At 51.8% G+C, this 61,889-nt stretch overlaps 2 protein-coding genes across 9 annotated transcripts in view; one reads left to right on the top strand and one right to left on the bottom strand.

The window, feature by feature from the left end:
• The first annotated feature begins 7,236 nt into the window (after nucleotides 1-7,236).
• MAP3K14 (mitogen-activated protein kinase kinase kinase 14) lies at nucleotides 7,237-33,092 on the top strand. Of its 4 annotated transcripts, none has more exons than XM_034755794.1 (16): nucleotides 7,237-7,347; nucleotides 15,190-15,462; nucleotides 16,427-16,496; nucleotides 18,593-18,803; nucleotides 18,940-19,515; nucleotides 20,748-20,885; nucleotides 24,331-24,460; nucleotides 25,245-25,376; nucleotides 25,794-25,898; nucleotides 26,083-26,246; nucleotides 26,662-26,812; nucleotides 27,487-27,828; nucleotides 30,051-30,157; nucleotides 30,509-30,653; nucleotides 31,169-31,269; nucleotides 32,139-33,092. In XM_034755794.1, exons 2-16 carry the CDS (start codon nucleotides 15,210-15,212, stop codon nucleotides 32,301-32,303), a joined length of 2,790 nt encoding a protein of 929 aa, XP_034611685.1. In that variant the 5' UTR covers nucleotides 7,237-7,347; nucleotides 15,190-15,209; the 3' UTR covers nucleotides 32,304-33,092. The 4 variants fall into 4 exon arrangements, with proteins under 4 accessions (XP_034611685.1, XP_034611686.1, XP_034611687.1 ...); XM_034755795.1 differs by having other exon boundaries at nucleotides 7,253-7,351; XM_034755796.1 differs by lacking the exon at nucleotides 7,237-7,347 and adding an exon at nucleotides 8,153-9,192.
• An 8,659-nt stretch (nucleotides 33,093-41,751) lies between these two features.
• The window catches only part of FMNL1 (formin like 1), a 59,134-nt gene continuing 38,996 nt past the window's right edge, over nucleotides 41,752-61,889 (bottom strand). For all 5 annotated transcript variants that reach the window (XM_034756066.1, XM_034756064.1, XM_034756065.1 and 2 more), the window contains 17 exons: nucleotides 57,967-58,041; nucleotides 56,607-56,717; nucleotides 56,112-56,261; nucleotides 55,412-55,513; nucleotides 54,704-54,941; nucleotides 53,846-54,172; nucleotides 53,181-53,305; nucleotides 52,602-52,804; nucleotides 51,232-51,466; nucleotides 49,653-49,721; nucleotides 48,934-49,014; nucleotides 47,926-48,055; nucleotides 47,563-47,726; nucleotides 47,024-47,125; nucleotides 46,529-46,618; nucleotides 45,998-46,121; nucleotides 41,752-43,667 (listed from right to left, as the gene is read on the bottom strand). In XM_034756066.1, coding sequence (XP_034611957.1) covers nucleotides 43,564-43,667; nucleotides 45,998-46,121; nucleotides 46,529-46,618; nucleotides 47,024-47,125; nucleotides 47,563-47,726; nucleotides 47,926-48,055; nucleotides 48,934-49,014; nucleotides 49,653-49,721; nucleotides 51,232-51,466; nucleotides 52,602-52,804; nucleotides 53,181-53,305; nucleotides 53,846-54,172; nucleotides 54,704-54,941; nucleotides 55,412-55,513; nucleotides 56,112-56,261; nucleotides 56,607-56,717; nucleotides 57,967-58,041 — 2,430 coding nt within the window. In that variant the 3' untranslated portion in view covers nucleotides 41,752-43,563. The remainder of the gene's footprint in view (nucleotides 43,668-45,997; nucleotides 46,122-46,528; nucleotides 46,619-47,023; nucleotides 47,126-47,562; nucleotides 47,727-47,925; nucleotides 48,056-48,933; nucleotides 49,015-49,652; nucleotides 49,722-51,231; nucleotides 51,467-52,601; nucleotides 52,805-53,180; nucleotides 53,306-53,845; nucleotides 54,173-54,703; nucleotides 54,942-55,411; nucleotides 55,514-56,111; nucleotides 56,262-56,606; nucleotides 56,718-57,966; nucleotides 58,042-61,889) is intronic.

Here is a 61,889-nt window from a genome sequence, read left to right as displayed (position 1 = left end):
CTCCCTGGTCATTTGTCCAATCTTCCACTTCTTGTAAGCTTCTTTTTTGCATTTAAGATCAGCAAGGATTTCACTGTTAAGCCAAGCTGGTCGCCTGCCATATTTACTATTCTTTCCACACATCGGGATGTTTTTTTCCTGCAACCTCAATAAGGATTCTTTAAAATACAGCCAGCTCTCCTGGACTCCTTTCCCCCTCATGTTATTCTCCCAGGGGATCCTGCCCATCAGTTCCCTGAGGGAGTCAAAGTCTGCTTTTCTGAAGTCCAGGGTCCGTATTCTGCTGCTCTCCTTCTTCCTTTCTTCCAGGTCAGGATCCTGAACTTGACCATCTCATGGTCACTGCCTCCCAGGTTCCCATCCACTTTTGCTTCCCCTACTAATTCTTCCCGGTTTGTGAGCAGCAGATCTAGAAGAGCTCTGCCCCTAGTTGGTTCCTCCAGCACTTGCACCAGGAAATTTCCAAAAACTTCCTGGGTTGTCTGTGCACCGCTGTATTGCTCTCCCAGCATATATCGGGGTGATTAAAGTCTCCCATGAGAACCAGGGCCTGCGATCTAGTAACTTGTGCTAGTTGTCAGAAGAAAGCCTCATCCCCCTGGTCTGGTGGTCTATAGCAGACTCCCAGCACATCACCCTTGTTGCTCACACTTCTAAACTTAATCCAGAGACTCTCAGGTTTTAATGCGGTTTCATACCGGAGCTCTGAGCAGTCATACAGCTCTCTTACATACAATGCAACTCCCCCACCTTTTCTGCCCTGCCTGTCCTTCCTGAACAGTTTATATCCATCCATGACAGTACTCCAGTTATGTGAATTATCCCACCAAGTCTCTGTTATTCCAATCACATCATAGTTCCTTGACTGTGCCAGGACTTCCAGTTCTCCCTGCTTGTTTCCCAGGCTTCTTGCATTTGTGTATAGGCACTTGTCAAGGCTGCTTCCCCACTCTGAGCTTTATGGTACAAATGTGGGGGCCTGCATGAAAACTTCTAAGCTTAACTACCAGCTTAGATCTGGTCCACTGCCACCACTCCCAAAGTGCTAATTCCCTTCCCTAGGTAGCCTTGAGAGACTCTTCACCAATTCCCTGGTGGATCAAGATCCAACCCCCTTGGATCTAAAAACAAGGAAAAATCAATCAGGTTCTTTAAAAAAAGGCTTTTAATTAAAGAAAAAGGTAAAAATCATCTGTGTAAAATCAGGATGGAAACTAACTTTACAGGGTAATCAAACTTAGAGTCCAGAGGAATCCCCTCTAGCCTTAGGTTCAAAGTTACAGCAAACAGAGATAAACACTCTAGCAAAAAGGTACACTTACAAGTTGAGAAAACAAAGATAAAAACTAGCACGCCTTGCCTGTCTGTTTACTTACAAGTTGGAAATATGAGAGACTTGTTCAGAAAGATTTGGAGAACCTGGATTGATGTCTGGTCCCTCTCAGTCCCAAGAGCGAACAACCCCCAAACAAAGAGCACAAAGAAAAGCCTTCCCCCCCCCCCCCCAAGATTTGAAAGTATCTTGTCCCCTTATTGGTCCTTTGGGTCAGGTGTCAACCAGGTTACCTGAGCTTCTTAACCCTTTACAGGTAAAAGGACTTTGGAGTCTCTGGCCAGGAGCGATTTTATAGTACTGTACACAGGAGGGCTCTTACCCTTCCCTTTATAGTTATGACAGCACTTAAGATAACTCGCTGATCGTCCCGCTTTCTCAGTCTGAGACAGGAGTCCTCCCCTCTTGCACTCTCCTGCTCGTGCTTCCTCCTGGTATCCCATTTCCGCACTTACCTCAGGGCTTTGGTCTCCTTCCGCCGGTGAACCTGAAACATGGGTGACAAGAATTGTCCATAGTATTCCAAATGAGGTTGTACCAGTGCTTTGTACAATGGCCTGAATGTTTCTCTATCTCTACTGGAAATCCCTCGCCTGATACATCCTAGACTGCATTTGCCTTTTTCATATTACATCACATTTGTGGCTCATAGTCATCCTGTGATCAACCACCACGTTCAGGTCTCTCTCCTTCTCTGTCACTTCTGACTGATGCTTGTAATATACAGAAAGATAGACCCTAGGTCCATGACCTTGAACTTTGTACTACTGAATTTCACTCCATTTCTGTCATTCTAGTCTTCAAGGTCATCCAGATCATCATGCATAATATTCTGGTCCTCTGTATTGACGATGCCTCCCAACTTTTAATTATCAGCAAATTTCATTAACACTCTCCTACTTTTTGTGCCAACGTCATTAAAAAAAATATTAAATAAGATTGGTCCCCAAACCAATCTTTGAGGAACTCCACTAATTACCTCCCTCTGGTCCAATAATTCACTTTTCAGCACAACTTGTTGCCTTCTCCTCTTTAGCCAGTTTCTTATCCACCTTACAATTCTTGTACTGATCTCCATCTCCCTAATTTAGCTAATAATTCCCCATATGATACCATGGCAAATGTTTTACTGAAGTCCAAGTATATCAGATCTACTGCACTTCCCTTACCTAAAATATCAGTTAGTCTGGCATGATCCACCTTTCAAAAATCCATATTGCATTACATCCCCTCTATCACTTACCCTCCATTAATTTAATTATTCTTTCTTTCACCATTTTTCTAAAGTCTTGCATACTACAGAGGTCAGACTATCAGGTTTTTAACTGTCCAGATGACCTTTTTTCCCTTTCTTAAATATAGGTACAACATTAGCTATTCTCCAGTCATATGGTACTATCCCTGAATATATAAATGTATTAAAAATCCTTGCTACTGGACTAGTAATCTCAAATGCTAATTCTTTCAGTATTCTGTGCTGGAAATTATCTGGTCCTCCTCCAATTGAGCTCATTAGTATCTTTAAATTTTTCTTCCACCTGAGACATGGTAATTTCCATTTCTAGACACTCGTTTCCATTAGCCATACTGCCTCCATGCACATGTTTCATGTTATCATTCTTACTGAAAATCAAGGCAAAGTATTCATTTAGTTTTTGGGCAACATTTTGGAAGGGTGCATATTTATAGTAGGGTTGGGTATGAAGGATTGTGAATCATGATGAAACATTTAAGGAACTGTGGAGGAAGAAAATGTAGCTTGAATAGCTCACTTCCAGATTCTGTTGTGTTTTGTTAAAGATTAGGCTTAGTGTCCTCTTTCCATAGTTCTAACCATGCTTAATCCCAGTGAGCCAGGGGAAGAAAAGAACCAGTAAGGTCTTTTCTGCATGGTGCGAACATCTCTACTACTCTAGCAAGATAATTTGGTGAAGAAACAATCAGAAGTTCCAAGACAGAACCTTACTAAAATCTGTGAAAATTCAGAAACTTTTTTTATGGTTGTGGCATTTTTCAACCTTCCTCCCCTCTGTGCTAGTTATAGTTCCACATTCATCATTGGAGAGTAGAATATCATAGACCTAAGAGGTGGAAGAGTCTTGACTGATCATTAGTCCAAAGAATTGCAACACTATCTCAGCTGAGCATTCCTAGGGCTGGTATAGCAGATCCTGTGGTTCTCAAGCTCTCAGACTGACCAACACAACTGGTGATGCCTGGTGTCGTCATTCAGGATCACCTTGTGTCCTGGCTTGGACTAAGTAGTCATAGAAAGGCCTGCTAACTGCAAAGCATGATATGCTCTGGTAATTATAACAACACATCACTATGCAGCTTGCATGTTATGATGGGATTATTTTGTGGCTTTGTGCAGCTCCATTCCTTTATGAAGGAACCTTACTCCAGTTAAAGGCTGAGGAACTCTACCCTAAGGGGATAATGGCCCAGTGACAAGACTGCATGTAGAAGAGGGAAGTCTGGGCACAAGTGTGTGCTTGAGGTGGAGGGAACTGACTGTGTACCTTTAACCAGAAAAACAGGATCCTGCTACAGCTGAAGTTTCAAGATTGCTCAGAGCATCCTCCATGGTGGTTTCTGTTCGAAGCTGCTTGCTGCAGGCTGTTAGTCATCCTCCCGCAAGCCACAGCATATCACTTAAATGCCACAAGAAGTCTGCTGCCCACAGCCAATCCAAAGGGAGTGAGTGGGTGGCCAGATGCTGCACAAATGCACAGGGAACATCAGGCTACAATTGCTAAACAAACTCCTTTCCCTCAGAACTCCTTACAAGTTATGGTCTCTTGTTTGTGTTTAACTTTGGTCTGTCCCAGGGAGAAGACCTGAAATCACATGGGGAAATCTTTAGCCATGTAAATCAGAAGCTGAAAACTAAATCAGCTGACAACTGTTAAGGGTAGGATGACCAGATGTCCCGATTTTATAGGGACAGTAGGCTCCTATTACCTCCCTGCCCCCGTCCTGATTTTTCACACTTGCTGTCTGGTCACTGGGGGAAATATACAATGTTTAAAGTCTCTTGAACAGCAGCAGCAAAGTGCAGAAGGAGAGAGGAGGTCCTTCTCAGAAGGGGAAAGGCTGTCTATCTGATCTTCTGAAAACTTCATTGCTCACTATAGCAGGGTGGTCATACATACCACCTGGGGCCAGTTCTAATTCTTGAAAAGGTTTCATTTTGGTCTGCCTTCTTGCAGAATACTTAAAAACTAGATGTGACTCAATGAGACATCACAGAAGCTTTCCTATACCCCACCCAGTAAAAGACTAAGTCAGAGAGAGCCTCTTAAATGTTACTATTTCATATTGCTCAGACGCTCACTACTTTTTCTTGATGAGTACATGACTATCCAACTGAGCACCCAGCCTAGCTGCAGTATCTAGATGCTACCACACTTGTTGTCCTCTCCTTTTCTGCCTTATTTTAGGTAAACACTGGCTGATACTTTAGGAAATGCACAAGTTGGTGGAATTTTTACATCAAGCATAGCTCTCCCTTCTCACCTTTTTTTCACGTTTTGCCCACATGCTACTGCTGCTGTATGAACAGCCAATGGCTGAGTGATGGGATTGTGAGAGATAAATGGTCACAAAGGACTTTGCAATTTATGAAGGGAGAGAACTTGGTTCCTGCTGCTCCAATCACCCAAATCCTCATCACGTGAGTTAAAAGAGAATTTCCTTTTATCATCTATAATGGTATTAAGGCTTATGACAGTCACACTTGAACATGTGCTTATCTGGTGGGGGATAGCTCAGTGGTTTGAGCATTGGCCTACTAAACCCAGGGTTGTGAGCTCAATCCTTGAGGGGGCCATTTAGGGAACTGGGGTAAAAAGGTGTCTGGGGATTGGCCCTGCTTTGAGCAGCGGGTTGGACTAGATGACCTCCTAAGGTCCATTCCAATCCTGATATTCTATGATTAAGTGTGGCATCACTTCCAATAGCTGACAGTGGTGCACACAGCAAGCTTACACAAAAGGGAATACAGTTGTCTAATGGTATATTTGGCAATGAATTCTGAAACCAATTCTGAATTTCAAAAATCTTATGCAGCTACATCTTGCTATCTTTAAAATGAGACATCATCTATAGCAAAACTGGAGGAGGAACAGCAAAGCTGTAGAGCAGAAATCCCATGAAGTCAATGACAGTTTGCAGGATTAAGGACCTCACCTTTTGGTCCATAGAATAGTTGGATACTTAATCCAAAAAGCCGTGGGATGAATAATAGTTTATGTACACATTGTAACTTTAACAGCTCCCACAACCACTTTTCCTTTGCACTTATGGGCACAATTCAGTGATTTAAGCATTGTAGAAAAACTTAAATTTAAACACCTTAGATTTTAATTACAAGATTGAGCACTAGCAAGCTGTGAGGAACTGCAGGGAGTTATAAGAATCACGATGATATGGCTCACTGGCTATAAATAAAAGAGACTGGACCAAAGGCTCAGGGCATGCATAGGAGTAAATGGTCAAAGCTTTGGTGTTCCCTGATCTGCAGTGTTCTGTACAAAATGCTAGCACTGAACAGTCACAGGATTTGCTAAGAAAACCTAAAAGTGAGCAGAAAAGATTGTCCCCTCAATACAGCCTTTTTTATTCTCCTTTTCACTGAAGAAACTTGCAGCAGAGTCTTAGGAAGATACTTCTGCCAAACCCTCAGCCCTGGTGAACAGCCAACAATCTAGCCTCACAGCCCTGGCAGTCAGCTGCGGCGTGGGAGGACAGCAGTGGAGTTCCTGTCATTCCAAAGTGCCTTGTGGGGGAAAAAGGCTGAGATTACTTTGCTGTTTCTAAACAAGGCTAAGGGGAAAGGGACCTTGCTGTGGATGAGTGGGGCTGGTTTGCAAGCCCCGAACAGCAGCCACAGAAGGAAGGAGCTGGTAGAGGTGTTGCTTAGTCCCTTGGCTATGGATTTCTTTAGTCCCTTCAGTGCTTCACTGAGGTGAAAAAAATTATTCGAGGAAACTCCGCTCCGATAGCTGAAGTAGGGAGACCAGACAGCAAATGTGAAAAATCAGGACGGGGGTGGGGGGGTAATAGGAGCCTATATAAGAAAAAGACCCAAACATCAGGACTGTCCCTATAAAATCGGGCCAGCTGGTCACCCTAAGCAGCAGCCCCCAGGGAAAGCGGGAGCTCGCTGCCAGGGGGGCTGGGAAAAGAGTGGGCCGAGTTCCTGGAGGGCAGCTCCACCGATGGCGGTTAGCCAGGGCGGGCGGGCACCAACCCCCTGCGCTGGGCGCCCCATGGCCCCGGGGCACAGGGGCTGGGTCACGGGAGACTTGGCCTGACCATTGCCTGAGCCCGGCCCCCGCACACAGCGGACACGAGGCTGGGCGGACCCCGGGGCTGCCCCAGCCGGGCCGCTCTGGCGCGGGGAGCTGCGCGCCGCGGCCCACTACGGACCCTCCCTGAGGCAACAAGGGCGGGAAGAGCGAGGCTTCGGCTAGTCAAAAGCGGCTTCACGGCCTAATGCGCACGCGCAGCGCCGCCTCCCTCCCGCCTCACTTCCGCAGCGGGTAAATAAACAGCCGGCGGCCCTCAACCTGCGCACGCGCTGTCGGACGATTCCTGCCGCGCCCAGAGGGGGAAGGGAAACGGTTTGCAAGAAGCCCCGCCCACTTCTGGGAAACCACAGGCCCCCCCTCCGCCCAATGAAAGCCCAGGACATCTCTCGGCGCGTCAGAGGGCGGGAGCGGTTGTCGCTTCCGAACCGGCGGAGTGGGGCTGGAAGGAGTGTGCGCGCGGATTGGTTCGTGGGCTGGAGGGGGCGTGGCGAGAAGGCGGGTCAGGGCGGGTGGGCGGGGCCGCCTCAAAGAAAGGGCGTTGGCCGCAGGCTAGGACCTGCGGCTATTGGGCGGCGGGCCTAGGGGCGTGGCCAGGCAGGTGCCGTGGCAGACACGGCCCCCAGCCCCGAACGTCTCAGGCGCCGTGGAGGGAGCCTGAGGGGCCGCGCCGCGCTCGAGGCCCCCGCACGGACCGGAGCGGTAGGTGAGCGCGCTCGCGGCGGGCGCGGAGCGTGCCGGCCGCCTGGCCCCTCCCCCTGCTGCGCGGCCGCGGGGCGCGTCCCCGTTCCTCCCCCGGCCGGCCGGCTGGGGGCCCCATCGCTCCCCCCTCAGCACCCAGCGCGGGGCGCTTCCCTCGGGCCGTGCGCCCCGCCCTGGCCGGGCCCCGCCTCGGGCAGCCCCGCGCTCGCCGCCCACGGGGGGCGGGGGCCACCCCCCGGCTGACGTGAGGGGCCCGGGGCCGCGGAGCTCCCGAGCGGTTCCCCCGGGCGGCCCGGCGGGCGGCACGTTGCCTTCAGGAAGTCCACCTGCTCGCTGTGTCGCGCCCAGGCTTGGCTGGCCGGCTCCGGCAGGGGCGCTGTGGGGCCGTCGCGGCAGGGGGGTGGGGACCATGCGGGTGGTCGGGCTGTGAAGTGGGGGGCTCGGGATCGGACCCCCGGCAATAGTCGCTTCTAGTCACTGTAGGGCGAGGGCAGGCGTCCTAGTGAGCACCCCAGTGCACCACTGGCTGGTTGGTCTGGGTAGACATGAAGCCAAGGAAACGTAGCTCCCGTATGTCCGTTTTAGCAATCAGCCTGGCAGCATTATAATATTGAATTCAGTTTTTTTAAATGTTAAGCAGTAAAACCCCTGTTAAAGTAACTAGCTCTTATAAAAAAAAAAAGTTCCTATACCAGAAATCCGAGCTAGTTCTTGTAATAAATTGACTTCCTCAGTTTGAACCTTCTGTCGGGAAGCATCAGCAAAGGCTGTTTGTTTGAACTTGTTAAAGTAAACTCTCTTATTTTTTAGTCTGTTACAATTTGACAGGATTGGCTTTGCCAGTAATCTCTGATATCCAGAATGTTTCGAGAGGAACAGTGACGTATGGTATTAGTAAAACATCGACTTCATTCATTCAGTGGAGTGCTGAAAGAGTGACAGATTTCTAATAGCTCTGAAATTTGTGTGTATGTATTATAACCTTAAGTATTTAGTCAAGGTTTGTATATATAGCTGAATGTTGTTCTGTTCATTTGGAATCCACCCAGGTGTTGTCTAACCCAAACATCTTCACATTTATTTTCCACTTTATGTGAAATATGTTTAGCAAATGTTTCATGAAACATTCTTGAAAAAAGCATAGTATTCCTAAATGATCTCATTATCGACTAATATGTATTTTCATTCTACAAATACTAGAGGCTTGAATTCAATTGAACCTACTCTTTCTTTTCCACGTGTTCTGGTGAGAGCTTCAGAGTCTAAGAGACATTTTTAGCTTAGATGGTATTTTTCTACTAGTGAGCAGACTTTCCCTTTTGATTTTTGAAATACCTTGCTTCCTGCCTGCTCTCTGCTTTTCACAGCAAAGAAGCACTCCTAATAAGTTAGGAGATTAAATTGCAGACTTTGCTGTTTTGATTGGGAGTTGCTAAGTGCAGATCTACAAAAGCTATCCTTTACAATGGGGAGGAGAGAATGAGGCAGAGACCTTGAGATCAGCCAATCAAAATAAACTGAACTTCAGATCTTATTCACTTGTATAACTGTCTGTTTACTCACCACTCATTATCTGACCATATCACTTCTCTTTAAAACAACATTTTTTGACAAAAAGTTAAAATACTACTTTGCTGATTAATAAGTCACTGCTGCGGTTGATTTCAGATGCTTCCTGTCTGCTTCATCTTAATATCAGTTAAACTGGAAACATACATGCGCTGCCATGCACGAATTGAAAGTGGCAGCATGAAATTGGTGTCCATAAACAACTTGCAAGTTGCTTTTTAAACCGGATTTCTGAGCCCTCATACAAGTGATATTTCCTCTTTGTCTATGCACAGTGTGAGTCGACATATGGATGTCTTCAAATCTTAATTTCAAATTAATCTGAGCATCAAAAGTACTATAAGTTTTTATATTAACATTTAACTATCTTAAATCTAATGGTTGTGCAATTATCATAACTGACAGCTCATTCAAAAAAATTGAGCTACTAAGTGATAGCTGTCACAAGAAGCCGAGTCTCTCTGAATAGCATACTGTTACTTTAACCTTTTAGTAGCAACAGTTATGTGGAAGGAGAGGCCAGGTTTTTTGTACAAAATTGTTGGGATTCTTCATTTTTGTATTTGGCATCTTGATACCACGGTGATGAGTGCTCTAGAAATACCTAAATGGTTCTCAATCTAAAAGATGAAATTGTAGATACTATAAATCTTTAAAATATTACTGTTTGACTAATAGTATTTTTCTCAGATTGGACAGTGAAACTAAATGAGTCAGTTTGACTTTCTGAGTCTCATTCACCATTATGATCTTGTGTTTGGGTTCACAAGATTAAAGGGGAATATTTAAATGAAGCTTATATGGAAATGCTTCGATTGCTACTAAGTTTAGTAAAACCATTTAAGTGAAAGCTGATTTCCTGTTGATATTACAAAATATGTCATGTAAGGGTCTGGGGGAGAAGTAGCATGGTTGGTGTAGATGGGACCAAACCGTTTTAGTGTGTCTTCTGGCATTGGATTTTACAATATTTATAATATTTGGTGACCGTTTCGTCCTGTCTACACAGAAAACATTGAATTATTGTAACAGTTTATTATTATTATTGCAGTTTTTTGTAGTGTAGATAGGACCTAGATGGGAATGTCCCTTTTAAATACCATCTTATTTTAAGCTGGGGATATAATATTAGCAAATAAGCTTGCTTAAGAAATGGCTTTTTAAAAAATGAGGTCAGGATGTTGTGTTGGACTACTGGATCATGCAGGTTGATGGAGATGTACAAACAACTAAACTTCATTGAAAATAAAACCTTGTCTAGATTGCTTACTAACTTAATACTTGCAGCTTCTATGAGTTATTTACAAAATGCTTTGCAAATATTAACTCCGCTAACTTGAATGGAATGGGTAAACGTGAAGGTATGTCACATTTGGGCAAATAGCTTTTGCGAATCTCATCCCATTTCAATAATATGAAAAGAACGTCATTAGGAGATAGTTTGGGCCCTAGACATAAGTGTGTGTGTGTGTATGGTGGGGGGAGGGGAATTAAAGATAGACATGTTTAAGCATTTTTTTTTTAATTCACTAAAGTTTTAAATCCAAACAAATATTTCCCTGCAGCATTGTATTACATTGCAGCATTGTAGTGGTGTATGACCCTACTATTTCTTATTACTATTCACTATTCTAGTTCATTAGTCACTCAAGTGTAAAAAGTAAGCAGTATAAATTATACAAACTTATCTTCAATTAAGCCCCCAAAGTTTTCAAAATGTATTAACATGAGGAAAGCTGTTTTAATATGACTTTTTTAGCCGATAATAATTCATTAAAATACACTGTTTTGCATAGGAGCACTTGCCAATCTATTATGGACCAATGAACCTTCTCTGGTCCTTATAGATATTCTTGTCTGTGGAAGGAAAAGTGTAGTGCAAGAGGTGGGGAACCCTTCTCTAGAAGGATAGCAAGTCATTTAACCCACGCTGCTTTCAGTTATCAAACACCAAGTCTCTGCACAAAGCCTACATTTAACTCCATCAGGTACCCAAGATTTCTTTTGCCGATACCTTAAAATTGCAGTAAATTGTTGGGAGAATGTTCTCTGTATTCTAAATATTTCTTTAATCCATTCTGGGACAAAACTGAAACTTCCTCATGCTGACTGTGCTTGTCGAACTGACAAGGAAAAAACAGAACTATCTTAATTTCAATTCCACTGAAACATGGGCGGTGGAGGAGGTCTATGTATACCATCCAAATTGAGGAAGGAAAAGATGGCAGAAAAACATAATTTATAAGCTTTAAAGAAGGCATAATAAACTTTTAAGAACTGTCAGTTGATAATGGACTTTTTACATGATGGAATTGGCATCTTGTAGTTCTGTACAAAATTCTCAGCTTCAGAGAGCATTCTGTATTCTAAGGTTTTTCTGTTGAGCCTATAACTGACCTATAGCTTTCCACAAGTGCTGTTCTCCTTGTGGCAGCTATGATGTGGGTAAGAGATCATACAGGCTCAAGGACTTTTTTTTTTTTTTTTTTTTTTTTAAACCATCATGTTGTCTAACTTCTCAAACATCTGAGCCTTGGACTACTCTTTGCTTCCTCAGTTCCTGTCTGTGGTGGGAGTGCACTTGTTGGGCATTAGAGGTCCCAAAAAAATCTCAGTCTAGGGGATGGGAACGTAGCATTCCCTGTTGGTGTGATGTGTAAATTCCTGGCTGCATCCTGCAGTTGTGAAGCTTCATTTTTGGTGGCCAGGTATGGGTCAGCAAAGTAATGTTGCTAAGACTTTAATTGCATGTTCTAATAAACCAAAAGCAACTTATGGGTGACCTGAGTTAAATGCATTGCTCATAAAACTCATGTCCCAGAGGCAGCTATTTATTTCAAACAATGTCAGTCTGAAACAGTTGTTGGACATTATAGCTATATATTTCTTCTAATAGCCTTAGATTTTTTTTTTTAAGTAGCCCTCTTAAATGTATAAATTGACTTAAGGCAGAACTCCCAAATGGCAAAATATAAGTTGCCTGACTGCCCTGACAAAATGCTGACTAGAACCCTTCCAAAATAGCAATTGGCAGGGGAGATTTGATCTTCACAGCAACTGATTAGGAGCAGGTATAATGTGCTATAGACTTTCAGACTTTGAAATGCTCTGATCTGCTTCACCCTTGTCCAGCTATAAATCTAAGCTCTTGTTTAAAGTTTATTTAAAATCACAGTAAAAGTGTGTTTGTCTGAAGAGACAAAGTCCCTGCCCCAAAGAGCTTCCAATCGAAGTAGACAATGTTCAGATGAAGAACTGGAGTGGATGAGTGGTGCATCAGAAAAGCAAAGTGATCAAGGCTGGGGTTTTAATGGAGCTGAAGGGATTTGAGCACTCTGTTCCCTTTGAACTTCAGTGGCATTTGGGTGCCTATTTGGGGAAAGAGTCCCTGAAGCCATCAGACCAATGGCTGTACATTTTCAGTAGTGCTGTACGATAATTTTCAATTTGCTGCTCATATGAGGGAAGGTAAGCTATGGCTATGTCTTTGCTGCCAAAAAAGGTGTGGTTTTTTTTTTTACAGTGAGATAGCCAACATGCATCAGTTATCTCACTGTAAAATCTTAGCAGAGACAAGGTGCAGTTAGTTTCTAACTATGATGGAGCTAAGTGAGGTCAATTGCAGGTAGATGATATAGTGTTTGCCTCTCCTAGCTCTGTTGCTACGTGGCTGCCCCCCTCTTGTTGTTTCTTTTTCATGGGTCTGTTTTTTCAGAGCAAGTCTTCATGGTCAGGCAGGGAAGAAATCTGGAAGTGTTTACATTTAGCTTAATCATTGAGTTTGTCTTTTTTTGGCAAGATGAGGCTTGAAATTAAAGAAGCAATTTCATTAATGAAACTGGGAACACCTGGCTTAACTGCAGAATATAGTCCTAATAAATGTTGCATTTCTGTATCATTTTTCTTTCTCACCAGCTAGAGTATGTATTGACAGCCTCATGGGAATGTGATTGCTGCTGCAGTGGTAGGGTGTCAGCCTGATGGACAACCAGCAACACAGCCCCACTGTGGGGAGCCCTGGAGCAAACTTCTCTTATGAATAGTGCTATGAAATCTTTAATGTCTGTTCAGAGCCCACAGGACCTTGGCCCAGATCCTCAAAGGTATTTAGGCACCTAACTCCCATTGATTTCAATTAGTTAGGTGCCAAAATACCTTTTCTCTAAAATGTAACTGAAAAAAGCTGTATGCCAAGAGGTGGTAAATGCCTGCAACCTAATCAGTAAGAGTTGTGGATACCTGGCACCTTTCGGGATTAACACCTCCAACTGTGCATGGAACAGAGTTTACATACGTGGGAAGGGCTGAATCTCCTCTGCTGGGATTGGAACCTGTGGTTATAAACATGATGGCCAGTCCTTTTTATTCAGTCTCCCATTTCCAACTCCATATCTGTGAGAATTCCCACAACTTAGTTGTCCTTAGTTGGAAACTGAAATTAGCATTACAGTATAATTTGAGGTAACAGGTAAACTCATCCAAATTTTTGATTTTTTTATTCCTTCACAGCCCCATTGACTTGAATCACTTAAGTTGACTCTACAGTGTATTTAATAAAGAGCCTTGTTTATACTAGCTACATGGGATTCCTATTGTTAAGACTGGTATTCCTCCTTTTTAATTTACACACAAAATAAGTCTTCCTCACACTGACTTAAATGTCAGTATATCTGTGTGATTCCCTTCCATTTCAAGGGAACCAGGAGTTGATGTGATGGTTCAGTCTCCCTAAATGTATTTAACAAAACTGAGGTGCAGTTTTTGGGAAAGATATTGATGTTTTAGCTTGTGGTTTTTGGGGGGTAGGGTTCAGATATATCCCTGGGTCTTGGAAGGGTGAGGGGAAGGTAAGGAGAGAGTCCGAAGGAAGTTTATTGCAAATTAGGAGAATGTGAATTCGAGCATAGCTCTGAACTTGTCTACTAGGTCACTGGTGGCTTGAGTCAGTCGTTTGGCAGGCTGACTCTCTGCTGCCCCGGGAGATTAGTTCAGAGCACTTGGACTTGACATTATTTCTGTAGAGAAGAGGCAGAGGGGAGTTAGTGTAGTGAGAAGGATTCTGTCACCAGCACATCTTTCTCATAGCAGCTGTTCTGTGTTCAATTAGCCTCTGAATGCAGTCCTTGTTGACTTATCTTGTATACTTGCTAGGCTGTTGGGGGCCTTATTTGCTAACCACACAAAAGTATATGCACTTGGGTCCAAACAGTTCATTTCTTTCCTAAGGTGGCCCTTTAGGCACTGATCCTGAGAGGTGCTAAGCACCCTCAGTGCTCCTTTGAGGATCATACCTGCAGTCACCAGGGGCAAGTTTGGATTAAGTTCTGTTACTCCAGGCAGTGACCAGCAAAAGCAGAGTCTGTTGAGCGCTGTGTGATACTCAGTAAGCTGATGAGCATGCGCTTGGAATAGTCCTGTGTTTCTGCTTTCACTGGGTTTTATTTAAACATCACCTTTCCCTGTCTTATGTTTGGGGGCGGGGGGGAGAGCATGGGACTTATAATATTCATCTGTCTACACTTACTATAGGAATCTGAATTTTCACAAGCTGTTTAATAAAAGAAGCATTTGCTTTAAGATCTCGTTCTTACTGGTGGATGGATTGGAATGAGGAAATGACTCATGACAGGCAAGGAATAGCTAGAACATACTTTCCTCTTTTTAATATACAAAACCCAACAAACTCAAACTCCCTCCCCCTCCAAAACAACCACCCTTAACACAAACTGTAAGAAAAAAATTCAAAGATGGTAGGGAGTGCAGGGGAGAGAACAGCCAGGAATATTGACCATTTCAAAGGTACAGGTTGTAAGGGGATGTGCAGAGAATATGGAAGCCGCAGATCCGCCAGATAAATCATTCAGGAAACAGAATGGAGATAAGTGACCATTCCCTCTTTAAAAGGATGGGGCTTTGAAACGGTTATGCTCGATTACTGTTTGTAGTTAGGCCACATGAATATGAGATGAAGGAAAAATTTTCAGTCTTAACCTAGATTAATCTCCTCTCTTTCTTTTTAATATCTGAAATAGTTTGTTATTTAGATCTGATCTAGTGGTAAGAGCAGGGAACTGGGACCCAGGATGCCAGAGTTCTATTCACAGCTCCCAGGTTGTTCTGTGAGACCTGGGGGAACATATGGTGCCACCAAAATTTAAGCTATCCCTTGCTTCATGTAGGTGTTCAAACTTAATTGTTTGAGACTCTTGAGTGAAAGAATCTACAGAAGGATAAAATATTATAACAAGTTTTTTTTTTTTTTTTTTTATGCAGTGTCTTTGTGAACCTATGAAATGGCTGTAATGGAAATTGCATGCCAAGGAGCTCCTGACCCTACCATCGGGCACCAAAAGGAGCTTTCTGCTACTAAAGGGCTGAGTGAAACAGTGAGTGAGAAGCAGAGCAGTGTTTGCAAAGTAGAAGATTCAGAGAAAGTTGCCTTCCACAGTCAATGGAAGATCCTGAAAGATGTGATCACCAAAGGAACAGCAAAAGAAGAGACGGAAGGGGGTTCTGCATCCATTTCCATCATCGCCCAGGCTGAATGTAAGTTGCCCAGTGTGATGCTTTTGTTGAGGGGAGTAGGTAGTGCAGTAGGGCATTTCACCAGCTTTGCATCTCTGGAGAGCTGGGTTCGAATCTGTCTTTGTGATTGCAGGCAGGGTGAATTTGGTGATCATTTTCCAGTTCCCCTTTAGCCAGATCACCAAACCTTTGACTATTGTGGCAGTCTCTGCTGAATAAAGACCAAGTAATGGAATAGCAGGGTTGTTACAGGCCATGACTAGGGGGTATTCTCAGAGCTGCATAAGGTTGCTCCTACAGCAGCACCTACTCACACTATAGTCCCAAGCCAGGGCAATTGGTCCCTGATTTTATGACCAGCAATGAACATTCTATGGCAGTAGGTCCTGAATTTCTTGAGAAAATTCCAGAAGATGCAAGGGGAGAGAAGATTCCTAGTGTTTGGGGAGTGTTTGATGTTAGAAAAAATACTGTAGTTCTTCATAATCTGTCATAACTAGGGATCCTAGTGTTCCATGATGAATCCCTCCCCTCCCCCCAGATAAAAAAAATCTCCAATTAAAAAACACACCCAAATCTGTGTGTTTGGGTATGTTTGTGTGTGTGTGGTTAAAACGAAATCTGTCAGCAGGAACCCTGATGCCCAGAGCTGTCAGTGTTAATTCCCCATATTCCTGTGTGTGTGCTGGTGGTGCAAGGTTCTACTATAGATGTGTGGTTTTTTTTTTTGTTTTTGTTTTTTGTTTTTTTCCCACAAAATGTAAAAACTAAAGATTTTCTGTTAAAATGCAAATTCTGTATTTTTCTGTGGTACCCTGATTTCTAAGATCCCTGGTCATGACCAATATGGTGACTTATTTTCCTGGATTACTGTTTGGTTCAGCAAGATGTTACCACCATTTCCTTGTTCAGACACTTTCTGCCATCAGTGGAGACCATTGTCTAGTATTTAAGCTTTATGGTGATCTTGTTTTCTCTCCTACAGGTGAGAACAGCCAGGAGTTCAGCCCCACCTTTTCAGAGAGGCCTTTCATAGCTGATAGTAAACGTTACAGGTGAGAGGCCTTTAAAATAACTCTGGTTTCTCTTGAAATCATATAAATATTTACTGGTCTCACATCACTCTACTTAAGTGGTGCTCCTTTATATACTGCTACAGTTTATTTAAAGAAACTCTGTTTAGAATTGATTAACTTTTTTTTTCTAAGGAGTGTGGGGAACTTGCAACACTTTTTTACCCAGGTAACTTTCCCAACCTCTTTACGTTTGCATCACATCCTGTCCTGTGACATGCTGCCCCACAAAGCATGTTGAGGGCTATGTGTTTAGCTATCTTGCAGTCATCCTTGTTCGTCCCTAGAATCTTGATTCTTTCCCAGTGAACAGTTACACCAAAATCACCCTGAGGTGGGAGCTGAAAGACCCTTTCAGTTTAGGTCCCTGGGTTGGAGGAAGAAAGTTCATGGTAAGGGACATTTTTCAGTCTTCTCTGACTGAAGAATGTATCTTCAGCCAGGTTCATGCATCCTTTCTCTGGAAAGCTGTGGTAGGCTGGATTGGCTGGTGGGGGCAATGATGGTGCAGGTCAGCGTCCTGTTCCCTGGAAACAGCAGCAGGAAGAGCAAGGTGGGAGGAGAAGGACCCACACCTATAAGTCTGGTGTTGCAGGACTCAGTAGCAGTGCCAGGAATCCAGAGAGGGAAAGAGGAAGGGTGGCAGAGAAAGGCAGGAGAGGGAAATTGAAGGGCAGGGAGCAGCAGCCACAGGAAGGGGATGTGGAACTTTGGGGCCCTTCTGCCTTGGCTGAGATGAGGAGCAGCAGCGGCTTGATGGGGAACTTGGAAGCAGAGCTCAGTGCTGATGGTGTCAGCGAAAGGAGTTGTTGCTCTGGAGTAAGAGATGGTGGGGCTTGGTTACCTGTGGCCAGTCAGGTATAAGCTTCCTCATTTTCAGCAAGTGCCCAGCTTCCTCCTAGCCCTGCAGAACAAGTTCCAGTCTGGATTGCTTTGATATGGGTTTAAGGGCACCACAGACCAGATGAAAGCTTCTGGGGGAGTGGATCTGATTCACAGGGCTGTATGCTTGACACTTCTGTTTTATACCCACTGCTGCCTTACCTTCCACTGGTGCGGTAGATGTTTTCCTCTATGCCAGCAACCTTTGAAAAAGTGCAAATTGTGCTGTCACATCATTTAATCCCTTAAGTGTGTAAGAAGTACAAAGAAACATGCACTATGCTTAGTGCTACCATCTCGTCATGAGCTTAGCACTCATAACTCAGCTGCTAAATCAGCTAAATGTGCAATGATAGAAGAGATTTCTGGGAATGATTGAAAAAGCTGTGAAAAACTCTACGGGTACTGCGTAAAGAGTAATAAGGGCAGATGGCTACACTGCTTGGACCAATACATGATACTTACCTAAAATTAGAAATTCTTCATGTGAGGAGCAGTCTCACCTCTTCTTCTCCTGCCATTGCTGTTAGATGAAAACAAACAACTTCTGATGGCTGGTGACTAATGAATGACTAATAAAGTAAATATTTGTCTTCTGAAAGAGAAATCTCTGGGTGGTGCTGGTTTGCATAGCTATGCTTTCCTAGTAAAACTAGCTTCGTTTTACTGTAGCAGTCATCACAGACTAGAGGTTTTTGGCTTAAATTTTGACTACTCTGTTGTAAAATAATTGGTCCAGATCCTTTCTTTAACTCTACTTACTTTTAAAAAGCAAATGTAAAGGTCTTTGTTCTAAGCACACTTACAGATTTCTTTTAATTAAGCTAGATTGTGAACTTAATAATTAAACATACATGCAATACGCAGCAAGTCTGTGCCAATAAAGCAACTTGGCAATGATTTTTACTGCCAGTGGCTCCAATAGTCTCCCCGCCACGGCCTTGCTAATCTATACCTTCCAAAATACGTTGACAATGTCTTCTAGTGGACCCAGTGCTGTCTAACTTCTTTCATGACATCTTTTTCCTGTGTAATGCCAAATATGCTGCTACATTTGTAACTTTCCCTACTGAGAAAGCAGTATTGGTAATGTCCATTCCTGTCTGGTTTGGTTTCATTGGCAATGATTGGCCAGGGAAGATGTGCTCCTGTTGTTTGTCATATTAAAATGTGTTCTTTGCTTTTCTTGTTGGTAGCCGGTCAGACAGTCTTGATCAAATCCCGAACAATGTGGCCCATGCTACCGAAGGGAAAATGGCACCAGCCTGCTGGAGGGCAAGGCATCGCGGGAAAGGCAGGAAGAAACGTCGCAAGAAAAGATCCAGGGTCAGAATACAAACACTGGTCTCTGCTAAGCAAGGGCCCAGAACTCCGGAACAGGAAAGTTGTACACCGATCCCAGTCCAGGTGAGAGAGACAAGCTCAGCCCAGGGTTGGGAGGGGAAATCATAGGATTAATATAATTCTTTGAAGGTGAATTTGAATTTTGAGACTGGATTTATTGTTAGAGTTCCTGCCTAACTCTCTTCCTCTTGTGTTCCAGGAGGATGAAACTCACCAAAACGCTCTCTTCAGTAACAGCTCCTGTTTTTCAGAACCTTGCAAGGACTCAATTTGTGATCAGATACCATTTGAGAAACCTAGAAAAGTTCTGCTCGTAGGCAAACTCCATTCGCTAAGGAACCTGCACAGACCAGAACTGCACAAGTTGATAAGCCCAGTACAGTGCCTGAACCATGTTTGGAAGCTACACTGTCAGGGTGATTTTGTGCCTCAGCCAGAGACTCTCCATCCCTTCCCTTACAGTCCTCTTTGTGCCATGAAACATAATCCTCGGGAGATTAATCTCCTTGATGATCGGGCCTGTGTGAATGGCGAGCGTTGCTTTTCTGGCCTAAGCTTAGAATGCAGCTTACCAAAATGTGTCAGCCAGTCCCTGGAAACCAACTTGGACAAACTTTCTGTGGAAGAATATTTGGTGGATGCTCTTAAGGGGAGCGTGAGTCTCGGTGAGCCGCAGAACTTAGCCAGCCTGGCCAAGACGTGGAGAGGAGGCGGTCTGGATTTGAAGGAGCAGTTTCAAGAGACAGATGACAATGAGGGGGTGCTGCTTACTGAGGTGATACTTTCAGCCTAGTACTTGGGCTGACATGGTGGCAGGCAGTGTGTCCATCTCTGTTTAATAGGACACTGAATTTACACATCTAAATGCCTCTTAGTGATGCATGGAAAAGACTTCAGTAGAGTTAACTCAGAGATGGAGTCATATCTGTAGTGGTGTAAATTCTCCCATAGAGAGCGTGCGTGTGAATTTAAGCAATACTCTAACTCTTGCAATCTGCAATGTCCTTCATAGTTCCGTGTGGCTTATAATGCCTCAGTGAGAGCCATCAAGAGCTCGGTATAGTGGGTGTTTATAGTAGGAAGAAGTTTGGCACATAGCCAGTCTTCAAAGATTTCTTTTGATTATTTTTTCAATGGTAAAAGGGCCGCATGGGTGAATGGGTCATAAGCTTTTATTTGCCATAGGCAATTTGCAGTTTATTTTGAATCCAGTAGTCAGAGGGTTGATAAGCTGCACCTGCAAGATTTTTCCCTTGCACCTGCACCTGTTTGTTCCATGTACCAACAAGCTGGGTGATTACACAGCTAAATACCCATTGCATAGGCAGGGCTTCCTGGGACAATGGAAGCACATGTAAATCGTGCAGCACAAAATATCCACCTGCTTCAACTTCTGGATCTTGTTGCATTAGCTGTTACAGCAATGTCCAGTGGGTGTATTGCATTGCTCAGCCTGTGGAAAGGACAGCCTTTAAAAGATAGACTAGTTACCTAGAAATCTTTAGGTCTCCAGGGGATGGCTCATTTTCTCATTGGGACGGAGGGATAGTCATTTTGATCCTAGAGACCCAACCAGTGACCCAAGAAATCTAGAGGGAGGGGAGGGCTTGTTGAAGGCAATAATTGAAAATCCCATCCCAGAGGTGGTACTGAGTGATTCTGGGACCCTTAACTCTTCTATAAGGGGTTGCCGTGTTAGTCTGGATCTGTAAAAGCAGCAAAGAATCCTGTGGCACTTTATAGACTAACAGACGTATAGAACCATGAGCTTTCGTGGGTGAATACCCACTTAAAGCTCATGCTCCTAAGTGGGTATTCACCCACGAAAGCTCATGGTTCTATACGTCTGTTAGTCTATAAAGTGCCACAGGATTCTTTGCTGCTTTAACTCTTCTAGTTTATTTTGAAAATCCCAACTCTTTGCTCTCCTTCTTAGACTTGACACAGCAGATTGGCAGCCATGTTCCTGCATGCTTGCTTCATCTTGTCTTTACTTCTAATCCTTAGAAACTAAAGCCGGTGGACTATGAATACCGAGAAGAGGTTCACTGGACCAAGTGCCAGGACTCTCTGGGTGTTGGCTCTTTTGGGGAAGTGTACAAAATAGAGGACAAACAGACGGGATTTCAGTGTGCTGCCAAAAAGGTAACTTAAGAAAACAGGAAAGCTTGATATGTCCAAAAAAAGAAGGCACCAAGAAAGTAAAAGCTGGGTCTGTTTTCATTCCAACTCCCAAGAACTCTAGATCTGAGAGTCAGTGCTAATGAGGCTGTGCATCCAAGGGCAAACTGCAAAGCATTGGTACGGAAACACCAAACAGAACTTTTGTCTGAGGTGAGGGAGCCTGTATTTCAGCGATCAGATCGTCTTCTATCGACCTTCACAGCATTCTGTGAGGTTCACTTGTTACTGTGAGCTGAGAGAAGCTATGTGGACTCTGGGTAATCTTAAAGATCAGAAGTCTGTTTTTAGCTGCTGCATGAATCTAACTGTATTCTTAAAATGTGTCCAAAAGCAAAGAGCAAAAGGTTAGGTGCTCCTTTCTATACTGGATGAGTGTATCCTGGAAAAATGTGTGGCTGCCTATACCCTAAAAGGGGGTTAATTTTAAGGCATTTTCTCGGCATTATCATTTGCATATTCTGTTTAAACAATGCCTGTAAAGTGTAGCGAATTTGTATTCTGGGCTCTGCAAAGGAACTATACTTTTCCAGGATCCTACGTGGTCCAGCATGTTTTAGATATTGGATAGTAAACAAAGTCAGATGTTTTCATGAAATGTTGCTTGATGCGCATAGAACTTGGGAATTTCTTTGAAGATTTGTCTTAGCTATGCCCCCACTTTTGTAGGTAGGTATATTAATACAAGTTTGCATTCTCTCATAATCTCACTACATAGTCCTCTAGATATCAGAGTGCATGTACTTTCTGTTGGCTGTTAAAAAATACTTTTACCCCCTATATTACTCTAGTCAAGAGTGTGGGAGGTAACTGACTTTTAGAAAGTTTGGGTTCAGAATCCTTTTGAGTATGTATTTTCACTTTTTAAAAACTGTTTTTCTATACTATAAATAAATAAATCTCAACTTGACTGATTACCTGGTGGAGACAAACAAGCAAAAATATAATTAGCCAAGTTGAAAAAATAATACATCTGATCTCTGCTGACATGTTTCACTTGTGAGCTGTGCAGGAGAGAGAGTTAATACAAACCAAAAAATGCTGCAATACTAAAATTTGCCATGATACCTAGTACATTTAAAAAATAGACACACACAATGACTTATGGCCACTACACGAGCAAGTTATGCCGATGTCATAACATACAAAATCTCTTCATTTGGGTTAATTATCTACCTGGCAAACACATGCACTCAGATAATTTTGCTACAGTTTTATTGTCCTAGTTCAGGGGTGGGCAAACTACAGCCCGCAGGACAGATCTGGCCCTTCGGGGCTTTGGATGCGGCCTGCGGCACTGCCACCACCACGTTCCTGTGAGGGGCAGAGGGCTCCATGCATTGCCCTTGCCTCCAGGCACTGCCTCCCGCAGCTCCCATTGGCCGGGAATGGGGAACTGTGGCCAATGGGAGCTTTGGGGGAGGTACCTGGAGGCACGGCAAGGGCAGCACACTTGGAGCCCTCCGCGCCCCCTCCCCAGGGGCCACAGCGCTTCCTGGAGCGGGACAGGGCAGGCAGGGAGCCTGCCCTGGCCCCAGTGCGCGCTGCTGCCACCCTGGAGCTGCTTGAGGTAAGCGGGGCCAGAGCCCGAACCCCTCCTGTACCCCACCCCCCAACTCCCTGCCCTAAGCCCCCTGCCTGCACCTCGCACCCCAACTCCCTACCCTGTGCACCTCTCACCCCTCCTGCACCCCAACCCCCTGCCCTGAGCCCCCTCGTACACCCCGCACCCCTCCTCTGCCCCAATCCCTTGCTTGGAGACCCTTCCTGCACCCGTACCCCAATCCCCTGCCCCACATACTATTTCCCCACCCAGGTCCTAGTTGCTGCAGGGTAAAATTTTCAAAAATGTCTGTCACTTTTGAAAATGGGACTTAAGTGTTTGAAAATGTTACCCACAGGTTTCAGAAGGCAGCTGTATAGATAAAGGAATAGATTTCTGACTGAACACATTTCTTCATAGTCAAAAATAGGTGGATTTTAACCAGCAATTAAGAAATATGAAGATCCAAGTTATGATACTTTAAAGTCACTAATGTGGAAACAGGGCCGGCTCCAGGCACCAGCAAAGGAAGCAGGTGCTTAGGGCGGCCAATGGAAAGGGCGGCATGTCCGGGTGTTTGGTGGCAATTCAGCAGTGAGTCCCTCTTGGAGTGAAGGACCCGCTGCCAAAGAATGAAGCGGCGCAGTAGACTGGCCGCTGATTGTGGATCTCTTTTTCCCCCCCCCCCCCTTGCTCCCCCACTTGGGGCGGCAACAAAGCTGGAGCAGGCCCTGTGTGGAAATGAGGTGCAATGCCTGGCTTGCCCGAAATTAATACCATCTCTGTTTTTACAGAACTTGAGCTACCTACCCATGTCTTATCAAACTTGATTTCGGCATCTGGCTTTTAAATTCTTGAGATTGAACTCAATCAATCCAGCTATGGCTGGACCACTGACAACAATGAAACATGATGCATCCTTTTCCCACCAGTGTCCAAATGAGTCATGGTTTCCTTCTTGTCTTCAGCAGTGTCTAGTTTTGTTTTGTTTGGCCTACTGATGTGAATCAACTTTCTACTTAGTTTTTCTTGTGTAGCATAGCTACTGCCTAAAGAGGTGGTGATAAATAGAGCAGATTACTGTACATGGGCATATAAAGAGAACTTGAAATCGAGTCTATTTCAAAAAATTACTTACAAGTTCTTCTGGGTGCTACACCTTCCCTGGTTTTTCTTCTCCTTTGTGGCTTTTAACATCACATTTTCCTGGTATTTATAAAAATGTTTTCTTCCTGTTGTATGAAAGACACGCACAAACAGGGACAATGACTACAGTGTGTGCTATCAGATGTACAGAGCAAACTGAAAAGTGAGATTGACAGGAAATTTTTCTCTAGTTTGAGCAATGTGTTGGGCTAGATAAATGTTCAGACTGAAGTGTGTGTGAAGTTACCAGTTTCCCTTTTAAACAAGACACAACTAGAGCTGATTTTATCTTCCTTCCAAAATGTTATTCTCAGCCATAATCTGGAGACCAAGGGGAGGAGGCATTCTGGGGAGAGGGCACTGAAGCCTGAGCTGTGTCTTCTGGCCATTTTTAAAATGCTATATAGCTTTGAGTGCTAGGGATTCTTGTAGTGCATTTCTTTCTTTCTTCAAAAGTGTCTGGCTCAGAACACCTAGTACTGTCTCTCTTGTACTCTGTTGCTAAAGTCCAGTTGGCTCTGGCTGTGGAACAGAAAGATAATCTGTTCTAGTGCACAGAGAGTGCGTTTGGCCAGAATTTTGAGTGGTGCTGTCCCACGTGTGGAGGGCAGAGCTGCATTTCCAAAGGAATCCTTTAAGGGGAGGGTGTTGGTACAGACCTAGCTGAGCTGTTGGAATCCAACATCTTGACTCTCCAGTTTTTCTTCTCTGTTTCTCCAGGTGCAAGTCGAACACTTTCGTGCAGAGGAGTTGACGACATGTGCTGGAGTAACAAGTCCCAAAGTTGTCCCTTTGTATGGAGCTGTGAAGGAAGGTCCTTGGGTTACTATCTTCATGGAGCTAATGGAGGGTAAGGAAGATGGAAGCACCCTTGTAACCATCAAACGAAGTGGGCATTGATGTCCTTGTCTTCCCTCTTTCGCCCCCCCTCCCCCTTCCTCCCCGGCCACAATTTTAAATGTTTTTATCCCTTTGGTGGTCTTCTGGATTTTCTCTAGAGTTAATTTCTTGGGGGAGGGGGGCTGGTGGCTGTGGCAGGTCAACACCACTAGTACATAGAAATGGACATCTATTTTGAGTGATCCTCCCACTTCTGGATTTATATTTCTAAAACTAGAAAGCCGACAAAATTCCTCCAAGCCTATAACTAAAGCAAGCACCTGTCTCCTTTGATGCTACAGTGTTTGCTACTGAGACCAAAGTTGTGAAATGAATCTCTCTGATCTCATGTAATATACTGGTATGGAGCAGGGAGCATGTGTTGAATCTGATACTTCCCCTGCACACAGCTCCTCTTCTCAACCAGGGGCAACAGAAAGCACTGCCTCTTCAGGGATCAGTTGATGACCAGAAGAGACTGGATGGGGTTGGTCCTGTCAGATTGATGATTGGTTGCTGTGAGGTCACTGAGTTATGTGAGACCAAAGTAAGGGACTTGAAAAATGGAGGTTACCTTGGACAGCAAGAACTCTGGGAATAAATAACAGGAACTTTCCCATTCGTGGGAGGCAAATGTCACCCCTCTGATCTTATGGCTTTCTCTGGCCCTAGCAGAAAGGGAGGAATGTTAAAGCTTCTGAGGAGTACTGGGCAGATCTAAGACTGAAATGTGTGCACTCTGAATTCTCTCCTAGGTGGCTCACTAGGCCAGCTGATTAAACAAAGTGGCTACTTGCCAGAGGATAGAGCCCTCAGTTACCTGGGTCAAGCATTAGAGGGTCTGGAGTATCTTCATGCTCACCACATTCTGCATGGAGATGTCAAAGGTAGGGTTCCATGTAAAACACCCTATTACTCCTCTTCCTCTTAACATCTGACAGAACAGGCTCCTACTAATTCCAGATGGCTGCTGGGTGGCTCAGCGGGTTAGTGCACTAGCCTTTCAGGCTCTGTACATTCAGTCAGAAGTGGTGAGTATAGTAAGCTCCACTTATTCCTCTCTACCCCTCCATTTGGCATGACAGTGCTTGGGGAGGCCCAACCCTGGAGTAGAGGGGACTCTGAGGTCAGAATTGGCAGACTCATGCATGGCATTATGCCTTGCTCTAGTTGCTGGTATTTGCTTACTTTTGTGAGCATGAGAAGAGTCCTAGGTTTGGGTTCAACAAAGACTCTGGCTTCTGGCTTTGGCTTCTTTTGCATAGGGCTGACCTCAAATTGATTTTAAGCCTTTTCAATGGCAGCGGACAACGTGCTCTTATCCAGTGATGGAAGCCGGGCTGTCCTCTGCGACTTCGGCCACTCTGCTCGCCTTCATCCCGATGGCTTGGGGAAGTGCTTGGTGACAGGTAAGGTTCTGCCATGGTTCTGTATTGTCCCTTTTGGGGCCACGTTGCCTTGTAAGCTATAGCTCTGTATGAAAGTTTTGGGCACCTGTGGGCTGCATTTGGCTCCTGGATCACATTTTGACTACTTCTTAGTGTACACTCAGCAGGTCTGATGGCAATCTCTGAGTTTGACTTGTGTCCCTAGGGTGCTACATGCCTGGCACAGAGACTCACATGGCTCCAGAGGTAGTAATGGGAAAACGCTGTGACTCAAAGGTGGATGTCTGGAGCAGCTGCTGCATGATGCTGCACATGCTTAATGGGTGTCATCCTTGGACCCGGTATTACAACCACCCTCTTTGCTTAAAGGTGAGTGACCAACAGCATGCTATGTCAGAAATCCAGAGTGACAGACAAACTCTGATTCTATCTAGCAAGCTGGAGTGAGCCACAGGGATAAAATCTGAAAGGTGCAAATAGGGGACTAGAAGGTGGTGGTGTTCTTAATTTGGGAGCAGCTTACTTTTACTTGTGTGCATGAACAACTGGCTTCTTCCTGTTTCTCCTTTGCTCATCACTGAGGTGAACGTTCTTAACTCTTTGTAGAATGAATTGTTACCAGGCCTCTGATCCTGATTCCATGCTTTTTAAGCCATGGCATCGAGAGACCCAGATAAGTGGTGGACGTGGCCAGCTTAGGGGAGAACTTGTCTCCTTTGGAAGCAGACTGGAATGTTTGTTCATTCAGTTTAACCTCTTTCCCTTGCTGTTTTATGTGATACAGATAGTCAAGGAGCCACCTCCTTTGAGGGAAATCCCACCTTCCTGTAACCGTTCCACTGTCGAGATCATTAAAGCAGGGCTAGAGAAGGAGCCACTTAAAAGAGCTTCTGCGGCTGAGTTGAAGACTAAGGCTGACATAGCTTTGCAGGAGGGTAAGAATGTCCTGCTTCTAAGGTCATGCTCATTTATTACTAAGTACAACTGGGAAGAAACCAGCCGCATCTGAAACATGCTTCTTGTGACGCAAAGCCTTTCCCACATGCAAGTAATGTACAAAATGACTCCTGTTGGTGCTGCCTTGCTGCTCCTCGTGTATGCGCAAAACACCCTGGGGTTGGACGGGGGCCTGTAGCTGACCCTGTTCGTATAAATCTTCAGGAAAGGAGCTATGGTGAGTTCAAAGGCCAGATAGTGCTATTTTGAGCACTATTGCTCCCTTGCATCCCTCTTCATTGTTGGAAGCAGATGTTGTGCTCTCTGTGAGGCTAATGTTAGCATGAGCCAAGGCTGTGGTAGGCAACCCAGAGCCCTATGTGTCTCCCACTATCCAACGGCAAACAGCTGGTGTTTGGTATATAGCAAATCTGAAAATAGTGTGTTTGTCACATCCCTAAGTAAAACCTGTCCATACGCTAATGTTCCTTCTTTGAGACTATCTCATCCATCCCCTGGAGAGTTTGTAATCTGCCAGGAACTGATTTACAGGGAAGTTACAGGCTTCATCTTTTGAAGCCCTTGGGTATTCCACAGCAAGATACAGTGCTGCCCGCTTTAGAAGCTTGCTGCATCTCTCTAGAACAGTCCTGTATATGCCTTTGTTTTGTAGTGGGAGATGTGAAGAACCCTTGGAGAGAATACAGAGAACCTAGATGCTTATCTTTGGATGAAAAAAACAATCTGCACACCTCCCTGTCCCCAACAGTCAGCCTGATTTCTGAGACTTTGGCTAGCCCTGGGTCAGCTCCTTGCCTATCCCAAAGCTTGCAGCCACCATCTCTGGAGCTGACCGAGAAGACTGGGGTAACCCCTTGGAATCTGTGCAAGGAGTTACCTAGGATCTGCGATCCACTTTCCCTCTCCTCCCTGGCTCCTGTCCCCACCAAGAGCAGCAGCTCCTCAGAACGGGCAACAACTATCTCGGAACAGGAGCTTCAGCAGCTGGAAATAGGTAACAGGGAGCCTGTCTCTCTACTGTTAACAGAACTTGGGATGTGGTGATGCTGCTGCTGTTTTCTGGCTTGTATCAGTTATTCTCTCTGGTGCCCAGAAATGGTTTGGTTTTGTTCACTTTTCCAAGAAAAAGGAAAACTCCATTTGTTACACCCCCGAAATTATCAAGATGAGTGGTTCTCAATCACTAACGTGCATCAGAACCAGTGTTGTGGGATTCTGAGACTAATGCTTCTAGGTTCCCTGGTCTTCCTTAATGAAGGGCTGTAGTGCCTTGCCACTTCTCAGCCCCATTCGGTTGCAGAGCCTAAACTCTATTGAAAATTTGCACATGCCCCAGATAGTGTGGTATCTAACTTTGGCTGCGTCAAACCCCGTTCTTATGTTGGATGAAGCATAATTGATGGGAGCTGTGGAAAAACTGACCAGTGCAGCCAAGATCTGTCTGGTAAACTGGTGAACTTCCTGGAGAAGTAAATATGGGAAGTATGTCTCCTGTGTCCAGCAGCCAAGTAGCTTGATTTCCAGTGTCTCGGAAAGTTCAGCAGGAGCACTGGTCAAGTTTTAGTCCTTTCCATTGCCCAGAATAACACTAATATGCTCTCTCCTGATGTAGACAGACATCTTATTTCACTTAATGAATGAGCTGGAAAGCTGCAGGAATAGTATCAGAATAATCTGAAGTCCTTAAATATAACAATATCTTCATTAATGATCTGGAGGATGGTGTGGACTGCACTCTCAGCAAGTTTGCAGATGACACTAAACTGGGAGGAGTGGTAGATACGCCGGAGGGTAGGGATAGGATACAGAGGGACCCAGACAAATTAGAGGATTGGGCCAAAAGAAACCTGATGAGGTTCAACAAGGACAAGTGCAGAGTCCTGCCCTTAGGACGGAAGAATCCCATGGACTGCTACAGACTAGGGACCGAATGGCTAGGAAGCAGTTCTGCAGAAAAGGACCTCGGGGTTACAGTGGACGAGAAGCTGGATATGAGTCAACAATGTGCCCTTGTTGCCAAGAAGGTTAATGGCATTTTGGGCTGTATAAGTAGGAGCATTGCCAGCAGATCGAGGGACGTGATCATTCACCTCTTTTCGGCATTGGTGAGGCCTCATCTGGAGTACTGTATCCAGTTTTGGGCCCCACACTACAAGAAGGATGTGGAAAAATTGGAAAGAGTCCAGCGGAGGGCAACAAAAATGATTAGGGGGCTGGAGCACATGATTTATGAGGAGAGGCTAAGGCAACTGGGATTGTTTAGTCTGCAGAAGAGAAGAATGAGGGGGGATTTGATAGCTGCTTTCAACTACCTGAAAAGGGGTTCCAAAGAGGATGGATCTAGACTGTTCTCAGTGGTAGCAGATGACAGAACAAGGAGTAATGAATGGTCTCAAGTTGCAGTGGGGGAGGTTTAGGTTGGATATTAGGAAAAACTTTTTCACTAGGAGGGTGGTGAAGCACTGAAATGGGTTACCTAGGGAGGTGGTGGAATCTCCTTCCTTAGAGGTTTTTAAGGCCCGGCTTGACAAAGCCCTGGCTGGGATGATTTAGTTGGGAATTGGTCCTGCTTTGAGCAGGGGGTTAGACTAGATGACCTCCTGAGGTCCCTTCCAACCCTGATATTCTATGAACACAATCTTGGCGAGTTCCTGTCAGATGCAGTAGGGCAGTATTCCTGCAGAATGCTCCTCTCTAGTAGATAAGGAAATTGTTTGAGATTTGCTTGATACCACAAAGTGGGGATTAGCATTTGTGGGGCCCTGTGCTCAGATCATTAGCCCAGTATTCCTGCAACCTTATGAGCTCTGAATACTCTCCAGGCAAGGGATTACAGGGACTAGGACCTGTCTTAAATTCCAGCTTGGCTATGAGTTCTCTAGACACAAAGCAGGAGGATCCGGGGTGGGTGTCTTGTGATCAGAGTACTGAGTTGGGACTGCTGGGTGCCATTCCTGGCTCTTAGCTTGGCAAGTGATGTGTAAGTCACTTCCCTGCTCTGTGCCTAAGTTTCCACCCCCTTTACAGTGGGGACAATAATACCTACCTCACAGGGAAGTTGAGGGTAATGTGTTATTTGTAAAGAGCTTTGTGCTGCTTTAGTACCCTTCATTCAGGGTTTAAAGTATTAATTACAGCAAAAGGGAGAGGGGTTGGGGAGGCATGGGATCATAACAATTGCAAATCTCTCTGATTTCCTCTCCCTTTTGCTTTTAGAGTTGTTTTTGAACAGTCTGTCACAGCCGTACTCTCTGGAGGAGCAGGAGCAAATGCTCTCGTGTCTCAGCATTGACAGCCCGCTCATGTCTGATGCCAGCGAGAAGGTGAATAAAAAACCACACAGCACCACTGCTGGGATCTGAGAGGCATCTGCCTCCTGATGTAAAACAGGAGGTACAGTGTCTCCAGCAGTGGAGACGTGGCAGTACGGCCCCTGGCAGATGTGCTGCCTTTACCATTACCTCTGGGTCGATCTGTGGGTGGCCTAGGGACTGTTCTGTGGAGGGGATTCTCCCTTCTTTGGACACAGGAAGGTGGGTGCTGGTGAAACGTTCTTCCGTGTGCTCTCACTGTGGTTTAATAGTAACAATCCGACGGTGCTGTACTGGCAAATCACATGGCCCTTGCATATGCAGGATCAGGGAAGCGAGCTGTATGTGCGGTTACTTTTTCAGAACTCTCTGAAGGCCTCTCCGAGCCTGAGGGACACCATGAGCTCTGGGGTTCACTCCTGGAACAGCCAGACCGACGGACAGAGCTTCAGCTGGAACAACCTGCTGTATCGCAGTCGGTACACGGACACCCCCAGCTATTTCAACGGTGAGGCTAGTTGGGTCTCCAAATCTTGATGGAAATGGGGTGGACCGAGCTACCCCCTATCTTGAGGGGGAGAGGGTGGTTCCGTAGCCACTGTGCGTGAGAGTAGCAGTTTTTTCCAATTTTTTTTCTCCCCATCGGAACAAAGGAACCATCCCTGGGAGGTGGGAGAGGGTCTTGCTAAGCCTGTGACATTTCATCTGGTAAAAAGCACATGAGCGTCAAGAGAGGCTGTGCCCACAGCTCCTGGTGAGTTCATGGGGTGCTCTGGCCCTTGCAGAGCAAGGCAGCCAGAGGAAAACTGCTGAATGCGTGGCTTCAAGGGGTGCAGCTCTGTGCCTCCGACACGTTTGCAGTGCCTCTGGGCGCATGAGACACTTAGTGGCAAAAACCTATATCTCAGGCTCCTACCAGGACATGGGTCACTGACTGATCTCCTTTAGAACAACTTGTACGTTGGAACCAGAGACACTAACTCCACCAAGCTTGAGGTAGAAGTAAATGGCTCTCTGTTTCAGGAGTGAAAATCCAGATCCAGTTGCTAAGTGGAGAAAATCTTCATATCCGAGAGTTCCACAGGACCAAGGTGGGAGACATTGCTACTGGGATAAGCAGCCAGGTGAGGGGCAAGCAGAATGCTGAGATTCAGATGGTGGCTGTTGGGCCATCGCGTGCTGGCCAATAGTGGGCTACTGCTAGAGGGCAGCTAGTGGTGGCTTGGGGTTAATGAGCTAGTCCACTTACACACACACACACACACACACACACACACACCCTCTTGACTTAGGTGTAGTACTTTTAGACAATGTTGAGAGAGGGTTGAGTTGTTCAGACTTCTAGGGCTCTTTCTCTGACTGGAAACGTTGCTGGTTTTCTAGGGAAATTAGAATACGGCTTGCATAGAAGAGGCATGTAGTGAATGTCAGCTAGAGAAAATGGCTGCACATCCATTTATAATGGCCCTGAGTGAGTGTTGTCAACTTCCATTGTAAATACTGGGCTGCCTTAGCAAGGTGTGAGGGAAGGCAGGTACCAATATCCCAGGATTGTGAGGCTGTTGATCTTAAAACGCTTTGACCTTCTCAGAATAAAGGGGCTGTAGAAGTGTAAAGGATTTGTACTGTTGGACGTGTACCCATTTGGGATAAGCCATTCACTTAAGGATCACAGAACAAAGAGGTCCAGCTAAAGAGAAAAGGCTACAGGAGTCACAACTAACCCATCCATCCCGGTTAATGAAGAACTAGCAGTAGGCACTAAACTGTGTGCGGAAATCCAGTGCAGGATAAATACAAACTATATTTGGCTTCTGAAATGGTCTATCACCGGGGGGAGAATTAGGACATGATCCCTGCCAAGCATGAACCCCTTTCTCCTTGCACTTTTCATTAATCAGAACGCTGTTAGCCAGCTAGAGTATTCCTGTCATGCACTGAATTAGACTTTGATTGCCAAGTGCCACTCAGCTTTGTTTGCTCTGGTTCACAGATACCAGCCTCTGCTTTCAGCCTTGTTACAAAGGAAGGTCAACCTGTTCGCTATGACATGGAGGTTCCGGACTCGGGGATAGAGCTGCAGTGCACCCTTGCTCCTGACTGCAGTTTCGGTTGGACCTGGAGAGTCAAGCATGGTCAGCTGGAGAATAGACCATGAGGCTCTTGGTCTTGGAGGTCACTTCCTTATGTTGAAGCATGGAATTACAGAAGCCCACAACCAGCTTTGCCTGATAAGCATCAAATGTAGCTATTGCTGTTTCCTACTGAACTAGGATTCGGGGTTCAGCTACTCCCTGCTTTAGTGCATCAACTCCTTGCTGCTTGGTCTGGATTCAGTCTCTAGACAGGCACTGTCCTCGTAGGGCGCTCTCTAGAGCGAGGGCTGTGTACATGCTGCGAATGAATGCAGCAATGAGGAACTTCTGCAGAGAGGAACAGGACCGTACCACTGTGCATCAGCACTTTCCAGGAGAATGCTGGGGAGCGGGCTGGACACACCAATTGCTCAGAACTCCAACGTGAAGTCAGATGTTGAACTCGCTAGAGGAAGGAAGCTAGGGATCTTGAGTGTAGTAAGATGGTGGATGAGGAGGTGGCAAACTTCTTTCTTGGTGGAGGAAAAATTCTGTTTCTGTAAGTTTTGAATAGCATCACTGCCTTTAAGACTAGAGCAGTGGAGGAAAATAGAAGCTGTAACTGGCTGGGTTTCAGGGTTATAATCAAATCATTGTATTCGGTTTCCCTCCCCAGCAGCACTCTGTTTTTTGAGGTTGCGGATTCTAATCAGAAAAGGATTAGGGCCACTCTCCAGAAAGGGTTTTCCGTTCACCTCTGATTTCAACATCCCTTCTGTAGTTCTGGTCCACAGAGACCTTGCATTATCCCACTCTTTCATTATTGTAAGCAATGTATATCAAGTAAGGGAATACATGGTCTGGAGGCTTGAGAGTTGACTCCTGGGTTCTGTTGCCAGCTTTGCCATTGATGTGCTGTGCCTTGACTAACCTTTTTGAGAGTCAGTTTGTCCATATGATGGATAGAATACAGATGGGAGGAATGGCAGCTAGATTTAACCCCTATGGAGCATATCAAGGTCTATGAATGACAGGTACTATGTAAGTCCTCTGTTAGAGCCATGGCTAAGAGTACTGTAAGGAAGTAAGTATCATTATCCCCATTTTACAGATCAGAAATCTGAGGCAAGAGCAAAGAAGAGACTTGGCCAAAACCTCACTCTGAATGTATGGCAGAGCTGGGGCTAGAACCCATGGCTCCTGACTACAGCCAGTGCTTTGTCCACAGACCATGTTGCAAATTCTAGTGAAACGTGCAAGTAATGCTGGGCTAAAGTACAGTTCTCCTCCGCCTTGATTAGAAGATGCAAGCACATTAAGCCTCTAATCTCCAATGGTCTCTTGCATGGTTAATGTTTCTGGCTGTGTTACATGATCAAAAATCCTGAATCAGAAAATCAAAGCTCTTGAAAATGTGAATTCCAAGATGAGTGGAACTTGTGTATCACTACACTGCTGCTCAGCGTAGTGATATTTCTATACTTGTTTCATCCCAAAATACTTAAGAAACCTAGAGAGAGTATATATCTGTTGTAGCTGAAATGCAGCCAGCTCTTGCATCTAGCAGTAACCAGCTAGCAAATAACACATGGCATTCCCACGGAGAGGGGAGACTTGCGTTCCATTACACTTCTCTTAAGAAAAGTGTCATGGGAATTCAACTTTTACTTTTGATGGCGAGCCTCCATGACTTCTGTTTTCAGAAGCCCTAAAGTACATGGAACTGTTCTGCTACCTTGGAGGAGTGAAAGGCTGAGTTAGCATTGGTGGGGTTGGAACCTCTTTCCACAGAGCTGAGGAATTCCAAACCCTAATGCTTTGTCAGCTGCCGCAAATTCACTGGCAGTGGGGACTCTGGTTCCTGTCTCCTTCTGGGGGGCAGGATTTTCTGTGTCTTCCATAAAGAAAACCGTGGCATTATAATCGGCAGCTGACAGTGTGTTGCTGTGACATTACTACAGAGTGTCCCTGGTATTCGCATATCCATCGCTCATCAATAGGGGAATGTGTTCCAATTCACATCGGTCCCGAGCCGCATATCCGTCATTTCCAACTCACAGTACTGCAAACAACAGATCTGTGGATTGGGACTGATGTGAATGGAACACGTTCCCCTATAGAGGAGCGACCAATATGGGACAGAAATGAGGAGCCATGGGTGGGCCATGCCCCACCCACTTAACACCCAGGCCCATCCCACCAGTCCCAGCTCTGCTTCCTCTCTCCCCCTCCTCCCCCCCCCCCCCGTGGTTGCCCCAAGCCCCTGACCTGGGTGGGTACAGGGATGCACATTTTTCCAGGAGCCCCTGGCCAGAGCATCTATTGCACCCTGCCCCCCCCCCCCCCCACGGCTGGCTGGAGAGGGGAGAGAGGCAGCCAGATTGCTCCTACCTCTCTGCCCCCCATCATTGCCCGCCCACCAAGTGTCCCCTCCTGCCTATGCCACTGTTGTACCAGTGGGTCCCCAGTATCTGTCATTTTGGTATTGTCACCCTTTTTAAGACCACAACCCCGATGTAAACCAGGGACCTGCTGTATTGCCTGTCACCCCAAAGGTTGCTCACGCCTGAGGCTCCGTGTTTGTCACTGATTCCATGACTTCTGCAATGGCTGGTACACCTCGCCTGGGGGCCACCTGAGTAGCTTGGGAAGCCCCTGGACCAGGCGCACCGGCCGCTGCTGGGGCAGTCTCACGCCCCCCTGTCCCCCAGCAGCAGGACTTTGGGTGTGGGGAGGCTCAGGGCTGGGGGTTGGGGTGTGTGGGGCTCTCCTCCATCAGCACCTATCTCCACATGCTGCCTCCACCTGCAGGCCAATGGGAGATGTAGAACCCAGGGCTTGGGGTGGAGCAGAGGCAGCACGTGGATCCTGGAGCTGGGTAGGGAGCCCACCCGCAGTGCTCTCCTGAGCCGGGCTTCCCTCCACTCACCCCCATTTTAGTCAGGGGTATATAGTAAAAGTCATGGACAGGTCACGGGCCATGAATTTTTGTTTACTGCCTAGGACCTGTCCATGGCTTTTACTAAAAATATCTGTGACTCAAATGTACCCTTACTCATGCCCTCTGTTCCGTCACTTAGCCCTGATCTACACTGGTGGGGGGGCTTGATCTAAGTTAAGCAATTTCAGCTACATGAATAACGTAGCTGAAGCCGACGTACTTAGATCTACTTACCACAGTGTCTTCACTGTGGGAAGTCGATGGCTGTTGCTCTCCCGTCGACTCCGCCCGCGCCTCTTGCTCTGGTGGAGTACCGGAGTCGCCAGCAGAACACTTGGTGGTCAATTTATCGCATCTAGTCTAGACGTGATAAATTGACCCCCACTGGATTGATCGCTGCCAGTCTCCAGCGGGTAATGTAGACAAGCCCTTAAAGATTCTCATTCTGGTATCTAAAAGGGGACACTACCTAATTTTGCCAGTTTCTCCTTAGTAACTTCCACCTCTTGTTAACCTGTTGGTGTCAAATTCTGCTAAACACTAGAGCAAAATGCAGCAGCCCTCAATGTTTGGAAAGCTAGTGAGCTCTACATTTTACTTATAGCATTAATGCTGCCCTTTTTATGCTGGGAACTTATCTGAATGATGAGTAAAAGTGTAAACCCTTGTGAATCCAGGTGGGCAGGATGTGTATATCCTGCGCTTTGGCACACCAGCATTAGCCAGTATCTCCGCCTCGTGTATCTTGTCCACCTTAAATCTGACGTTGTCCTCTTCATTGTAGCCTTATATCACTTGCACCCAACTTCCATGTGACAGATGCCCATTTGTCAACTGCGCAGGCCCTCTAATCTCCAGCTGACAGGATGGACTTTCGTTCCTTGTACCACAAGCCACTCCCCTTTCCTTACTGTCCTTGACGTGTGGATCTGCTCTGTAAACTGACTAAGGTGCTGAAGGGCATCATGTTTGTCTCGACGATTCCAGATCAAATTTGCCTCGCAAGTAAGAGATGGCTTTCCAGCTCCAGACTAACACGGCTACCCCTCTGATACTTTCCAGCTCCGACTCCCCGGCCTTGACAATCTGCGGGTGCAATTTGGTTAAAGGTTCTGGTGCTGCTTGAGCCAGGTGAGATTCCAGGTCCCTCCCCTGTGGCTGGATGTCTCTGCAGCGCTAGGAGTACAAGGTGGGGGAATCCGTGGATCTGACCGGTGCATGCAGTTGCCTGAGTAAGAAGGTGCTGCTTGCTAGTACCTGTCACTGTCCAGTGAAGAACCACAGGTTAGGGAATAGAGGATGAAGGAAAGGCGAGAGCGGTGGCACATACGCCCCCTCCTGAAAGGGTCTAGGCAAAACTATGCCGCTTAAAACAAAACAACAAGAAGCTGTTAGGGTGCTGGGTGGGATGGGTGCTACTTCGAGGGGTGGAAGCTGCCCTGTTTTCCATAGGGTTGAACTGTTTGTTGTACATGGAGACACTTTACAAAACTGAGGTTTTAAAAAATAAATAAATAAAAATGCAGGTTGACCTGTCAATGAAAAGAATGAAGCTCTTTGTGGCATTGTCTGTGGTGGTGTGGTACTGTGTAACTGGACTTGTCTGGTTTCTTTAGCTCTGCTGCTGCGGTGTCAGTGGGTTCCTGCAGGCCATCGCCTCATTTGGTTACAGAAAAGTGGCTTTCAAACAGCTCCACCCCCTTCCCCATCCCACCAGGGATATGCTAATCGGTTTCAGGAAGGGAAGTTCTTGGGAGGGAGAAAGTGGGCCTCTAACTGCAAACCCACCATTTAATTAGGCCTAAGCTTAAAACTAGCCCAAAGGCCCTAGCATCTGTTGGTTCATTTCTGCTCCAGCCCTGGCCTAGATTCCAGGTTAGTCAAGCATTCTAGTATTCCTTGGTGAGTGACATCTTCAGTGTGGAGGTGTCTGCTGAGTGGAACCTCGAGGGGAGTGGTGTGAGGAGGAAGGAAAACCTAGGCTGGGGCTCTTGAAAAATGCTCCGGCAGGGAGGTGGAGTTCAGCTGTGGACTTGGGGAAAGCCCCGGGCTTGAGATGTCTGAAAGTAGGCTGGACAAGACCCTGGTAGCCGTACTGTGGGGACCGGCCTCTGGCAGGGAGCGGCACCCTGAGCCTTGGGAGCACTTCTTATTCTGTCACACCTGCAGCAGCTGTCCCAGGCTTGAGAATCTGCATCATTGGGGGCCTCCTCCCTGCCCAGAGCCACCCCTTGAAACCCAGGTTATTCGTTCGGCTCCAGGTGCCATGCGCTAGGCTGCTGGGCACCAAAGCAAAGACTCCAACCATCAGAGTATGAGGCTTTCTAAAATATACAGGGGGAGCCTGGGCTGTTTGACTATTACCACCATATGGGATATCTGCACAGGGAGTGAATGGGGCAGGAGCTCCAGATAGATTTCCTCCCCACTTCCCCTCAACTGTGTTCTCACAAGAATAACTCTCATGGTGCCATAACTCCAGCTGCTGTAGGTAATGCTGACAGAGTGTCACCATGGCCGTGTGATTAGAGGGGGTGTGTGCAGCGTGTATAGAGGTAGCTCAAAGCTAATGTGTGTAACAATCGCAATGAAACTGTGTGAATACATGTGCAGGGCCCTGGGCTGGTGGGGCTTGGCCCTGTTGCCAGGGCTTCCTTGCTATTGTTACTCGAGCTAGCTGGGTCAAAGCTGACTTGGGGTATGTCTGTACACGCTCCACTTCCTGCTTGCAGTGTAGACATATCCCTGGGTGGTGAAGGTGTGACAGCAGTGCAGAATAGTCTACAGCAAGCTGACTGTTCGCACTACACTAGTTCTGCAATCCCACCTCCTGATTACAGTGCAGACACCTTTAGAGCACCTACCTGAAGTGTCAGCTGAGAATGTCACTGCCAGTTCGTATCACTGAGGGAGTAGTGTCAGCCTCCAGCTAGTGGAGGTGTCAAGCTGGCTGAAAGTGAAGTTGCCTCGGGAGGAGTTTATAAATCATTTCAGGGCATAAATTGGCTATCACAAGGCTTCCCTGAAAGCAACTTCCAGGCATTGAAAACTAGGCTCATAGACTACCTGTCCAACTAAGCAACCTCTGGGCCGATTCTCCTTCAAGTGAGCGTCTACATACGTTGCACTGCAGGAGTGTCAGGAGCTGGCTGGTATAATGAAGGGGAGCCCAGATGGGCCTGTGGTGCCCTGGGACCCCAAGATGGACCTAACTGAGGGGGATCCTGTTGTCTGTGCCTGCAAGAACTGTCTTGGACTGTTCCTGTCGTCTAAATAAACCTTCTGCTTTACTGGCTGGCTGAGAGTCATGGTGAATCGCAGGAAGCCGGGGGTGCAGGGCCTTGTGTTTTTTTCCCCCCCCCCCACTCCGTGACAAGGAGTTTATGTGCACCTGATACTCTTGAGCACTTTGGGTGCATAGACCCTCTCTGGGGGAGCATATATGTGCCCAATACTGCTCAGAGAACAGAAACTGCACAGGTAAGTAACCACTCGGATCAGTGGCTGAGATGAGAGAAAAGGGGTTGCTCCTACCAACTTGAGCACCAGACTTTGAGACCCCTTCCAGTCCGGGCACACGCTAATCCCTAAACAATCTGGTTTGGGTTTGAAATTTAGCTCTGAGCAGTCAGTGACCTACTGGTTCTGCCTGTTGATTGCTCGCTGATTGTGCATCTAGGAGCTTGTTGTGTTCCTTTGTTCTGGCCAGGAGAGGAAGCCTGAAAAGGCTAGAAGGCTATTTCCTAGTACCTGCCGCTGGGCGTGGCATGTGTTCAGCTGTATGTGAGGCTGGAATTGGTGTGTTGAAAACACAAGTTCTACCCTAGCATTGTTACATGGTTTCTCGTAAGAGCCACATAGCCTGGAAGAAAGGGCCCCCGCTATATAAAAGCGCGAAGTGGGGCTGATGGTATTTAAGTATAAGGTTAAAGGCAGCCAGTGACCTAGGATGCAGCACAAAGATGGTACCTGAAACCAAAAGGGTGCCCATCCCATGTACCTATCCCAGGGGTGGGCAAACTTTTTGGCCCAAGGGCCACATCTGGGTAAGGAAATTGTATGGTGGGCCATGAATGCTCACAAAATTGAGGGTTGGGGTGTGGGAGGGGGTGCAGGCTTCAGCTGGGGGTGAGGGCTCTGTAGTGGGTCCAGAAATGAGGAGTTCAGGGTGCAGGAAGGGGCTGAGAGCTGGGGCAGGGGCTTAGGGTGCAGGGGGGAGTGAGGGCTCTGGAGTGGGGATGAGGGTGTGGGGTGTAAGGGTTCAGCTGACAGGAGGGGGATCAGGGCTGAGGCAGGGGGTTGGGGCATAGGAGGGGGTCAGGCTCCAGGTGGCACTTACCTTAAACAACTCCCAGAAGCAATGGCATATTCCCCCTCTGGAATGTGGAGGCGTGGCCAGGCAGCTCTGTGTGCTGCCCTGTCTGCAGGCACCACCCCTGCAGCTCCCATTGGCCGTCATTCCCAGCCAATGGGAGCTGCAGGGGTGGCACTTGGGATAGGGGCAGCATGCGGAGCCCCTTGGCTGCCTCTACGTGTAGGAGCCAGAGGGGGACCCGTTGCTGCTGCTGCTTCCAGGAGCCGCATGGAGCAGGGCAAGCCCCCGGCCGGAGTGCCGAAGTGGGGCAAGCCCTGAACTCTGCTCCTCGGCGGGACCTTGAGGGCTGGATTAAAATGTCTGAAGGGCCAGATGTGACCCTCAGGCCGTAGTTTGCCCACCCCTGATCTATCCAGTGGTCCAGTTGTTCCCTGGATGTTGCTTTTCACTCTGTTGGGCATGTGCCCATGGGTGGAGGCTACAGCCATGCTGGCATTTCCCACTAGCAGTATAGATTTTGTACCACTCGTTGAACACTTTGATTGAAGCCTAAACCATAGGTTTGGGTTTTGTGTTTTTTTTTTTAATGTCCTTTTTATTATAACTCCTCCTGCTAGATGGCTGGGATGGTGGAAGATAAATAGATGGATCAGTTGAGCAGTCACAGCGCTGCCTTCTACCAGCTTCCAATGGAAATATCTCAAGTGGGCCTGGTTCTGTAGTGTAACTGCAGTGCGTGGCCCATGAGTGAGGGGTGGGCATATCTGCGACAGTGCCTAGGCCACAAACTTCAGCCGAAACCAAGTAATTGTGCGTCGGAAAGAGGTTCCACATCTTCCTCTGAGTGCTGGGTGAGCCCCCACCTGGTTATGCTGTTTGAACAATAACCTGAGCACCTCTCCTGCAGCCGCATACAAATTCAGGCTTCTGTGTGGCCATCGGCCCGTAGGCCACAGATGGGGTGGGAGCACCGTTCCTGCTGGGGGTTTGGAGAGGGGGCTCTGCTGCCCCAGGAGAAACTGGGACATAGGACTACAAGGGACCTCCTGGATCACTGCATGTAGATCCCTATTGCAAGCAACTGTCATAAGCTTACCAAGCTCCATCTTCAAGGGAGAAGCCTGAGCTTTTGGGCACAGAATGTACCCACTAAAGGGAAAAGCTAACTGCTGAGGGCTGAGTCCTTTAGATGCATGCAAGCCTTTCCCAAGGATTTCTGTTAATTTTTGATACATAAAGGCAATGTAGAAGAGAAACCACCTCTTAAGTCGTGCTAGACTTCTGCCTTTGCCTCAGTGCTCCTGCTTGGCGCTAGGGCCAGCATTTGCAGAATTCCAAGTGTCGAACTCCATGAGCTAAGTAACCAGGTTCAGGATGTACAGACCTTTGGGGGGAGCAAACCCCGTGGTGAATATCCGGTACTCTGGGTTCTGCTGTTGGGATCTGCATGGCTGCAGTGTTTGTAATGCAGAAGAGCAGGGGTAGGAGCATAGCTGCCCAGCAGTGGAAGGTTATAATCCCGCTGAAGATGTGACATTGGCATAGGCCTATAGTTTAGCTGAACTGAAGAGAAGGGAAACAACGGCCTAAGGATCAGGACAGGAGCTGCCCTAGGTGTGAGGGCCCTATTGTTTGGGCCACTTACAAATAGACTGGGCCAGCAGGGCACTGGCGTGGGCAGCAGGAGCCCTGGGGTTGAATGCTGGCTCTGCTGCTGACCTGAAACATGGCATGGCTCCCCTCCTTGCTTTTGGTTGTTTGGGGCAAGAATGATCCCTGGAGGGGTGGTGCCCAGCACTCTCTAAGGCCATAGAGCAGTGGAGGTGGATGAACTGCTGGGTTCTCAAACTGCTCCCAACATGCCAGCAGCTCCCCTCTCGGCTGAAGGTCTCAGCTCCCCCTGGTAAGTGCAGGAATCACTTCTGGGGACAGTGTCTCCGAGGTAATGCTCGCCGGAGGCCAAGGAGTGCGCTAGCACCGAGTGAGTGATGCTTTCCCTGAGCTACCCCAGGCTGTTGCCTGAATCTCCATGCTCTGGAGTGGAGCTTCTCCCTGCTGCTGTTTCGCTCCCGGGAGAGACAATATCTTCTCTGCTGGCCCAGCTGCGGGGGCGACAGCTGGTTGAGTGCACACAGAGCTCTGGGCTGTAAGCTCAAACACTTGTCTCTACCACCACCACGACGCCCCCGACCTCAGCCCCCAGCCCTGCATGCACCAAGGGACGGCGGCGATGTTTCACAGGCCGGCCGAGGGGCCTCACTGGAGCAGCCAGGCACTGGACCCGTAGTGGGTTTATTAGCAGTGCGGCGCTGGATCAAACCAGGCCTCACAGCCAGGATATAAAAATAATGTCTACAAAGGAGCAGTTCCTGTTTCTTAAAGGCATAGTATGTTACACATTCATTTCCCCACCCCCACCCCCCTGCACTGTGAGGAGCGGCTGTGAGTGATACCAAGCAGCTGGCGTTTTGCCTCTTAATTACAGCAGGAAGCGATCACTGCTCTGGCCCTGCTCTAAACGCCTGGCCGAGCAAGATCTGTGGCAGCCGTGAGCCCTGAGTCAGGGCGAGAGAAGGGGGCTAGCACAGTAGTAAATGCACCTTGCAAGCAGGGGGCTGCATCAGTCCAACAGCGAATGGCTCTGAGGTGTGAGACTCGGGGCTGGAGGGGAGGGGCTGGGGAGCTGCAGACACAGGCCTTGCTGGCGCTGGGTGCACAGCCATGCAGCGGGGCAGGTTACACGCTGGAGTAGCACTGCACCTGGGGTTGCTGCAGCTGGCCAGAGCCACGTACCTGCTCTGCAGCCAGGATGGCACAACTGCATTACTGCAGCCCCCGGCAATGGGGGCACCCGTGCAGCCAGCTGTGTGCGCTGAGGGCTTTGATAGACGTGCCCAGGCCAACCTTGCAGCCCAGAGCCAGTTGGTCTGATTGTCACTCATCTGCCTGGGAAAGGCTTAGCCATGCACCAGGCTCCAGCCCTGCCCAGGGCATAGCGGGCACTCGGTCTGAGCTGGGGGAGGGGGTGTGTGTGTGTGTGTGTGCGCGTGTGTGTGTGCGCGCGCGCAGAAGTTATGGGGAAAGGGTGACACCTTGTGGTGACATGAGGAATAGTGATGCTTTACCCCTGTTGATTGTCGTTTCTGAGCCGCCCTGGTTCCTGGGGATGAGAGAGGGGCTGCTCCCATGATCCATCCCACCCTCCCTCCTCCGCGCAGCGCAGCATAAAGAGAAAGCCAAGGAAGACATTTAAAAGCCACCCTAAAATACCCTTCCCACGTAAGGTGACCAGCGAGCAAGTGTGACTGTTTGGGACATGGGGGGAGTAGAGGTGCATATGTAGGACAAAGCCCCTTGGAGCAGGACGGCTGGTCAACCTAGTCCCACCTGCCAGCCAAGAGGGTTTGTGCTCTCCCTGCATTTCAGCTTAGCGCTGCCCTGTAGGTCCCCCCTGCAGCCAGAGCCTGGGCGCTCTGTGCTCACTACAACACAGAACAGGGCAGGGGCCAAGGAGCAAGGCAGTGTCAAGGCCTATTGGGGGCCGGGGTCAGGGTCAGCCCTACAGCAGCAGGAGAAGGGAGGTCACAGTACAAGATGCAGCCCATGGACTGTAACCCGAAGTGAAATTGGCAAGCAGGAAGGCAGGGCTAGAACAGACCGTGGGCAGAACCCCCTCAGTGGCTGTGCTCCGGCCCAGCATGTGGTGTTGCTTGAGGGAGAAGAGGGATGGGAATCGCTACTGGGGCCCTAACCCCCCTCTGGTCTCCCCTGTGGAGCTCAAGCAGCTGCCACACGCGCAGCATTCCCCCTTCCCCACAGCCACTGACTCGTCCGCTGCCTGGCCAGTGGGGGAAGCCCTGTGCCAGGCATGCCGGGTGCATGGCTGATGGGGGTGGGGTGCATGGCACCAGCTGGCACTCTGAGCAGTTAAGCGGCTTGAAGCGGCGTGCAGGGATTCTCCCATTGGTGTGAGAGTCCTTGGTTCAGGTCAGTGGCCATGGTGGCCCAGTTCCTGTGGGTCACATCCACCTCTTCTCCCCTGAGGGGCAGAGTGGCACTGCTGGCTGGCCTCCTCCAGGTGGGGCGGTCACAGCGAGATGTCAGAGGTCACCTGGAGGGTCTGGCCAGTGGGTCGTTTCTTGGCGCTGCACCGGCCGGTGTCGCCACGCCTGTACGGCTGGTTCCGCAGACCTGTGCCCAGAGAAAACGGAGCCTGGTTGGAGCCGGCCAGCAAGGGGGAACCACGCAGCCCTTTGCACCTGCCCTGAGGGGATGAGAGCAACTCCTCTCACTGGTGCCTTTCACCCCCAGCAGATGCTGGGGCCACGGCCCACCCTGCCATGCAGCTGCTGCTGGCTGTGGGGTGGGGTGGGGTGGAAGGGGCCTTTCCCATCCAGCCGGCATGGAAGGAAGCAGAACGCCAGGAGCTGGGGACATGGCTTCATATTGCAACGCTTGCCCAGCAGGAGTGGGCCAGCGCCTCGCTGGGCCTCCCCGTTCTGTGTTGGCGCCAAGGGATGCATGCTGCCTCCTGCACCAATTGGTGAGGCACCCGCAGTTTGTCTAGGCCTCTGCCATCCCCACACGGACCAGGCCCAACCCTACAGAGCGTGAGCGCAAACCAGATCACTACCCAAAGCAGTGTGGGCAGGGAAGTGACGGACAGACGTACGTGAGCCCCCGGCCTAGCGCCACCCTGACTCGCGTGCTGCGCAGGGGACAGGAGCAGCCGAAAAGCGTCCTCCCACCTGAAGCACACCCAGCTCAGAGGGAACAGGCTGAATTCCCAGCAGGTGCGTGCCAGGAATCTGCTCCCCCAGCCCAGCTCCTCCAAAGCAGGCCGTAACCCAGGCCCAGGCACCCCTCTGGACCTCAGCTCCCCAGGCAGGGGTTACCTAGAGCTACAGGGGGCTCTCCTCATTGAAGCTGGCCTCGCAAAAGAGCCGGGACGAGCGCTTGCCTGTCCGGGCTGTGAAAGGAACTGTCTTCAGAGCTGAGCAGAGCGATCCGCCGAGAGGCAGCAGAAGCGGGGGGAGCTGAGGTCCAGAGGGGTGCCTGGGCCTGGGTTACGGCCTGCTTTGGAGGAGCTGGGCTGGGGGAGCAGATTCCTGGCACGCACCTGCTGGGAATTCAGCCTGTTCCCTCTGAGCTGGGTGTGCTTCAGGTGGGAGGACGCTTTTCGGCTGCTCCTGTCCCCTGCGCAGCACGCGAGTCAGGGTGGCGCTAGGCCGGGGGCTCACGTACGTCTGTCCGTCACTACCCAAAGCAGTGTGGGCAGGGAAGTGACGGACAGACGTACGTGAGCCCCCGGCCTAGCGCCACCCTGACTCGCGTGCTGCGCAGGGGACAGGAGCAGCCGAAAAGCGTCCTCCCACCTGAAGCACACCCAGCTCAGAGGGAACAGGCTGAATTCCCAGCAGGTGCGTGCCAGGAATCTGCTCCCCCAGCCCAGCTCCTCCAAAGCAGGCCGTAACCCAGGCCCAGGCACCCCTCTGGACCTCAGCTCCCCAGGCAGGGGTTACCTAGAGCTACAGGGGGCTCTCCTCATTGAAGCTGGCCTCGCAAAAGAGCCGGGACGAGCGCTTGCCTGTCCGGGCTGTGAAAGGAACTGTCTTCAGAGCTGAGCAGAGCGATCCGCCGAGAGGCAGCAGAAGCGGGGGGGGGGGAAGAGAGAGAGAGCAGGAGAGAGCAGCAGAAGGAGGTGAGGCCAAGGATGTACGAGAGACAGACCAAGGTGCACGGGGAGAGCTCAGCCCTGCCCAGTGGCCAGGAGCTCTGCTCGGAGCCGTTTCTCTAGAGCATCGCTGCGTCGAGCCCCCCACGGGATGGATGACTTGAGCCTGCCCCCTCAGTTCAGCCCAAGCCCAGGGGCTGGCTCCACTGCTGGCACAGTCCAGGGAGATTTGGGGGGCTGGAGATCCAGGGGCGTTATGGAAAGGCAGCAGGGAGCCCCCAGGCAGAGACGCTCAGTCCGGGCCCTGGCAGCCCTTTGCACACACTCGTGCACTACCAGCTCCCAGTGCATAGCACCAGCCCGCTGCACCAATCCCCAGAGAGGGGGCAGCTCGCCCCAAGCACGGCAGTGCCAGAGCTGGGAACAGACCCTGGGAGTCCTGACAGCTGCTCCCTGCTCCACCTACGGAGCACCCTAGTACATCCGAAGTGTCTGCCCCTCCCTGAGCCCCAGGGGACGGGGAAAGCTGCCAGCCAGGCCAGGGAACAGCAGGGGATGGTGCCTTGGGAAGTGAGGCCGGAGCATGGCCCTGTGATTGGCAGCAGGCTGTAGCAATGGTGTGTACCACATGGCGAGGTGTGGGAACGGGAGCGGGGGGGTTAGTGGTCATGTAACACGCAGAGCCCAAAGAAAACTCATCACAGAGCAGGTACCCACCTGGCCAGGAACCCGCTCTGCACCAGCTGCCCTGGCTTTGGCCAGTGGCTAAGGTATGGGGCGTTAGTTCCGTGGGTTCACCTCCCACACCCGGGAGACCCCGCTGGTCTCTGGGTCTGTGCCCCCTTACCTGAAATAATGTCCTCAATGGCGCCATCTCCTTCCTCGTAAATGAGGGGCTCCTTCACCATCTGCTTCTTTTTCAGCTCAGCAATCATGTCCATCTGCTGGCGCTTGGCCTTGGGGGCAGGAGACTGTGGTAGCAACCGTGGAAAGAGAGAAGTTAGTGCCCTCAGCCACCTGGCCCCTCACAGACAGTGTCTCCTTCTTCGATAGGAGGAGACCCCAAAGCACTTTACAAACCAGATACAAGAATCACTTCACCCGCTACAGAACTGCAGCCACCTCTGGGGTGGAGCATGGCAGCTGTGTACCGGCACATCGCAATGCTACACTCTGGGTTATGAGAGGAAGTGAAGCAGAATCCAGTGGCCAGGGGACGTTTTAGGGAGGCAGAACGTGGAAGCTGGCAAGGGGCTGACACCCCACCTCTTGGGAAAGGCACCCCAGGCTCCTGAACAAGCACGTGGGACAGGTGCTTGGTGTCATGGCTGTGGGATGAAGCAGAGCCCAGCTCTGGGGGTTACAACTTGGCTCGTACCTTTGGCTCTGGCTTGCTGGGGGAATTGGACTCCACTTCTTTGGCAGCTGCTTCCTCTTTCCTCCACAGCTCGATGTCCTGCTCCACTTTCTTGGGAGGAGAACAGTGTGGGCACCGGTTACACGGGCTGGGGCTCTCCACCCCACCGCCCCGGAAGCAGACCCACCCCGCCTCCTGCCTGCGAGGGAGCTTGCAAAGCCTGGCTGGAATTGGCCCTGCAGGCAGGGCCCGGGGCCAGTCTTTGGGCAGACCCTGCTTGAGCCCACAGGGTTACAGCGGCTCTGTGCCCGTCCCCCATGGATCCCAGATCCAGTCTGCCCAGCCAACGCGCCCGGCATCAGTGGGGCCCACGGGATCCTTGCTGGCGTAGGCCAGTCCCAGCCAAAGCAGATTCCCAGGGCTGCTGCCATCCTCTTGCCATGGCCCGACCAGAGCGTCGCCCCACGGGCTGCAGGGCAGCTTGGCCCCTCCCCCCGGCTCCTGGGGCCCCTTTACCTTATAGGCCTTGACGAAGCGCACAAATATAGGGAAGAACATGGTGGGGGGGCTGGTCTTGGGGTTCTCCCCGAAGTACTCCACAGCTGACTCATAGGCCTCCTGCCGGCAGGGGGGGACCCGTTAGTGCAGCCGTCCCCAGGTGCCGGGGTGCTGGAGGCTCCACTCCCATCACCCTGCTCCCAGGCTGGCATCAGCGGGCTGGGCCCGAGGAGCTCTGCTGTCTAGGGAGCGCCTGCTGCACTACGCCCGAACGGCAGCACGTTCGCTGCGCGGCGGCTCCAATGCCGGCTTCCCAACCCTGCCCCCCTCAGTGTCCCCCTGACCCCCCGCCCAACGGCGCTCCCATTGGGAGCCTGCTCCAGAGACAGAGGCCCCCCAGCAACCCCACCCGAGCCCTCCCCCTGCACCGCCAGCAGGCCCCGGCCTTCCAGCCCAAGAGCGCCCCCAGCTCAGCTCCCACACCAGAGCATCAGCCCCCCGCCCGCCCCCCTCGGCAGGCTCGGTCTAGCCCCCCCGGTCTGGGGCGACCCACCTACCTGGGCGGTCTTGCTGTCAGTCTGCAGCTTCTCCATCACCTCGGTGTTGGCCTTGAGGAAGTCCTTGAGCACCTGGCTGTCGTCCTGCCGCATGAACTCCTTGCGGGTGAGCTCCATGCCCCGCTGCAGGGCCCTCATGTCCTGCAATACGCTGTCCAGGGACACTAGGCGGGCAGAGAACGGAGCGTCAGGGCTGCAGGGTCAGGGCTGCCCTGAGCTCCCAGGCCTTCCTTTAGGGCCTGGCTCCTCCAACAGGCTTCACGCAGACCTGCCTGGATCAGGGACTGCACCCCCCAGCTCCATCTCCCCAGGGCTCGGGCCTGGCCCACCTGTGGGCACCCTGAGCCCAGCCCTGCCCGCTACCTGAGCCCGCCTTGTCCAGGAAGTGCAGCTCGGTGTGGAAGCCCGTCAGCTCCGGGTACTTCTCCATGATCACCCGCCCGATGTAGTGCAGCAGCGTCTGCTTCCGGTCTGTTGACTTCATCTCCAGCAGCTGGGGGACAGCAGAGTCAGGCTGGGGCCATGCCCAGGTGTCCACCCCCAGAACCTGCACCCAGCCGCCAGCCACCTGCCACCGTACCCAGCTGTCACCATCTGCCCCCTAGTGTCCCCTCATGCCCATACCCAACCACCCCCCTCCGCCCCATACCCAGCTGCCACCCTCCGCCCCTTACCCCATACCCCAGCCATCACCCTCCGCCCCCTTGCCCCATACCCAGCCATCACCTTCCGCCCCCTGCCCCATTCCCAGCCACCCCTCTCCGCCCCACACCCAGCCACCACCCTCTGTCCCTTACCCCATACCCAGCCACAACCCTCCGCTCCTTACCCCATACCCAGCTGCCACCCTCCGCCCCCTCGCCCCATGCCCAGCCACCCCCCTCCTCCCCATACCCAGCCGCCACCCTCCGCCTCCCCGCCTCATACCCAGCCGCCCCCTGCCCCATACCCAGCCTCTCCCCTCTTCCCCCCGTCCCATACCCAGCCGCCCCCCTCCGTCCCATACCCAGCTGCCACCACCCAGTGCCCATACCAGCCAGCACCGCTCATCCCCTACCAACCTCCTGCTCCCTTCAGTTCCCAGCTGCCACTGTCCCATCTCCTGCTAGTGCCCCCAGTGCCCACACCCAGCCAGCAGCACCCCTCCCTGGCATGCTCTCCCCTCACAGACTTTGCAGACCCTCTGATCTAGGGCTGGATTTCCTCACCGGGGGCAGACCTGGCTGACAGATGCCAGCTCCCCACTCCCACAGCATGAGATCCACAGAGCGAGACCTGCTGCTTGACCCCCGCCCCCCTTGTCCGGTGCTGCCTGGGAACTCTCAGGACTCCTGTCCGGGCCGAGGGGAGCCCTTTTCCCCACCAACCTACCGCATCAAGACTCTGCAGCCGGAAGCCGTAGGCTGCTCCGCGCTTGCTGCTGTTCATGTAGTTCCCGAAGGCCAGGACGATCTGCAGAGAGATGGCTGCTAACAATCACTAGGCAGGGGCAGTGCCAGGCAGCCCTGCCAGGCTGGGGTTCCCATGGGCAGCCAGGGCACAGGGTGCCCATCCCTGTTAGCCAGCCAGTGGGGGCACCCCCCTTGAGTGGGGAAGTGGCCTGGGCACGGGGCAGGAAGGCACTGAGACTCATCCCAGATACCCAGCCTGGCAGCTCAGGACACCAGCCAATCGGCTGCAGGATGCCTGGGGGAGTCTTCTCCCAAATAAGACACTGCACCCAGCCCAGCCCCCCTCCAGCCCAGCCCCTCCCCCCCGGGCTAGCCTGGACCCTTCCCCCAGCCCAGCGCCCCCCGCATCTCCCCCGCCCCCGCAGCCAAGACATGAGCCCAGCCTGGGCCCTCCCCCGCAGTCAAACCTGGACCGTGCCCCCCAGCCCAGCCTAGCCTAGCCCGGACCCTCCCCCACAGCCAAGCCTGGGCCCTCCTCCTCCAGCCTAGCCTCCCCCCTCCCCATGCCCCTAAAGAGCAGCCCCCCTGCCCCGCAGGAGAGAGAGAATCCAATGGTGCCCCTGGGACCCAAGCCCAGCCCAGGCACTGGAGTCCCCCTCCCCCGCTGGGGCTGCTCCGATCGGGCCCCCAGCCCCTCACCTCCAGGATGTTGCGGAGCTTGGTCGAGGACTTGAGGGACATGGAGGCGGCGATGATGGCGTTGAGTTGCTGCCGACAGAGGGAGAGGCAGGTGAGAGGGGCCAGCAAGGCACAGCCTGGGTCCAAAGCGCCTGCAGAGACTGCTTCCTGCTCAGCACAAACCACCCCTCCCCCATCAGCACAAGGCCCCCACGCTGGCCCCACCCCACGCAAGAGTAGGGTTACCATACGTCCTCTTTTTCCCGGACATGTCCAGCTTTTCGGTACTCAAACCCCCGTCCGGGGGGAATTGCCAAAAAGCCGAACATGTCCGGGAAAATGGCGGCTCTGCTCCTCCCCGACTCTTCGGCTCTGTTTAAGAGCCGGGCTGCCCAAACGCTACCGGCTTCGGGCAGCCCCGTGCCTCCAGACCCTGCGCCGCCGGAGCCTGGGAGGGGAAGTGCCCGGCTGGGGGCGCAGGGTCTGGAGGCAGGGGAGCTGCCCGAAGCTGGTAGCGCTCGGGCAGCCCGGCTCTTAAACAGAGCCGAAGAGTCGGGGAGGAGCAGAGCCGCGGGGGCTGGAGCCTCCAGCCGCCCAGGCTCTGTGTAACTGACATAGTGTCAGTTACACAGAGCCAAAGAGGAGCAAAGCCTCCAGCCGCCAGGGCTGTGTGTAACTGACTGGGTGCTTCCCCTCCCAGGCTCCAGCTGCGCTGGGGAAGCGCAGGGTCTGGGGGCTGCCCAGGAAACCGTGACGCTGGTAGCACTGGGGCAGCCCTTTCCCCCTGGCTGGGAGTGGGAGGGAGGAGGGGGCGGAGTTAGGGTGGGGAAGGGGCGGAGTTGGGGCGGGGCTAGGGGTGGGGAAATGGGTGGGGCCAGGGCCCGTGGAGGGTCCTCTTTTTTTATTTATGAGATATGGTAACCCTACACAAGAGTCTCCCCAGGCATTTCCCCCAAGGAGCCCCCAACAGTACCAGAGCTGGGCTCCCAGCCCAGCCAAGCCCTGCCCCAAACAAGGAACCCCACCCACCCTGATCGCACCGCGACACCGGTCCCAGTGCTTCCAGACAGCCAACACCACTCATCCCAAGGCCCTGGCCCTTGGTCCTCACCTGCAGCCCCTGCCACCCCAGCCCTGGGCTCCCCCGGCTTGGCCACCCCGGCCCTGGGGTCTCCCACCCCATGGCTCAGTTGAGGCAGCACCTTCCAGGCGGGCTGCCCTCCTCGCTACCCCAGCCCTGGAGGCGAGCTGCCCACGCAGATGTCCCCCAGTGCACGTGGCGGCTCTGATAGCTAATGAACTAGCTTGAGATGTACCAAGGCAGTTCCCTGGGTCTTCCGACCCGATTGGGCAGATTGGAAGCCAGATTGCTGAAGAGTAAATGCCCGTGATCCCCCAGCCCACTCCTCCCGCTACTGGACCTTTCTTTGGAGGCCTGCAGTGCTTCTCAGCGTCCCCAAACCCCTGCTCGCGGATCTCATCGAGTCCTGGAGGAAGCCCAGGCGGGAGCGTTCTGACCTCACTACCCCTGGCCCCCGGCAGAGCCCCCACCCAGGTCACTGCGGGTGCAGGCCAGGCGGTCGCCTGCTCTGGCCCATACCGGCATCAGGAGCTGGGCGGTGTCGCTGAAGTTGCCCAGGAAGGTCATGATGTTCATGCGCTCGGCGAGGCGAGGAATTTGGCTGAATTTGATCATGAAGATGTCTTCGTCCGACAGCTCCTCCAGCGGCCGCTGCTCCTTCTCGTACTTGCGGATCAGCGTTAGCTCATATTCGGTGGGCAGGAAACGCTGCAGCAACTCCAGGAAATCCAGGCTCAGGCTCTTCAAGTCATACCTGGGGGAGGGAGGCAAACAGGCCAGTGCAGCATCGCACACGCAGCTACAGCATCGCTCGCAGGGAACAGCCTTCGCCGCTCAGCTCCTCGCCCTGCCCGCCCCGTTGGGCCTGCGGCTCTGGATCAACTCTGCCACTCCTGCGAGCTGGTCTTCCCCACGCCCGGCTCGCCCTGAGCTCCTGTCCCCCCCATGCCTTGTCACCTGGCCCGTCTGTGCCTCAGTCCGGTCAGCCCTCAGCCCTCTCCTCCTGCCAGCTCTTCCCTTTTTCCCATTGACCAGAGTGGCTGATTCTTTCCATGCTTCAGTGTCCTTGATGTCTCTGCTCCTCTCTCATCACATGGTCTGCCTTGTCAATCCTCAACCCTGGTTCACCCCCACAATGCACCTGGACTCCCCTGCCTCTCCAGCGCCAATCTCCTCTCTAAGCGCCTTGAACGCATTGTCTGCAAAGGCTGGCTGCAGTTCTCCAATCCCATCACAGGGAATTCACCAGCACAGTTACGAGTGCTACAATTACCCAGTAAGTTTCCCCATGTAGACAAGCCCTTAGACCCGCTCCAGGCCATCTCTCGCCCCTTGTACGCCATCAAATCAGCTCTCACCAAAGTCTAATGGCCTCTTCCCAGCTAAAAGCCAGGGCTCCACTCTATTCTCTTCCTCCTCAACCTCTCGACCCCGGCGACAGCTCCCTGCTTCCAATCCCATCCTCCCTCTGCTCTCATCCCATCCAGATTCTCCCATCCCTCTCCAGCTGTCCCTGCACTGCCCCGTTCGCTGGGCCTCCCTGTCCTCTCTGTAGGCATCCCCTGCTCCTTGCCCCTGACCCCTGCTCCTCTCACTAGGCCCTCACCTCCAAGCCAGCCTTAGCCAGTGATGCCCAGACCTGCCTAGCCAGGCCCCCCCTTCCCGCAGCCCTACACCTCCGCTCAGCCTCCCAACGTCAGCTCCCGGACGTCCAGCCAGCAACTTCAGTTCAGCTGAGCTTTGGGTCCCTCCCCCCACTCCAGACCATCACCTGGGCGTCTCCTCCCACAGGCCCTGGCTCCAGACCCTGCAGCCAGGCTGTGTCCAAGCCGTGGGCTCCTCACTAGCTCCCCCGTCTCCTGCCTCCGGCCAGCCCCTGGGGTACTCACGTCTGGATGGCCTTGCAGATGCTGTCGATGCTGAGGCCGCCCTTGCGGAGCGTGATGGCCAGGTTCTTGGCTCGGTTGGACTCGATCAGCGTCACCTTGCTAGGGGCCTTCTGAACAGCCTTCACCTTCAGGGTGCTGATGTCTAAGCTAGGGCCCTGAGCCTTCGTCTTGAACTGCTCCTCAAAGTCGTTCATGTCCAGTTCCTGCGGGGAGGGGAGTGGAGAGGCAGAATTCAGCAGGACGGAGATGGAGAGAGGGAGGGGTGCCGGGGAGAGGAGGGAGCCCGTTCCTCTAGGGCTGGGCCGGCTTCCTACTGGTGAGTCCATGAAACTGTCCCAGCACTAGAGAGCCTCCTCCAGCCACCTTTCCCAGCCCGCTGGCAGGCAGGAAGCTCTTCCCTATGCTGCCCCATCTCACCGCTCTGGGCTGGGAGAGGAGGCTGGGCTGTGCCTGGGCTGAGCACGCCAGTCTCACGGCACCAGGCTGCCAGGCCAGCCTGCGGGCCGTTCGGGCAGTCTCCACGCAGCTCAGAGCCTGCTCCGCCTCTCAGCCCATCCGCCCGGGGCCAGGCAGCCTCACCTGCAGGACCTTCTCGTCGTTGAGCTCGTTGAAGATGGTCCCGTTGATCTGGGTGGGTTTCAGAGCCACCCAATTGAAGATGGGCATTCGGAACTTGGTTTGAATCGGCTTCTTGATCTTGACGGCTAGCGGGGAGAGGGAGGGAGAGGAGTGGGCTGGAGAGCGTGCTGTGAGCGCCCACAGAACCAACCTGCGGCGCCAGGACTACCGGGACCTCACAGCTCCTCCAACCCCATCACAAAGCTTGTGGAAGGGTTTTCACACCGCCATGAGAGCACGGCCCAGCTGGCCAGGTGCATTGTGGGCAATCTCCTTTCCCTGGAGAACGGCTTTGCCGCCAGAGGCAAGGCAGCAGATGGACCGGTCCAGTTGGCAGAAGGCCAGGGACCAGGCTAAGCGGCAAGGGGGTTTCACGGCTAGGTCAGGGGCCCCAGATCATTTTCAGCTGAAGGCTGTTTGGGGATGGCTGTGAAGTGATGGGTGAGATCAGTCTCCACATCACACCCAAACCCATCCCCCTGGTGTAAATGATGGTGGCCAAGCTACGCCTGCTCTGTGGATAACCAGGGCACCCGTCTCCCCAGGGCACCCCCGGCCCCTCTGCCCAGCGCTGTGCTTTGGCTCTCACCCTGCACACGCCATCGCATCCCGGAAACTGCACTCACCCGAACTGGCTGCGGCGGTTGGGCCACTGAGCTCCCCCGCTGGCATTCCCAGGGGTGGGGGCGGAGGGGGAGGAGGGGCTGGGCCGCCCTCCACCGAGAGGGGAGGAGGTGGTGGGATTTCCACCCCGGGAAGGGGCGGGGCAGGTGGAGGCGTGTCGCTCCCAGGAAGGGGTGGAGCTGGAGGGGGTGCAGAAGGTTGGGTTTGCTGCTGAGAAGGCAGGTTGGCAGAGCCGGTGTCTTCGGTATGGGGCAGTGGGGGAGGCGGAGGAATCGTCTGGGCAGCAGCAGGGGGCGGCAGTGGGGAGCAAATGGAAGGAGATGCCAAATCTGCAAAGTAAGTAAGAGACATGTCACCCATCCACCCTGCCAGCAATGGAGTGACTAGGCGTCTGTCCCCAGCCATTGACCTGCTGGGTGACCTTTGGCAAGTCACTGCCCCCACTCTGTGCCTCAGTTTCCCCATTTGTACCATTGGTGTATCATGCTGACCCTCCTCTGTAAAGTCTTTCAGAGCCTCAGCTGGGAGGTGCAGACAGAGTGCTTTGGAACACATCTGTGCAGCACCTGGCACGGGGCTGCGATCCCAGGAAGCGGCCCATGGCAAGAACACAGGCAGCCGGTGGGCAGCAGGGCCAGCACCAGCCTGAGGCCCTTCTGTGGGGATCCAGCCCTTTGCCTGCGAAGAGGGTTCTTTGCAGCCCCAGCCGGGACAGCCCAGAGGGGAGGAGCATGGGGGTGGCACATGGTAACCCAGTGTTCAGAGCCTCACTCCCAACGCAGGGGTCCCAGCCTGGGACCCCCCCAACCCCATCCTATTAACCCCTGCAGTCCCCCAGCTACGCTGCCCACTGAAGGTACCTGTACTGGTAGAGGCGGAGGCTTCTACAGTAACCGTGGGGACTGCTGTGGTTTCCATGACAACAGGGACAATCTCGATGGCAACGGCTCCCTCTGGCCCACGCAGGATCCGGACTAACCCTTTCTCCTCCAGCTCCTCCAGCTTCTGCTCCAAGGCCGAGGGACGGGCATCCGCCAGCCTCTGCTGCTGCTGCTGTGGGGGGGAGCTGGCTTGGCTGCTGGATTCGCTGAGCCGCTCCTGGGCAGACACACACAGCACAGCGGGCATCAGTGCCATCCCCCCTCCTCGGCAGAGGGACCCGATCCCTGGGCCTCATGCAGGAGCCAGCAGGGACGAGCCTGCCTGAGAGATCCAGAAAGGGGCGGGGGGATCATCCACGAACAGAGTGCCCCCCCCAACCCCCATCTTCGGCACTGGCAACTCGGTGCCGGGAGCCCACCTACAGCAGGAGGCCCCCGGTCCTAGCACCGCCGCGCCGGGAGAGGAGCCGCTCGGGGAGGCTGGCAGCAGCATTGCGAGATCTCAGTGCGGGAACATCTCCCCACTGGAACGCCCACCATGCTCCAGAACCAGCCCCTCCCCGTCTCCCTGCCCCCATACCTCCCCCACCCTGCCCGACACCTCTCTCACTGCCCTCTGCACCTTCCCACTTGGCCTCACCCCGCCCCCAGCCTCGGTGCCCCCCGTCCCTTCCCTGCTGGTCTCACCCGGAGTGTCTCTACTTCACGGCGTGTCTGGCTCAGCTGTTTCTCCAGCTCCGCGATCTTGGCCATTGACTCGTTCTCCGCATCCTGGAGCTTCTCTGTGAGCTGCAAGAGGAACCAGCGTTCAGCCAGTCCCCCACGAGCAGGGCCGTGGGGTGGGCCAGGGCACAGGCTCCCAGCATGTGGCGTGAGGAGGGGAGTTGCAGATGACACAGCCCCGATGCCAGGAGCAGGCATGTGCAGCAGACCACCTCCCCTCTACCATGCTGGGAGCCCCCTGCCCAAGAGAAAAGTCCCCCTCCAGCTGGCAGGGGCTGGGAGAACTCCTTCCCCGGGGCAGCAAGCCCAGGCCGTGGGGAACCCCTGGGCTAAGCGGCAGTGTCAGCGCGCTCAGTGCCAGGGTCAAAGCTCCTGGGCTCACAGAGCTACAGGCAGCATGGAGGCCTCGTTCCCTAGCACCTCCCATTGGCCAAACACTGGATCAGCAGGGACCAAAGCAACCAGCCCTCCTGTTCCAGAGCTGGGCGGCGCTAGGGGCATGGAGGAGCAGCCCTGGAATCCCTCCCCGCTCTCAGGTCACAGAGACACGCTGAGCACACGGCAGCGTTTTCCTGCCCATACGCAGATCAGCTCCTGCAGACGCCCATAGCAGGAACGGCTCCTCGCTCCCTGCCTGCCCTGGCTGGTGCCCCAGAGCCCTCACCTGCCCCACTTGCTCCTGTAGGTCCTCCATGTGCTCCAGCAGAGCATTCTTGGTCTCTGTGTCCTCCAGCAGGGCGCCCACATCGAAGATGTTATCCAGGTATGCCTGGATCTGCACCTGCAGCTTGTCACTCTCCGTGTAACGCAGCCTCTGTCACAAGACAGCAAGGGTCCCCATTCAAAGCCAGGCCCAGCCCAGCCCTTAACCCCATCGGGGAGCTCCATGCGTTCCGAGTTGATCGTTCTCAGCTGAATGCGCATCCGCCCACACCTCCTCTTCCTCCGGAAACACCCTGCTTCTCCTCTGGGGAAGAGGGAGCCAGAGGACCCCAGTCCTCGCCCAGCCCTTCTCTGTCCCAGCATTTCCAGGCTGCTTGGCCAATAGCCCAGGCTGGGATGGCACACGATGGCTGTAGACAGAGGATGTCCCTGATGGGGGCATACAGACCAGCCCTCTCTCCCCTCCCTCAGAACTCAGTGGTCAGAGCAGCCTCACCTCCAGATACTCATCCAGCCCCAGGTGAGTGAACTCGTATTGCAGGAAGACGCGGAAGTTCATGTTCTCCACCGAGTGCACCACGATGTTGATAAACTGCATGCAGGCCACCTGCCGGGGAGCCCCAGGGTTAGCACCAGAGCCTCTCCTTCCACCAGGGCAAGCGGCGGGTGGGGGCAGCGAGATACAAGCAGAGACACTAGAACCATCAGTGACAGTGCCAGAAGCAGCTGCCTGGCCGCCCAACCTTGTGACCTTGCCGCTAGAGGGTCTCGTGCCCAGCGTGAACACGCATGAGACGGCGTTTCCCATTGCTAGCACACTAACGCGGCCACAGAGTGCTCTACGGAGCCAGCAGACGGGGCCCAAGGTCAAGCAAGTCAACAGCAGAGAAGAGAACCCCGGCGTCCTGCCACCCACTCCAGAACACTGTCTCCCTTAATCAGAGCTGAAGAAATCACTGATTGGTTTTGTTTGGTGGCTAAACCCAAAATCAATAAATAAGTAAATAGCTCATTTTGTTTCAAACCAAAGTGGGGTTTTTTTTCGTTTTTTTTCTCAGTGAAACAAAAACCACCATAACAATGTCACTAGGGCTGAATGCAACATTCGGAATGCCGACCTGAAACAAAAACGTCCACCCGGTTTGTTTAGACATTTGCTAAATCTTTCTTGCTTTCAGGTTTTTTTGTGCCTGAAACTATTCACCGTGTTTGGCCCGAATTCAGTGCCCCAAAAAAGGAATTTTATGGTGAATTTACTATTTGCCAAAAAAGTGTCACCCGGCTGTATCCTGAACACAGCCACGCTTAGTGGGAGGAGAGGCGGCAAGCCCAGAGCCAACACAGCTGCTGGACACAGGGAAAATCAAGCCTCAAAGACCCAGTCAGTGGGGCTCATGGCATTTGGAACAGCCCCCTGCTAGCTCTTCCAGACTTGAAGGGGCTTAGAGTGCAATATGTAAACTACTGCCCTCTAGTGGTTTAATGCCTATGCACACTAAAAGCCCTATTACTACTGACACCAAATGGGATTCACCCGTAGTTCAGGTGGCAGAGGCCTGGGAGTGAGATTACAGGTTCTTTCCTCAGCGCCACACACGTGTGGTTTAACAGAGGGCCGATGGCCATGTGTGGAGCCCTGGATCCACCCCAGGGGCAGTGGGACATGGCCACCTACGGTGACAGGCGGAAGGAAGGGGTGCTGCAAACAGCTCTTTCCTGCATTAAGCAGATGGAAAACCCAGCCAAGTCTTCACATCACACGAGCCCCAAACACTCAGGCAGCAGCACGTTATGGATGGTTTGGGGGATGGGGCAGGTGAGGGGGGTTGCCTGGCCCCCCCACCCCAAATGCTCACCATGAAGTCAATGTTACTCTCCTCATTTCGGAAATACTCCATCAGCTTCTCAAAGCGATTCTTCTCTCCGCAGACCTGTGGGCAGGAGCAGAGACCACTCAGCATGGGCGGGTTCTGTGCCATGGGCTGCTCCCTGCCCTGCAGAGAAGCCATCCAGACGGTGACATCCTGCTGCCCTAGAGAGCAGTACGGTGTCTGCCCTGCTGCCAGGCACAGTCCAAAAGGGGAGTGGGAGCGTTGCCGTGCCCGGAACGAGTGTACGTGAGAGGGGTGCATGTGCATGATTAAGTGTGCCAGAGCAGACACCCCGCTCCACTGGCCTCGCCCCAGTGTAGCCCCACCCCTCACCACAGCCGGTTTCAGCTCAGAGCGCAGCACGCACAGCTCTGAGCTCTCGGCAGCCCGGCTTCTGTTCCAGGGCTTGCGGGACTGAGATTTCCGGGCACTCCTAGAAATGAAGCCAAAGGCAGCTGGGGGAAAAGGAGGGGTAGATTCCCCAAGGGATCTCCAGCTCCTCCCCCCGCTACATTACTCCAGGAGGTCAAAGCCTCCCCAAGGTAAGGGACCATGCAGTGCCCAGCGCATGGGGCCCTGTCTGTGAGCAGGCTGCCAGACGCTGCAGTACAACTCGGCCCAGGATGGAACTCCAATAACTGGCATCGATCTACCACTAGTACCAGGCCCAGCTGACCAGACGGCTCAATAAAGCCGATGTGTTGCTGCCCCGCGGCAGCGACCCAGAGGGGAGAGGGAGCCATGCACGTGGACATGGCTGGGGCACACCAGCAGGCAGCCACGCGGAGATTCCTGGGATCCCGGCTACAGAGGGATGGAAATGTTCAGTCCATTTCAGCTACTCCTAGGAAGGGTCAGGCCAATGCAGTGCAGTGGGCAGCCATGAGCCTGGTGGAGGCTGGGCCAGGCCCTGGGGAGACCCAGGATGGGGACATGAGGCAGGGTGGGCTGGGAGCTAGGGCCAGAGAGAACCTCAGGGTGCGTCTGAGTCCAGCAGCCTCCTTGGTTCATCACGGTCCTGCCCAGGCCCCTTCCCCACCAGGAGAGACGCTGCAGCTCAGAACAGGGCCCCGTGAAGGTTGGGGCCTTTGGGTCCAGCTCCAGCGCTAGGTCCTTCGCCTAACGCCAGGGCATGAGGACGTGGGCAGGGTCTGGCCCTCAGAGACATGGCCTTGTGCTGGGCAGGACTTCTCTGGTTAGCGATGCCTGCACCATCCTACCCTTGTGCAGTGCAGGGGCAGTGCCCGGGCCACAGGACACCACAGGATCCGGGCCCAGGCAGTCCAGCCCTGGCCAGAGCCAACTGATAGGGGAGGGAATTGGGGGGTTGTGAACAATGACCTTCCTCCAGCTGCTCCCTGGCTCTCGTTTCTCTACTGTTCCCTGCAGGGATGGGACCCTGCCATGGAGCTGTGAGCCCCCCATGGCCCATCCTGCAGTGCCAGCAGGGGCTCGGAGAACTCAATCAATACATTAATTAATTAGTACCAATTCCCCTTGGATGGCACCTTCCAGCTGAAGCTCACTCTATAGGTACTGGAGCCTCACGCCCCCTTTGAGGTGGGTTAGTTTTATTATTCCCATTATACAGATGGGGAAACTGAGGCATGGAGCTGGGAATGATCTTGCCCTCGGTCACCCAGCATGCTAGCAGCAGAGCCAGGAATAGAACCCAGGCGTCCTGGCTCCAAGCGCAGCCATGACTGGGATGCAGTGATAGGAGAGAGCACAGGTAGCTGTTGAAACGGACATGCTAGCGAACTGAAACCCAAGTCACTGAGCCAACAGAACCCCCCGTGTCACAGCCCCCACTACTGCAGACCGTGCTCCGGCTCGCTGGCCTGTCTCCAGCGTGAGGGATCAGGTCCGCTCCCCTCCATTCATCGCTCAGATGTCAGCCTGGGTTCCCGTCTCCCACTCACCTCCGCCCAGCTCCCTGCTGCTGCGCCCAGGAATTCAATCCAGCCTGCAGCCCGTGTCACCCAATCGGCCCCTTTGTTGGAGCCCCTTGTAGGGTTACAGCAGAGCGACAGCTGGGGCAGCTGATTGCCAGGCACTGCCAGCCCTGCCTGAGCATCGTCTCGCTGACGCTCCCAGCCCGGAACAGCCGCCACTCGCCCCAGCAGCCGCAGGGCAGGGCCCTTGGCACATTGGTTCTGTCCCACCGGGGAGAAGGGAGAGCAGCAAAGGGCAGCAGCAGGACACGGCCCCGGGGGCTGCCGGGCAGGACGGGGGGCACTGGCAGCACTAGGCTGGGGGCAGGACTAGGCTGGGGGGCAGGGCTAGGCTGGGGGCCCAGCTAGAAGCGGCCTGGGGCTGCCGAGCAGGACAGGGGGGCACTGGCAGAGCTCATACAGTGTACCCACGACTGGCACAGCCCCTGCCCGTCGCTCTCCACCATTAGCAGCACCACACTCAGGAGCAATCTGGGCGGGAAGATGAGGAGGGAGCTTTCCCACGTGCTTGGCCTTCCCCCCCGAGAGGTGAATCTCCACAGCTGCATGACGTGCCCCCATCCCATCCCCGGTCGCATTAGAACTGTCCCGAGTCAGCCCAGTGGGAGGCACCGGCGGCACCCGGGCACTAGCCACGCCTGCGAGAACTTCCCGGCTGGCAGCGCAGAACCAGCCCTGAGAGCCTGGCAGAGGAGCTGGGCAGGGGGCGCGGGCGGGCCCTTGTGCCATTTCAAAGGGACGACATCCCCTTCCTTCAGAGCTGCGACGCCACGGGGCAGGGGATTTTACAAACCCCAACAGCAAGAGGGACGGTTTCAGGAGCCCAGGGACGGCAGGCTAAATGTGAGTGGGATGGAAGGATTGTGGGCTGGCTCTAAGGTCATTTGGGGGAGATTTTCAGAAATGTTTAAGGGAGTTAGGAGCCCGACTCCCATTGATAGCCAATGGGTCTGTGCTCCTAACTCCCCTAGGAACTTCTAAAAGACTTCCCCCTTCCTGGCTGTATGGGGGCAGGGCAAGATTGGCCCTGGGCGGAGATACCATGCTGGTGTAACCCACACACCTCCTGGGGGTGGGGCACCGAGCCCACGTAGAGAGAGATGAAGGAGTCTGCTCTACAGCCTTAGTGACGAGCCGCTTGGCTTTTAGCTCGTGCTGTGGAGCCTGGTGCACTAAGCTCCAGTGGTCCCCGGTTCGATCCCGCCCGCCGATGACCGGGGTCTGTCGGCGTTACACTGTATCACCAGCTTTCCAGGCAAGGGCCTATGGTCAGAGCCAGGGACAGGGAGTAGGAGACCTGAGGTCCATTCCTGGCTCTGCCACTGACTCACCATGGAGCCTTGGGTTAGTCCTTTCCCCACTCTGTGCCTCAGTTTCCCCATGTGTAGCGGGGTGGGTAACCATGGCCACCCTCCATAGGGTTTACAAGAGTCAATACATCAGTGTCTGGAAAACACCTTGAGATCGTTGGCAGAAGGGGCTAGAGAAGAGCTTGGATTGTTCCTTGCTACCACTAAGGGCCGGCGCAGCGAGGAAGAGACGGGAACCCTTCAGTACGGCGTCCATCCGACACCCCCGCGGGCCAGCTGTCAGCCCTGGGCAGGGAGCCACGGAGGGCAGAGGTCACGCTCTGACCCCATTCCGAACGCCCGCACCTGCAGATAAGCCGCAGCCGGTGCTGGGGGCTCCCAGGAGGCAGCAATGACAGGAGGGTTGGTTCTTGCCCTAGCACTGGCAGCAGAGTCATGCCCTGCCTCTGCCCATCCTGGCTACAGCATGAGGTCCTTGCCCCCAGAGACACGCCAGCTCTGCCAGCCAGGGCACGCTGCGGAGGGGAGGGGAGCGTGAGCCAAAGCACACAGAGCTGGTGAGGGGCTGGCTGGTGTGCGGGTGCCCGCCGGGCATGGGGGAGGGAGGACAGGCTCCAGGGAGTGGGGCTGTGAAGGAATGTGG

Source organism: Trachemys scripta, chromosome 23, assembly GCF_013100865.1.
Source record: "Trachemys scripta elegans isolate TJP31775 chromosome 23, CAS_Tse_1.0, whole genome shotgun sequence".
Classification (NCBI taxonomy): Eukaryota; Metazoa; Chordata; order Testudines; family Emydidae; genus Trachemys; species Trachemys scripta.
Note: the sequence above shows the minus strand (reverse complement) of the source record. Positions and strands in the feature narration are given on the sequence as shown.

What these genes read in the sequence shown, in the direction of transcription:
- MAP3K14 (XM_034755794.1), top strand. Translation starts at nt 15,210, where the DNA reads ATGGCTGTAATGGAAATTGCATGCCAAGGAGCTCCTGACCCTACCATC. An exon ending in GTACACCGATCCCAGTCCAG is followed by an intron (nt 18,804 to 18,939) that starts GTGAGAGAGACA and finishes CTTGTGTTCCAG; the next exon opens with GAGGATGAAACTCACCAAAA. An exon ending in AGGGGGTGCTGCTTACTGAG is followed by an intron (nt 19,516 to 20,747) that starts GTGATACTTTCA and finishes TCTAATCCTTAG; the next exon opens with AAACTAAAGCCGGTGGACTA.